General features: G+C 39.5%; 1 protein-coding gene, 1 long non-coding RNA gene and 1 other non-coding gene across 3 annotated transcripts in view; 2 read left to right on the top strand and 1 right to left on the bottom strand.

The window, feature by feature from the left end:
* Positions 1-8,221: 8,221 nt before the first annotated feature.
* LOC118521107 (U6 spliceosomal RNA) lies at positions 8,222-8,328 on the top strand. Its single transcript, XR_004909990.2, has one exon. It is a non-coding gene; the product is annotated as a U6 spliceosomal RNA (small nuclear RNA).
* A 28,555-nt stretch (positions 8,329-36,883) lies between these two features.
* LOC118521103 (uncharacterized) lies at positions 36,884-38,915 on the bottom strand. The gene is made up of 3 exons (XR_004909988.2): positions 38,820-38,915; positions 37,245-37,527; positions 36,884-37,109 (listed from the first exon to the last, which is right to left on the bottom strand). It is a non-coding gene; the product is annotated as an uncharacterized LOC118521103 (long non-coding RNA).
* A 27,776-nt stretch (positions 38,916-66,691) lies between these two features.
* IL21 (interleukin 21) overlaps positions 66,692-72,089 on the top strand; it is a 7,034-nt gene continuing 1,636 nt past the window's right edge. Inside the window, exons 1-3 of the mRNA XM_036069412.2 lie at positions 66,692-66,859; positions 66,968-67,003; positions 71,335-71,490. Coding sequence (XP_035925305.1) covers positions 66,692-66,859; positions 66,968-67,003; positions 71,335-71,490 — 360 coding nt within the window. The remainder of the gene's footprint in view (positions 66,860-66,967; positions 67,004-71,334; positions 71,491-72,089) is intronic.

The following is a 72,089-nucleotide window of genomic DNA, read 5'->3' as shown; positions in this document are numbered from 1 at the left end:
GCCCCTTGAATCCATGTTATGTTATTGGTGCAGAAAAATATATTTGGGATATAAATCTTCAACATTCAGTAGCAATAGTCCTATGTTCTTATATGATTCAAGTCATAAGTTACTGAGGGTATCAGGTATGGACTTTCTACTTCCTGCAGCACACTGTGTAGGTGTATTATTACCAGAAATCCTCCATAACGCTACCCAGTCATTTTGGTCTCTGTTTTTACTGAAATGACTAGGATGAAAGAAAAGAAAGATTGAAACAAAGAAATGTGATTGTTTTTATGTTTTACCATCAAGAATATTGTTTTAGTTAAAATGAGACCATTCAAATGAGAATAAACAAATTTAAATAAAAAAGGAGTTTTGATGATGATTTCTAAACTGAATGGGGTTTTACCTGATAAAATCTACAAAGCAGAATATTCTCAAAAAATATCAGCTGCATGTAATCATTAATGCATGCTTTCACACCTTCAAATATGGTAGAATTTTTATAAACTCAATAGATAGCTTTTTAAGATACCTGGGCTCGGGGTGCCTGGATGCCTTCAGCTCGGGTCATGATCCCAGGGTCCTGGGATCGAGCCCTGCATTGGGCTCCCTCCCTGCTCCATGGGGAGCCTGCTTCTCCCTCTTCCACTCCCCCTGCTTGTGTTCCCTCTCTGGCTGTGTTTCTCTCTGTCAAATACAAAACAAAAACAAAAACAAAAAAAACCTTTAAAAAAAAAAAAAAAGATACCTGGGCGCTCTGTTTCCAGAAAGGAAACTAGTTTGATTGTTCTTTCAACAAACATTTGTTAAATTACAAAGCTAAAGAGGCTCTCTGCCTCTTCTCCATTGCTTTAAAGTTTAAAGCTTAGTCTAACAGAGGAGAAATGAAGTGAATAAAAAAAAATCACACGTCAGTATCTTCCTAGTTCTCTACTGCCCTAACACTGGCCTCCACCAACACCATCCATTTTTGACACCCCTAACACTACCATGACCACCTCCGCCATTACAAAGCAATCTTAAAAAGGTTTGCTATATTTGCCCTACAGGAAAGTCTACAAGAATTGGAGAAATCTTGATTCATTCCTTCTCAATGATCTGCAAAATCTACACAATATTGTCCTGACTTGTCACATTAACCAAGTTACCAGTTTCTTCCATAGGTAGCATTTGGTAAAGACAACAAATATGCCTAGAATACCTATGCTCAGGTTCTGCTTTCACTTGCAAGTACACACACACATATGAACACACGGCCTAACAGTAACTGGGAGAAAGGCAGAATTTGTATTTAATTTTATTTTTAGACAGAGATTGCAAGAGGATATACTCATAGCTATGGCTGATTTGACTAATAAAAATGACTGCAATAATTCTGACAGAGCAACAAAAATATCTCATGAGTTTTGTGCACACACATAGATTATGGCCAAGAAAACAGAGTAATAGGATGTTGGAATTGAAGTGTCTCAGAAGTCACTAGTCCAGGGGCACCTGGGTGGCTCAGTTGGTTAAATGTCTGCCTTTGGTTCAGGTCATGAGCCCGGGGTCCTGGGATAGAACCCCGTGTTGGGCTCCATGCTCAACGGGGAGCCTGCTTCTTCCTCTCCCTCTGCCTGCCCCACTCCCCGCCCCACTCTCGCTCTCTTTTTCAGATAAATAAATAAAATATTTTTTTAAAAAGTCACTAGTCCAAATCTCTCATTTTACTGATGAGGAAGTTTAGGTCTCTGGCTGTGTCAGGAAAAATTCGGAAGACATTTAAATGGGAAAAAAAATTACTTGCACACCCTTCTAGGTTGTCCAGTTCTACAGGGATCTGAGACCAGTGTTTGAGCTATTTTATAACTCTGTAAGTCTTAGAAAACTTACAGTAACGCAAATTATTCTTGTCCATAGAAATGCAAATGGATATTTTCATGTAGAATGCAATTGATTGTGGCCCTGTGGATTATTGACCAGTTTTTTTTATCTATTTGCAAATTTATTTCAACATTCCTAATAACATGTGTGCACATGCACACACATGTGTGTGCTTTTGAACCAGTTTTTTTTTTTTTTTTTTAATCTTACTGGCTCTCTCATTCATTAATGTGTTAAATAAAATCACAACCACCAGCTTAGTTCCGCATTTAGCATATCAAGGAACAGACTTGGCCAAATATGGTTTTATTTTATGGAGTTTTACTTTAGGAGGTCCAGATATCAAAAGGGAGGGGAAAAGCTTGCTTCTTTTGTCCCCAGATGATTGTGGAAGAAGAAAGGAGATAGAGGCAGTGATGGGGAATAGCCAGATGCAGGCCCCAATGTGTTACAGAAGAGAAAAGAAATGAATATCTGGGTCTTGTTATAAATGTGATTACCTGAATTCAGCCCAGTTGTACTGAATCACTCTGTGATTTTGAGCCTCATGCGCACTCAGGTTTGAAAATCACCGTTCTAGAGTCACAAAAATACTTCAAGACTATTAAAAAGGGAGGGAAAACATGAGTTAAACAAGGCAAGAAAAGAAAGCTCTACAACACTGATCTAGTTAAAATTTTAATAGGGAATGGCCCATAGAAAACTATACCCTGTATCTTTGGGGGAATGGCTTCAAATGTGGGTATAGTTTTGGCAGGATTATTTTGTATTTCATTTAAAGAGACTACCAGAGAGTGTTTTCGTATGGTTCTCCAAGCACAGTAAAGACTTTGCCTTCGATGCTATTTTGAATGATAGCTGCCGAATCCCTCCCAAGCAGCTCCTGCTTCAGAGGGAAGGATTAAAGTCAGAATCCTTCTCTAATGGGGATCTGTTCATTTTTACAATCAGCAACAACAACAATATGTTATTTTGTTTGTTTGATGTTTCAGAACTTAAAATGCCAATTCTAAGAGAGAAGATGCCCAAGCTTCACCGATTTTGCAGAAGCCAAACAAACTCTTTCATGACAGAACATAGCACTATCCTTACAGAAAAATGCAAGGTGGCAAACTGTGTGTGGGGCACAGGGCCTCCCCACGGCTTTTGGGGCCAGATAGACTTGAGCTCTGGAGCACGGTGATGTGGTCTTAAAGGTTCTAAAAATATCAGTGTAACTCAATTAATTAGATTAGAGAGGACTTGGACCTCGGCATAATTTAACACTTTCTTGCCTCTCACGTCTGAGTATGTGCATCAAGACTAGTTCAAATATTGGGAAACTAAAATAGATTCTATTAAGTTGTTTAAAAAACCCCCAACAAACCCTTAACTGTTTCATGAGAAGCAAAGAAAAAGAGGCACTCTTAAAGCAAAGTATTGAAATACAGCTTCTGCAAAACTGTCTTTGGGCTTGGTAAGGTTAACCCTGGTGATTGCATTCTATCCCACCTAGCAATAACCTCAGTTCCTACATGTGCCCTGTGCTTGTCACCAAAGGTGCTGTAAAGACAAATAAGCCATGGCCCTCCAGGAATCCTTGTATTAGTTTAATAGGAATATTGATAAGTTATGGAACTATTAAAGACACTCTTCTCAGTAACAGCAGATATTAAAGTTGCAGGAATAAAATATATTGCTGGTCAGGCTAAAGCTACATTTAAAGCTATATTTGTGGAAGAACTAAGGTCAAGTCTCAATATTGTAATTTAGGTATCTCTTAGATGACATGTCACAAAATTGATTTATAGCTGTAGCTCATGATCAAGTCATCCAGTGATTCCTCTTGAGTGAACCAAATCTGACTGAAGAATAGACCCTAGACAGTGAGACTGCTTGTAAAAGAAATGAATGAATACTTTCCATTATAAACTCTTGACATCAGTGTTAACAGAATTCAGTAAGTACATGACCTGAAATATCTATAGATGACTTAACCACTTAAGCAACAACTTAATTCAGACTCTGGAAGTATTGCCCACCACCCACCTTTGCTCACAGGATTCAGGTAATATAATATAGGTTTGAAAAATCACTCTGAACAAAGTATGGAGCTAAATATTCATTAGACTACATCTCAGGGATATGGAGATCCTAGTTGTTCAAATGGCAACAAAACTAGCAAAGTTGTATTGTTATAGAAAATCTACTGCATTTGTAGCAGGGCCCTCTATTATGTACTAATAACATGGAAATTAACTCTCCTTGTAGTGTGTTAAAAAAAGAAAACACTGGGAATAGAGGATTAAACAAAATTAAAAATATTATTTTGCTGCAGATCTTTTGGGAGTCTTTATATGCCAATATCTCTTAATAGAGCAGGAGATAAAATATGCAGAATTTCCCAGATACATTTGACTATTGTATTAAGATTAAGTTTAACTAGGAGTGACAGAAAAAATCTAAAATATAAGTGTCTTAGTGTCTTAAACTAGACAAAACTTTATTTTTTTCTTAAGTAAAATTCCACAGATACATAGTCTGGAGCAACTTTGGCTCTTTAGGGTATCATGGCTCAGTCTTCCATTGTTAAGACCACCTCATGGTTCCATGTGGCTGCTCCAGCTCCAACCAATACATCCACAATCCATCCAGCAGGAAGGAGGAAATGAAAAGAAGAGAATCCCCTAACCTATCAAGGATACTTCCTAGATGTTGTAAAGTGACTTTTGATTATATCCTATTGACAGGAACTTAGTTCTGTGACCTTACCTACTTGAAAAACAGGGTTAAAAATGTAGTATTTATTCTGTGTAGCCATGTGCCTGGTTAAAAATTCTATTTTTGTGGGAGAGGAGGAGAGGACCATGAACAATCTTTGCCACAACCATGAAACTATTTCATGAAGCATGTCACAAAATAAAGTTGTAAAAGTGTTGGTTTAAATTAATTACTTTTTAAAAAGATTTTATTTATTTATTTGAGAGAGAGAGTGCAAGAGAGAGAGCACGAGATGGGGAGGGGAGGGGGAGAGGGAGAAGCAGATTCCCTCTTGAGCAGGGAGCCTGAGACTAGACGTGGAGCTCCATCCCAGGATCCTGGGATCATGAGCTGAAGGCAGACGCTTAACTGACTGAGTGACCCAGGCGCCCCTATTACTTTTGACAGTATTTTCTCAAATGCTAAGGATCTATATCCAAGGGAATTCATTGGAAGAGTCTGAGAACTGGCAATGGCAAACTGATTTACTAAGTCATTCAATTCTTACAGGAACCAGAAGCATAAAAGGAAGAATTAATGCTATTTCATTTGAATCTAGCCACTGCAATAATTTATTTGAAAATTTAATGTTTCTTAACTGCCAAGAAGTCATCTCTTTGAGATGTAATTGTCAAAAAAGACAGAAACCTTATTTCCCAGTTTCTGTGGGAAAGTAGGAGTTTACTTGAGTGGGAACCTTGCTCCAAATTACAAAATGACTTCTTGTCATAAAGATATGACAAGTCTGTTTTCCTCTGGATAGAGCCAATTAACTAACATAGATGGTCACCCCAATTACCAGATCTAAATTTAGGGTGAACTCTGTGTGACAAATAGTACTGTCAAGTCTTCTTATTTAAGAACTGATTAGTGTTTATCCTGACAACTTTTATGGAATGAATTGTATCTGCCTGGCTATATAAAAAGATGTGATTTTTTCTGTTTTTGCAATCTTTAGTTGATTGCTTGAGATGCGCATCGCATTCTGGTTTAACGCTCATTCAACATAGAACTTTTTCCCCCCTTCTATTCTTGTGGAGAATTTCTCTTGGTTGGCAGGAGATTTTTTAAATTTATAGTTCCCCAACATTGTCCTCAAGCTCATTTACACCATATTACTTAGCATATTCTCTATTGCAAGTAACAGACTGCTGTAATTTGACATTGACGTAGAGCCTAACAAGCCCTTTCTTAGTTGGTGTGGCTAAGGCGAACATTCACTTAAAGGAAAAAGATTTTCTTCAAGAGATTTAGTCGACATTCCATGCTTCCAAATTCTTGAGGGTTGAGCTCTGTGTTCACCACAGACTCAGTGAGATTCTTATTATGTCTTTTTGTGACGACAAAACCAGCTGCATTGCTGGATACAGGCTGCGGACCACAAAGATAAGAAGCCCCCATTAGCCTTTAGAGTATTTGTTGCCTTGGGGGCCATAACACAATAAACTAGGTGGCTTAAAACAACAAAAGTTATTACCTCACAGTTGTGGAGTCTAGAAGTCTGAATTCAGTGTCAACAGGCCTGCATTCCCTTTGAAACCTGTAAGGGAATCCTCCTTTGCCTCTTCCTAGCTTCTGGTGGTTTGTAGGCGATCTTTTGTGTTGCAGCTACATAAGTCCAATCTCTGCCTTTGTTTCACGTGGCATTCTCTCTCAGTCTTCATGGCCATGTTCTCATAAGGACATTAGCCCCTATGCGAGTAGGGTTCCACTCAATTCAAGTATGACCTCATGCAATTAGTTAATAATTACATCTACAACTATCCTATTTCCAAATAAGGTCACATTCTGAGGTACTGAGGGTCAGGACTTTAACATATCTTATTTGGGGGGGGGGGCATAATGCACCCTGCAACACTTAGTAAGAGCCACCAAAACTTAAAGTTACCTTCCCCAACCCTGCCGAATGTCTCAATCTCCGTGTGTTAAGGATGCATGTGATAAAGTGCTCTCTGATATTTTACTCCTAGTTTATGTTTCATATAATAACGGGAAAAACTCTTCCTGTCCAAGTTCTGAAGTAATCAAAAAGTGATATAAAGGAGTTAGTTAGCATTTGGAGGTAAACTTTAAAATTTTTTTACCTGGTAAGTGCTGGGCTAGAGAACATGGCTTCTATTTATGTGCACGTGGGGGCTTCCTAACACTGGAGCCCAGGATTCAATGTACCCATCTGGAGCCAGGGCAGCCAGATCACAGAGACATCACTGATATATAGGGATGCACCTAAGTTTGACCTTAACCCTGGTTATTTTGCCAGAAGGTACAAATGACAGATGCCTACTTTCAAATTATGGGCAGTCAAGATTGAACTTGTGGTAAAACTCTTCTTAGCAAATTCTGAAAAGATGGCAGTGGTGGAAGAGGTGTAGCTTTTAGATCTTCCCAAATTCCAACATAAAAAAGACAGTGAAATGAAAAAAAAAGTAATGGACAGCATTTACAAGAAAACTAGGTGACAGGGTACTCCAGGAACCCCAAAATGCAAATCAGCAAGTGCCAAAAGACCAAGGCATTATCAGCATCTGTTTAGGAGAAAGCATAGAGAAGCCATGGGATGACTAACAACCTGACAGTAGGAGACCCAAAATGGCCCCTCATGGGGAGGCACAGTGGCCAGTGAGAGCAATAGCAGAAATGAGAGGGCTCTGTCCCTAGATTAGCAGGTGAGGCAAGCGGCCCTGCAGTAAGCCAGCTGACGGCTTAGCAGCATCACCTTCCCACCTTCCAAGGGGCTCATACTCAGGTAAAATAGGAGGGGCTAAATCAAAATTGATTGGGAAGGAACAACATAGATGAAGGAAAGTGGGGTTGACAAATAGAACAAAAAAATAAAACCAGACACAGCTCAGAAAAATCATCTTAAAAAATTAAAAAGAAAATTCAACACTGCACAGGAACACAGGAGTTGTTAAATAGCCTTCTGATAATCAGAAAAACGAAATTCACATAAAAATAAGTAACAGAAATGTGTCAAGGCCAAAACCCATACAAAGGTATTATGTGTTTTCAATAAAAAGTCCTATTTGAGAATTTTTCACATCTTGTGAGGATGAGTTAAATTACAGTTTTTGCCACCTTAAAATTTTATGAGAAAAGGAAAAAGTGCAAAATCTTGATAAATTACTTTTAATTTTGACATAACAAAGAATGTAAAGAGAAAGGAAAATGAAATATATTGTAAAAAATATTTACAACATTTTCATTTCACTAATCATCTTTCAATTTGTGACTGCTAAAATTATTATATTAATTTTTAAAATTATTTTCAGATATATTCTTGACGCCTACTTTTTTCTCTTACAGCAGTATTTGGGTTTGGCTTTGATTTCAGCCAAATACTGATTTTAACTCCTGGCTTATTAGCATTTGGAAAAAATATGTATCAGTGCATCTCAATCCTGTAAGGTTTTTGGCCTGGATGACAACAAGAGAACATGGATTCTCAGTGGGTTGCTTACTCCCAAAAGATGAATGAGAGAAAGAGTTGGGCTGTGCATCCTCAACCTCTCTTTCTAGACTCATCGATCAGATTAAGTCCTTATCAATTATTTATTGCTGTTTAAAATCCACCTGAAAACTTAGTGGTTTTAAAACAACAACAATTTTATATGTTCACAATACCATGGGCTGTGCCTGCTTCAGCAACACATAACTAAAATCGGAACAATACGGAGAAGATTAGCAGGGCTGCTGTGCAAGGACGACATACAAATTCATGAAACATTCTATATTGTTAAGCAGTCAATTCATCAAGAAGATATAATAATTGTAAATATATGCACTCAATGTCAGAGCACCTAAATATATTAAGCAAATAGTAACAATTCTGAAGGGAGAATTTGACAATACAATAATAGTAGGGGACTTCAATACCCTATTTCAGCAATGGATAGATCATCCAGAGAGAATATAAAAAAGAAAATGTTGAACTTGAAACATACATTGGACCAAATGGACCTAACAGACATATACAGAACATTCTGTCCATCAGCAGCAGAATACACATTCTTCTCAACTACACACAGAACATTCTCTAGGATAGATCATATGGTAGGCCACAAAGCACATCTTAGTAAATTAAGAAGATTGAAATCATAGAAAGTATCTTTTCCAACCACAAGAGTGTAACTAGAAATCAACAACAAGAGGAAAGTTGGAAATTTACCAAGCATGTGGAAACTAAAGAACACACTCCTGAACAATCCATGGGTCAAAGAAGAAATAAAAAGTAAATTTTAAAAATGTCAAAACAAATGAAAATGGAAACACATGGGATACTGCACAAGCAGTTCTGAGAGAAAGTTTATAGCAATAAATGCATATGCTAAGAAAATAGAAAGATCTCAAACAACCTAACTTTATGCCTCCAGGAACTAGAAAAAGAAGAACAAACTAAGCCCAAGTTGGAGAAGGAAGGTAATAACAAAGATTAGAGCAGAAACAAATAAAATACAGACCAGAAAAACACTAGAAAAGACCAATGAAACTAAGCCGGTTTTTTAAAAAGATAAACACAAAATTGGGAAACCTTTAGCTAGACCAACTAAGAATAAAAAAGAGAAACTCAAATAAAATCAGAAATGAAACAGGAGACATTACAACTGGTATTACAGAAATAAATAGCATCATAAGTGACTACTATGAGCAATTATAGACCAAAAAATTAGATAAACCAGAAGAAATGGATAAATTCCTAGAAACATACAACCTACCAAGACTGAATCAGGAAGAAATAGAAAATCTTAATAGACTAATAATAAGTAAGGAGATTGCATTGGTAATCAAAAACCTCCCAACACAGGAAAGCCCAGGAGCAGATAGCTTCACTGATAAGTTCTACCAAATATTAAAAGAATCATTAACAACAATCCTTTCAAACTCTTCCAAAAAAATTGAATGGGAAGGAACACTTTCATTCATCTTCATTTTATGAGGCCAGCATTACCCTAACACCAAAATCCAGATAAGTATACTACAAACAACAACAACAAAAACAACAGCAACAACAAAACCCTATAGAATGATATTCCTAATGAATATAAATGCAAAAACTCTCAAAAAAATATTAGTGAACCGAATTCAACAACACATTAAGTGTTTTATTCCTGGGATGCAAGAATGTTTCAACATACACAAATCAATAAATGTGACACAGTACATTAAATAGGATAAAAGATAAAAGCCATGTGATCATTTCGATAGATGCAGAAAAAGCATTTGACAACATACAACATCTTTTCATGATAAAAACCTTCAACAGATTGGATATAGATGAAACACATCTTAACATCATAAAAGCCATATGTGACAAACCCACAGCTAACATTATACTCAATGGTGGAAGATTGAAAGCTTTTTCTCTAAGATCAGGAACAAGACCAGAGTTCCCACTCTCACCACTCCCATTTAAAAATAGTACTGGAAGTCCTTCCTCAAGTAATCAGGCAAGATATAGAAATAAAAGGCATCCAAATAGGAAAGGAAGAAGTAAAATTTTTATTATTTGCAGATGATATAATCTTATGTGTAGGAAATACTAAAAACTCAACCAAAAACTACCAGAACTAATCAATGAATTCAATCAAGTTTCAGGATATAAAATCAACATACAGAAATCAATTGTGAATTGCATAGGACTGTTGCATCACAGACCTGTACCTCTGAAACAAATAATACATTATATGTTAAAAGAAAGAAGATGGTAGGAAGGGAAAAATGAAGGGGGGGAAATTGGAGGGGGAGACGAACCATGAGAGACTATGGACTCTGAGAAACAAACTGAGGGTTCTAGAGGGGAGGGGAGTGGGGGGATGGGTTAGCCTGGTGATGGGTATTAAAGAGGTCACATACTGAATGGAGCAGTGGGTGTTATACGCATACACAAACAATGAATCATGGAACACTACATCAAAAACTAATGATGTAATGTATGGTGATTAACATAACATAATAAAATAAAATTTTAAAAAGACAAAAAAAAGAAATCAATTTTGTTTTTATATGCTAATAACAAAATGTCTGAAAAAGAAATAAAGAAAACTATCCCATTCACAATAGCATCAAAAATAATAAAATACTTAGGAATAAATTTAACCAAGGAAGTGAAAGATTTGTACAATGAAAACTACAAAACTTTGATGAAAGAAATTGAAGATGACACACATGGAAAGATCTTGCGTTTATGGATAAGTAGAATTAACATTGTTAAAATGTCTATACTACCCAAAGCCATCTATAGATTCAATGCAATCCCTATCAAAATTCCAATGGCTTTTTTCACAGAAATAGGAAAAACAATCCTAAAATTTGTATGAAACCAGAATAGACTCAAAAAGCCAAAGAATCTTGAGAAAGAAGAATGAAGCTGGAGTCATCGCACTTCCTGAATTCAAACTATACTACAAAGCTGTAATAATTAAAACAGCATGATATTGGCATAAATATAGAAACATAGACCAATGGAACAAAATAGAGAGCCCAGAAATAAACTCCCACATCTACTGTTAACTAATAGTTGACTTGGAAGCCAGGAACACTCCATGGGGAAAGGATATTCCTCTCAACAAATGGTGCTAAGAAAAATTGGATAAAAACATGCAGAAAAATAAAATTAGATTCCTACTATCCACCACTCACAACAATTAACTTGAAAGAGATTAAAGACTTAAACATAAGACCTTATGCTTTAAAACTCCTAGAAGAAAACATTGGGAAGAAGCTCCTTGACATTGGTCTTGACAACAATTTTTTGGATATGGCACCAAAAGCAAAAATCAATGAGTAGGACTGCATCAAACTAAAAATCTTCTGCACAGCAAACAAACAAACAAAAAAACAATCAACAAGAGAAAAGTTAACCTTTGGAATAGGAGAAAATATTTGCAAATGATACATAGATAAGGGATTAATATCCAAAATATGTAAAGAACTCATACAACTTAACAACAACAAAACCAAACAAACCAATTAAAAATGGGCAGAGAAATGAATAGACATTTTTCCAAAAAAGATATCCAAATGGCCAACACATACATGAAAAGATGCTCAACATTACTAGTCATCAGGGAAATGCAAATACAAATCACAATAAGGTGTCACATCACATTTGTGAGAATGGCTATCATCTAGGAGGCAAGAGATAACAAGTGTTGATGAGGATGGAGAAAAGGAAGCCCTATGTACCATTTGTGGGAACATAAACTGGTGTAGCCACTATGTAAAACAGTTTGGAGTTTCCTAAAAAAATTAAAAATATAACTATCCTATAATCCATCAATCCCGGGCACCTGCGTGGCTCAGTCATTAAGCGTCTGCCTTTGGCTCAGGTCATGATCCCAGCGTCCTGGGATCGAGCCCTGCATCGAGCTCCCTGCTCAGCAGGAAGCCTGCCTCTCCCTCTCCCACTCCCCCTGCTTGTGTTCCCTCTCTTGCTTTGTCTCTCTCTGTCAAATAAATAAATAAAATCTTAAAAAAAAAATCCATCAATCCCACTTCTGGATATATACCCAAGAGAAATGAAAACAGCATATTGAAAAGATATCTGTACTCCCATGTTCAATGCAGCATTATTCACAACAGCCAAAATATGGAAGCAATCTAAGTGTCTGTCAATAGATGAATGGATAGAAAAGTTGTGGTATACATACACAATGGAATATTACTCAGCCATGGGAAAGAAGGAAATCCTGCCATTTGCAACAACATGGATGGACTTTGAGCTTAGTGAAATAAGCCAGACAGAGAAAGAAAAACATTGTATGATACCACCTATATGTGGAATCTAAAAAAGCCAAACTCATAGAAACAGAGTAGAATGGTGGTTACCAGGGGCTGGTGGGTAGGGGAATTGGGGAGATGTTGTTAAAGGACATAAACTTGCAGTTAGAAAATGAGTAAGCTCTGGAGATCTAATGCACAGCGTAATGACTAGAGTCAACAATCCCATGTCATATGCCTCAAAATTGCTAAGGGACTCTTAAAATTTCCCACCACAAAAACAAGTGATAATTTTGTGACATTATAGACATATTAACTTAAGCTGTGGTGGTACTCATATTGCAATATATAAATGTATCAAATCATCACAGTATATGCCTTAAATTTACACAATGCTATCTGTAAATTACATCTCAATAAAAAAGTACCGTGGGACATCACTTTGCGCCAGACCCAGTGGAAGGTCTTTCTGCTGGTCTTGTCTGGGTCACATGTGTAGCTGCAGTCATCGGCAGCTCGACTGGGGCTGGATGGTCTAAGGTGAGCTCTTGCACAGCAGATGGTTGGCTTTGGTTGTCGGGTGAGCTCTTGCACAGCTGATGGTTGGCTCTCTCTCATGTGTTCTCTCTTTGTTAATGGGCTTCTTTATGCAGTGGCAGCATACAAGGGGCGAGAGCAGAAGGTGCAAGGCCACTCAAGAGGTTCAGAAGCTGCAACCCATCCCTTGCACTGCTCTCTACTGGTGAAAGCAAATCCTAAGAGCAGCTAAGATTGAAGGGGTGGAGAAATTAATTCCACCACTGGGAGTGAGAAGTGGCTGTCACATTGTAAAGCGTCTGGGGAGAGAGGAAATATTGAGACCACTTTTGAAACAATCTTCCCCAAAGTCCAACTCCTCTCCTGGGATGGCTAAGGAAAGGGGCCGAAGGAGGCCAGCTGTGAGATGGGGATTGATGAAGTAGCAGGAGTGAGAGAGAAGTTTCTCTTCTTCCCACTCACCCCGCAAACTGGTGGTACTCTAACAGAAAAGATTCCTATCGACCTAGGAGTAGTGATTTCAGACATTTGCAGAAAGTCACATTTAGCTCTAATAACATTATTCTCTGCTTATAACTGAATCTTTTAATCTTTAAAAATATAATCAGTACACATACTGAGTGGTGAGTCTTGATTTTTAGATTATATATATTTTTTGTTAAGTCTTGGCATTATTAAAGAAAAGTTTAAACGCATTTTTCTCTTGATGTAAAAAGAAAGTCAATGCATATATGGGGCAGTGAGCTGATATTTCCATATTACAAAGTTTATTGTTAAATACTGGCAGAATTAAGGAAAGTTACAAACTCAGTCTTTCTTTTTAGGGCTTTACAAATTGGAGAGATTTTTCCATATTTAGATGGTTTAATTGATGACATCATACCAAGGGAGGGAGAAGATGGATATTTCTTTTCTTTTTTTAGAGAGAGAGAGAGCAAGAGTGTGAGGAGGGGGTGGGGCAGAAGGAGAAGGAGAGAGAGACTCTCAAGCAGGCTCCACATCAGCACGGAACCCATTGTGGGGCCCAATCCCACGACCCTGAGATCATGACCTGAGCAGAAATCAAGAGTCGGATGCCGCCTAGACGTCCCAGAGATGGATATTTCTAACCATGATTCATTTTGCTTCTGTGACCACAGGGCCAACCAGTTTCTTATTAATAAGAAAGCCTGTTAACCTTCACCACCCCATGGATTCGGGTGCCGATGAGTAAAAGGAAAACAACGCCTGCATCACGGGCAGTGGCTAATAATACAGGGGAGTCAGGACCAGTGAAGGCAGCGTCAGTGAGGGCAGGCTGTAAGTGCACAGCACAGAACCCAGTGCCTCTGTGGCTGCCAGGAAGTTTGCTCAACAACCGCTCCAAACTCTTTCCTTTGGGAAAGTTCAACATTCATGGGACAAAACTGGACCAGGAGTTGAAACAAGCCTGTCCTGAATGGCCAGGCCTTGGTTTCATGGACTCTTTGGTATCAAGGCTTGGTTGTTGTGTGGTCTAGTCACAGAGGGAAAGTGGCTGATGCCATCTCCCTCTGTGTGTTTTCACCTTCTCGTTCTGAATCAGGGCAAACCGTAAGATGGAAAAACAGAGCCCAAGAGGGGAAATGGAAAAGTTGGCTGCCTCACACCCTTTCTGCCCTCCCTCTGCCGGGGCTTTCCTGGAGCTGAGATCCAGCTCAGCTCAGCTAGTAGGGAACGAGAGGAAAAGAGACATGTCCAAAAGAAGCTGCTGGTATCTGGGGGACTGTTTATATGCAGGAATGTCCCAGAAAGATGATCTCTACTTACAGTCTCTCTTCCTTTTCACTTGTGGCAACAACGGGCAATGAATCACTTTCCCTCCCTCCCTTCCATCCTCCCTTCCTCTCTGCTTTCCTTCCCTCTCTTTTCTTCTTTCTTTTAAAATTTTTCATTACTGTTCATGTGAAACTTGATGCGAATGACCATGACTCAATGTGATAGTCATCCATACAGCTCAGGGATGTTTATAAAAGCTGATATAACCATGAAAGCTGTCAGAAGTGAGACTCAGAATATCTTCTTAAGAAAAAAAAGGACTATCATCTTAAGGATGTGAGGAATTCTGAATTTTGCGTGTCTTTTATTCTGGGTTCATACATGCATACATACACATATAATCTTTAAAAAAGTCTTCTGAGTCTCAGAGCATCATAGCAAGACTGGGTCCCCAGAAAAATTATATTTTGACATATTGCATTTTATATCTTTACTAAAGACATCTGATATTCAGTCTTCCTTGTAGAAAGCTGTAGCACAGTGGAAAAATTCTGCTTCTTATTTATAATATGATCTTCAGTCAACGGGAGATTATAATAACTGCTTTTGACTTAGCAAACATTTTCCTTGGGCTGAAGTTGATATAGCACATCTGTATCCAAATAGGTCTACAGACATAACTGGCCCCAGTATACGAAGTGAGGGAAGTCTTCATCTGTCATATACGAGACTCCCAATTGACTAGATCACCCTTATACATGAACAGATACTCAGAATTGCTGACAATTGGCCAGGCTGGTATGTAATTAAGCAGCAAGATAATCAAATAGTGGTTTTATGGATTTTGTGTTCACTTTGCAGAATTATTTTCTAATAATATCTTAGAAAGGTACAGTACAAATTTACCAAAATCCTTATCTTCCTACATCAGGCAAAGTATCCTATACTATTGAGTCTCTGAAATAAGTTTATTTCTAATTTCAGCCCAGATAGGTTCTATTCTTATCCTCCCTTTACAAGATGGGGACTGAGGCAAAGAGAGGCCAACTAACTTGTCCAAAGTCATGTACTGCTAAGTGGTAAAGCCAGGACTCAAACCCATGAGTCTTCTTCTGCACCCACGACATCATATTGCATTTGTACCTGGATGTCAAATTCAGTTGTAGAGGAAATTCTATTTAACCCATACTGCAAGCTGATAGATTTTTAATGCAAGTGTATTGAAATATTTCATGGTGAGAGGTAGGTGAAAATGTTTATTAAATAGAACGAATTCTACTGTAATTGTGTTGAATATGTCACTTCCTTATGTCAAAATCTCCAGTGGTTCCTTATTGACCCATAACTAAGTGATTAATTGAAGGAGTCACTTAAAGATTTTTTTTTTATTTGTTTGTCAGAGAGAGATAGAGAGAGACAGAACACAAGCAGGGGGAGTGACAGGCAGAGGGAGAAGGCGGCTTCCTGCCCAGCAAGGAGCCCAACGCGGGACTCGATCCCAGGACCCCAGGATCATGACCTGAGCCAAAGGCAGACGCTTAACCGACTGAGCCACCCAGGTGTCCCTGAAGAAGTCACTTAAAATGAGGAATCATACAAAATGCTACAAACACCCCTTAATATTTTATCCTTGCTTTGAAGCATGGGCAGCCACACACCATGTGGAGCCAGGGCCTAGTCCTGAGCAGGAGTCCTCTGGTGGATTTGCCTCCTTACCTCCGCCACATGCAGGCCATACCACTTTAGGATCTGAACTTTCATTTCTTTGAGGGGGAACAAGACCTGAAAGGTATCTGTGAAGCAACCTGAGGCCAGAGTGCTTCTGGAGTTTTATATATTTTCTCCAATTTTTAAAATAACTTTTTCATCCATAGCTAATTTAATATCAATTATTGTAGGTACTCACTTTTATCAATTCTTTCCAAAGGGAAATTATTCCCCTATCATTCCACCTCACATTCACGTTTCATCAGGTGACACAGTGTTTAATGAAATTATGCAATTCCAGTTACAAAGAAAGAAGGTACAACCAGGCTTAACCTATTCTTGGTAAGCCCTGAACTCAGACGGTGGGAGTGGAGTGCCTGGGGCTGTGGAGAGAGGCGACTGTGGCCCAAGCTCAGGAGCAGGAGGCATCAGAAAACAGTCTACAGAGGGAATGAGAAGCATCAAGTGTCTATGATGCTGACTGATGGAATATTTATTAAGAGAACTTCTGCTCTTCCTCAGTCTGGCACTCAGTCTTCAGTTACGACCCAGACTTGAGATACTCTGTCCAAATGCTCCCACCATGGTTGAAAGTATCCCTGCCCACAACTTCACTGTGTCGTCACAAACCTCAGGACACACCAAACAAAGTGTTTCTTGGGAAGAGAGACAGTTCTTGGATAAAAATCCCCGACAGTTTGCTCACATTGCTACCCTAGCTGTGCATATTGAATCTGCATATGGATGTACACAGTGATACCTGTCCTTTCGAGGAGAGCTGAGAGTGTAGAGCAGTCCCCCTGGGGACCCGGTACTCTCCCTCTCTCTCTCTTTTCTGCATGGTCAGCAACAACTTCTTAATTGAAATATTTTATTCTGTATTTCTATAACATCATCAAACTGCACTACTTCTTGTATTCTGGAATGAGCTTTCTTGCTTCTGCTTATTTGCCTCTGCTATTTTTCATCTGGAATGTCCTGCTCACCAACATGTGTTCCTGCTGAAAACCTACTCATCCTTCAGCTCTCTCCAGAGAGGAGAACCACCTCCCAACAAGGCAGTATATACGGCATAAATCCCACTTATACCACTGACTTTCCCAAAGGACACCCAAAGGAACTTGAAAAAATGCAAAATAAATATAAAACAAGACAACTGGAAGAAAAAGGTCACTAGGCAATAGATGTGCTCGAGTATTTGGGTTGATCTCTTGCCTCAGAAGATTTCTTAATTTCGTTCTTGGCTTTTCTTAATTTAAAAGGCAAAATAACTATATAATTTTTTTTATCTGATTAAACAAAGTAAGCTCGTTTACCTTCAAAGACTGATTCATTCCTGATACAAAATTCAGACCATGTGTAACTACATGTTACTGCCTTTAGTAAATGGGCACAGAAGAGAAGCTTTCAGGGACAGGGGCCTTGCTTGCTTTCATGGGCCCTTGTTAGAAATCCCTGGAAGACTTTCATGTTATACCCAGGCTCTTAGACATCATCTACCACCATTCTCTGAGAACTTTCTGACGGAGTCTATCATGCCTGCGCTGTTGGGCACGTCAGAGACTGTGGGGCATCATTGAAAGTGAATTCATATCAAGGGGAATTGATCCTGCTCCACCACTTGACAGCTGACTGATCTTGTCAAGTTACTCCACCTTTCTGATTTTTCACTTCCTCATCTATAAAATGAGTACAATAATTGGAAAAATAGAACTGAAAAGCACCTATCACAGTGCTTGACACATATTAGGTGACAATAAAAGGTATCATTATTATTATTACTAGTATTCTGAAAAAAATGAAAACAGCCAAAAAAACCCCAAACAGACGAAACGACGACAAAATCTATTCCTCCTCCCTGGCTTTCTTTCCTCTGATTTAAAAATGCACATGTCTGCTCAGTCCTGGAGAAACCTTGGTTCAATACAATGTGCTTTCAATCTACCATTTTATCTCCTCCCTGCCTTTTAACACCATTTTCTTACCATTTGCCATCTCGTTAACACTTCAAAATTTAGCTGTCCTGAAACTGTATCTTCACTCTCTTGAAACTTCAAGATCCTCAGTGACTCAGTGTCACTCTGTGCAGTATTGGGCAATTTTAAGAAAACCTTAGATTTCCCCTCCCTTGACACACATTACTTTCTTGTCCTTTTACTCCTCTGTTTCTTCCTCCTTCTCCACTCAATTTGTCCTACTTCAACTCTGTCCTAACAGTGGTTATTGCCCAAGGAGCCGTCCTCACAACTTCGCTTTACATAATCTCCATTCTCACTGAGTACTCTTATCAATAAATATCTTTATGTAGATGCCTCCTAAATCTTTCCTTCTAGAACAGACCATTCCCCACATTACAGCTGCAGAACTGCTTAACTTCCGTTTTGAATGTCTAATAGTCATCTCAGACTCAATGTACTACAGCCCATCATCTTTTCCAAATATAATTTCTCTGGGCAAGTTTTAAACCTTTAAATTATCTTTGATTTCTCCTTATCTCCCCACATCATATCAGACATGAAGTCCTGTCATTTCTTCCTTTCTCATGTAACTCAATGTGTCAATTCTTCCTTTTTTTTTTTTTTTTTAAAGTAGGCTCCATGCCCAGCGTGGAGCCCAATGTGGGGCTTGAACTCATGACCCTGAGATCGAGACCTGAGCCGAGATTAAGAGTCGGCCGGTTAACTGCCTGAGACACCCAGGCACCCCTCATTATGTCAATTCTTTGTCAACCCTTCACCACCACCACTACTATCAATTATCATTGCATTTTTGGATTCTTACAATTTTCTCAACTTCAGTTTTTTAATCTCATTCTATCCTGCATACTGCTACCAAATTATTATTCTTTAAAAAAAAAAAAACTGCTCTCATTAAACATATCAAATAACTTTCCACCTCAAAAACATACATGATTCCCTAAATTTTATAGAATAGATGACCTATCTTGGTATTCCAGGTTGGAATTTCTAAAATAGTATTTAATTTGCCCTTCTAGACTTATCTACAAACTGATTCTTAACATTAATGCTTATTAAAATAAAAACAGCCTATTTATAATTCCTAAAAGCCCATGATGTTTTTGGACTCCAACATTTACTTCCTGTCTTTCCCTGCCTCCCCCACTTAAAAAAAAAAGAAAAAAAGACAAACTAAGTCCATGATTTTTTTCTGGCATATCAACTCTTACCTCAATATCAATCCACTTGTTTGCCAAGGTTCTCTGTCCAACTCCAGGAGTACAACATATGACCCAAGGCTTGTTCAATGTGCCAGATCCTCCTTGGCCACAATAATTGTTTCAGGGAAGGGTGTATGACCTGCGTATGTACAATTAGAATAAATCTTAGGACCTATGGGGATGTTCCTGAGAAGAGGCAGGATAGGACTTACTAGGCTGCAGTAACAAATATCAAATCTCAGTGGCTCAACTCAGTAAGGTTTATTTCTTGCTCATGTCACTGTCTGATGATGGGAGGGAGGCATCCCTTTGGAGTTCCCCTCTAAGTGGCTAACTCAGTGATCTAGCACCTTGTACACTGCCATTTTAAGCAAATGATGGCAAATGAAAAAGGAGGAGAACATGGTCAGTCATGGATTTTGTATGGCTAGGTCTGCTTTATTCCCACTGGCCTAAACTCAGTCACATGGCTTCCAGTGAGCTACAAAAGAGGTGGAAAATATAGTCCTTCTATGTGTCTAGGAAGAAGAAAATGAAATAAGATTTGATAAACACACAGGACTCTTTCTGCCATGTGAGGGAGGGTATGGGAAAAAGTATAATAATAGAGTCACTTGAAGATGCATAAAATGTCAGGATTAATCTTTTTTTCCATAAAAAAGTTAATATAAGATTTTCCAAAATGTATAATGCACCTAGAAATTTGCCAAAATGTAAATACGCCTAGTCGCAGGTCTGCCTATGCCCACCCAGAGGTCCCAGTGCTTCAACTCCTACGAATGTAAAATGCTCTGAGAGGGAACTCTGGCCCAATTTCCTTATTTTTTCCTTTCATGCGCACTCAGCAAGCTGCCTCACTGTGGACTCCCTGTAGAAGGGAGACACCCAAGTCAGAAGTACCTCTGAAACAAATAATGCAATATATGTTAAGAAAGAAAAAAAGAAGAAGAAGAATGTAGCAGGAGGGGAAGAATGAAGGGGGGGAAATCGGAGGGGGAGAAGAACCATGAGAGACGATGGACTCTGAAAAACAAACTGAGGGTTCTAGAGGGGAGGGGGTTGGGAGGATGGGTTAGCCTGGTGATGGGTATTGAGGAGGGCACGTTCTGCATGGAGCACTGGGTGTTATGCACAAACAATGAATCATGGAACACTATATCTAAAACTAATGATGTGATGTATGGGGATTAACATAACAATAAAAAAAAAAGAAGTACAGAGGAGAAAGGGGAGAATGTAAGTGAGCAGGGAGAAGAGAGGAGTACATCTAGGGAGAAAGAGAGGAGAGAGGGAGGGAGAAAAAGGAGGCAGTAGTGGTGAGACACATGGCATTTGTGCTTTGAGTTTTTAGCAGATTATCTAAAAACTCAAACAGCATTTCCTTTATTCTGCATTTCTTGCAAATAGACTATGGTCTCATACATATAGAGAAGTGTGACTGGTGCTGCCTATGTGTAAAATAAGAGAAAAAATATATATTGGCCTCTGTCCCCAGTTCCAGGCACAGAACTCCTAAATCCCTTGCAATTTCCTCGATGATAGGAATGTCTTATGTTTTAATGAGGTGACTCTTGGTGGGATCTTGGATGGGGGCTGGTTACCAGAAAAACCAAACCATGATCAGAAGCTTAGAACTTTTAGCCCCAACCCCCATTCCAGAGATGGGAGAGGAGCTGGAAATGAAGTTAATGACAGATCAGGCCTCCAGGAGGAAAGTAGATTTGGGGAGCTTCCAGGTGGGTAAACACATTTGCATACAGGGTAGGTGGTACATCCTAACTTCACAGGCAGAAGCTCCTGCATTCAGGACCCTTCCAGACCACACCCTATGTACCTCTCATCTGGCTGTTAATCTGTATCCTTTACGATATTCCTTATTATATAATAATTATATCATTATTTATTATTACATAATAAACTGGAAAAAGTATTTCATTAAGTTCTGTGGGCTGTTCTGGGAATGAGTGAATTCAAGGAGAAAGGTCATAGGAACTTCTGATTTGTAGCCAAGTTGGACAGAAGTGTGGGTAATCTAGACCTACAATTTGTGGTTGGTGCCTGAAGTTGGGGAGCAGTCTTGTGGGACTGAACCCTCAACCTGTGGGTCCTGCGCTAATTCGAGTTAGCACAGAATTGAATTGAATTGTAGGACACCCAGCTGTTATCTCAGAAGCATTGCTTGGGGGAAAAATCCTCACACATTTGGTGACCACAAGTATCAGAAGTGAAGTGTTCTGTTAGTAGTAAAGGAGAGACATACAAGAGGAGTATAGTTTTCCCCTTTACATTATAGAAATAGACCTTCACCTTTGTGAAATGATTTGAATGACTCTAAGACACATCCCTGATAGAAATATAATCTCTCTCCATGGCTCCTTTTATGGCATCCAGTGCTCCTCAGTGTCTACAAATGCCTGCCATGGTGCCTTCTCTTTAGTCTCTTGAAAAAAGTAATGTGTATCTGAGATAATATTTTTTTTTTTTAAAGATTTTATTTATTTATTTGAGACAGAGAGAATGAGAGAGAGAGAGAGCACATGAGAGGGGGGAGGGTCAGAGGGAGAAGCAGGCTCCCCGCCGAGCAGAGAGCCCGATGCGGGACTCGATCCAGGGACTCCAGGATCATGACCTGAGCCGAAGGCAGTCACCTAACCAACTGAGCCACCCAGGCGCCCTGAGATAATATTTTTTGAGATATTTTTCCTTTTGCATGTCCTTGTACAAACCACTCCCCCTAGTCTTTTTCCAGAGATCTATTCGGCTAGCAGAGGTTTAGACCCGTTCCTGCAGGAATGCAAAGAGAACAGAAACACTAATATTCAGCTTATATACTATAGGATTTAGGTAGAAGACAATAGTTGCTGAAGCCAGGTTTTATGAAAAGAGATAGAGTTTTCTAAATTGATTTAGCTCTCAAAGGATAGAATTTCTTCTGTAGGCAGAAATACTTTCTACTGTGCTATCTAGGTCATGAACATGCTGCTCTAGGGACAGAGAAGGATATTTATTCATATGTTAAACAACTTAGTGTCCTTTATGTGGTGGGCATCATTCTGAGTATTAGGAATACAGCAAATGAACAAAAGAGGCCGTCTTTGTTTAGGAACATACATACAGTGATGTGCTAGTAAATGTTTAATTGGCTCTCTGGAGAAAAAGGCTTTGCTTTCTAGCACTTGCTAATTTCATGCTGTAAATTCTCCCACCATGGCTGATTTCAAGTTACCCACAAAATATCATTAAATACAGAGTTGGGGAAGGATGTGCAGTTGTTGACTCTGTCCAGCTGGTACAAGCTGGCCGTAGTACACTGATGGCTATGTGTGAGATAAAACTCTGTGTGTGTGTGTGTCTGTGTGTGTGTGTGTGTGTGTGTGAGAGAGAGAGAGAGAGAGAGAGAGAGAGAGAGAGAAAGAAAGGAAATCAGACCCTAAACACTTTAAAGAGATGGACAGTCCCCTAAAGGGATTGTTGAATTTATTACCTGGTGTAGTTTTGTGAGTATGCTACTGGAAGCATCCCTGGTTTGTTGAATACTCTACTGTACCCATCTTGAAATTCTGAATTTTTTAATAAGGAAGACTGCATTCCCACTTTGTGCTGAGCCCTGCAAATTATGGAGCTGTTTCTTCTCATTACAATGTACTAGGTTTACTTACAGACTGAACTAATATTTAGGGTTTTTTTCCTATTATCTAGAGGATGGAGTCATGAAGAAATTAAGATGCCTTATGGAGATATAAAGAAATATTTTCTCAGCCCAGTCGGAGGAGCGATTTTACACTGTCACAAGTGCACGAAAGTTACCGTCCACTAACAATTCATCCTACTCTTGGATCTCACAGCTTGTCACCCACTCTGGTACTTGACCTCCATCCCCATTGCAGAGCAGAAGCACATCTGCATATTCACTGCCTGGACCTCATCATGAGATCTCAGAATTTATACTGAATCTTAAGCTGCAACCATCTTACACATGAGCGTCTCCCAGCTCCCTGCATGGATGGAACTTGCTTTTCACCTGGGACCTCTAATCATCCAGCTTCTGTCATCAGCTCACTCTGACATGACCTGTCAACACCAGACTGGCCTCCATGGTAAGCTGCCCACACCCCACACTAGATTGACATGTCTCAGTGCTCACAGTCAAGTAGGAGGTCAAGCCTGGCTTGTGTTGCAAGTTCATTAAACTTTTTTTCTTATTGATGCTGAAAGACTGGGAGATTCCAGAAGAGAGAGGACGTATTTTATCCATTTTCATATTTCTAACATCTAACATTGTGGCCCGTTCAGAGCAGAAGCTCAAAAACAGTTTATGCAATTCAACAATGTTCTCTTAAGCTCTCAATCCTAACCTCTTGCCTTTACCATCATCAGATGACCTCCTTCTAATGCCAGGGAGGAAATGAGTCGTGAGACAAGATACACACATGTCCACTCACCCTCTAGGAGTGGGGCTTCCCCAAAGCTCCCTCTGTGGTCCTCTGTTCATTCCTCTTCATCCTGCTCCTCCCCCCCATCATGTCTGTTCCCTATTCATCACAATGCAATTGTGACAAGTCTTATCTCAGAAGGATTTCCAAGACCTCCAAAATGTGGCTTTATGCTCCTTATTCAACCTTATTTCTTGCTGCTGTCCAAGCTGGTCGGGCCACTTTCTCACAAACCATCGCCACTTGTGCACGATCCCAGGGCCTGGGATGCCTTTCCCCTCTAGACTCCCTCTTTTGCACCCAATTCTTCACAGCACCAGCGCCAGGCCAATCTTGCTGGAAAAAGATTTAGAGGAACTTTTTACAATACAGTGAGCATCTCTTTTCTAAATTTCGCTACACCTTCTCAGTCCCAATTTTTTAGGCACTTAGGGACAGTGAACTGAAAAAAACAAAAATTGCAATTCCCTCTTTATTTTCTGTCTTCTGCACCTTTCTTTGAATTCTGATCTTCACCCCTCAAAGATACAGAGAGAGAGAGAGAGAGAGAGAGAATATAATAATTTCCTCAGGCGCAAGCCCTGGGGAGGATAGAATTACTTAGGATTGTGGGGAGTCAGGACCCACAAGTTCCCCTGCTTTCCCCAGGTCTGACTTAATTGCCATTGGGCTTGTCTTATATCTACAAGAAATGGGGAACAGAGTAAGGAATGAGTCAATATTAGAGTTTAAAGAAAGGAATGGAGAACTGGAATTAATGACATTCTGGGAAAGTGATTCTAATAATTCCATAAATTTATACTGTTGTTCATAGAGACTAGTAGGGAAGAAATGGTTAAATCTTTGGAGCTTGCAGGAAAGAATTTTACCAGCTTTGCAAAAGCTATGAAAATTGCTATTGATTTGTCACAACCCAATTGGAGCTGAGGTAACACTTTCCTTTCTGAATTTCCATAAATGTAGGGAACCAGGTTTTACGTTGTAAAAACATAAACATTTCTGGCGAAGCCAGAGAAAGAACAGGAGTTGTATCTGATACCATTTATCAAGGGACCACTCTACTTATTCTGATAATTTTGAAAATGGGACATGGGGCAATGTTCTCTGGAGTATTGGAGTATCTTGCCATCCAGGGTGGTTAATTTTATGTGACAACTTGGCTAGGCCATGTTACCCAGAAATTTGGTCCAACATTATTCTGGATGTTTCTGTGAAAGTATTTTTTTAAAGATGACATTAACATTTAAATCAGCAGAGTAAGGCCAATTATCAGTACTCTGCAATGTGGGTGGACTCTTCCAAGCAGTTGAAAGCCTTAATGGAAAAAGACTGACCTCTCTTGAATAAGAGGGAATTCTGCCAACATATTGCCTTCAGACTTGAACTGCAGCATGGACTCTTCCCTTTGTCTCTAGCTTGTCAGCCTACCCTGCAGCTTTTGGACTTGTCAGCCTCCACAATTGTGTGAGTCAATTCCTTAAAATAAATGTTTCTCTTTCTATAAGTATGTGCACATTCTGTTGGTTTTGATTCTCTGGAGAATCCTAAGACCCTATCCTACATAAACTTGGAAACTTCACTGAAGAGTGAGTTTGTAATGTCTCAACACTGACTCTCCTCCATTCTACTGTTAGAGACAGACCATTCTAATACCTTTATTTGTCTTGGAGAAAAATAATAGGCATTATCTACAGACAAGGAGAAAGAATAAATGAAGCCAAACGTAAAGGTCATTTTGATAGGTGTTAATTGAGTAGTACAATATGTGATTTCTTTGTATGCACTAATTTTAATACCCCCAAAAATGAAAAAAGGAAAAGGAGGAGGTAGAAGATAAGAGAAGGAGGAGAGAAGGAGATCAAGAATGAGAAGGGGAAGAAAAAGAAATGAAATTATTAAAATGAACAGTAGGTCTTAAAAAAAAAATCTAAAACAAGAAACAGCATCCGTCCAGGATGAATCAATATGCTGGCCGAGCCCTTTTCTAGTAAAATGATATTTAGTTGTAAGAAAAGCAACCACAAAGGGTTTTTTTTTTTTTTCTTTTCTCTCTCTCTCTAAAAAAATTTTTTTATTTATGATTCGTACATTGTCTATTTCAAAGTCTCATTTAAACTTTCTATAGTGAATCATCCTCATTGCATATTTTCTGAGTAATGGTAGTGAATCACTCTTTTAAAATGTTTTAAGTACTTAATGTTCCTTAGCATTTAAACTTAACACATTTGCTAAATGCTACTATGTACGAATGCTGCTAAATAGCATTGTAAGATCATCATTTTCCATAGAATTAAGTATTGAAATGACACATGAAAGGCCAGTGTCTTGTTTCTGACATTCCAGAAAATATATTAATTGTTAACAAGAGCAGGACGCAGAATAGCATAGTATAAATATAAAAACGCCTGCATTTGAAGTCAAAAGATCTAGATCCTAGTCCCAGCTGTCACTACCAGGGTCATCTTAAGCAAAACTCTTTGATATCTCTACACTTCAGTCCCAGCCTTAGCTATAATATCTGCACAGTATTATGAGCATTATGAGAGAGATTATTTAATGTGAGAGTGCTCGGTACAGAGAGGGATTCATCCACACTGATGCAGTTTAGGGAGGTGTGGAATCACTGTTATGTACAGTAAAAGTGCATGGTGGAAGGAGGTGAGAGTCAAGAAGACATTCAAGGATCTTGCCCCAGAGCTCTGGGCTAACAACGAGGTGACACAAAGAGCTAGGGGACCCTCTGCACTAACAAGAAAGGCTATAATTGGGCCAGCACTGGGTTTTCCTCTCTCCCAGTCTCAGGGGAGGAGTGTGGGAAGTATGACCATACAAGGTAGCAGAAGAGAATTAGAAGTCACTACTGGATGAGGCCACATGGTCTGGGGATCCATGCTTTCTCTGATGGCAGGTGGCAGAAGTGATCCCTTCTGCTGAGGGGACCTCTGACCGGCAGAACCAGAATGTCCAGAAAGCTCACTTCTAAGAGTCCAAAATATTTCAGGAATGGTGCCTTGGAAAGGATAGTCCTTGATATCAAGAAACCCATGTGTGGATAACAAACCCATCTCTCTGAATTACTGAAAGGATTATATACACAAGGGGCTTAGCACAGTGCCTGGTACCTCGCAGGCCCTCACTAAATGATAGCTGTCACTGTGTTTCCTGTTACCATTATTGTCAACATTAAATGGGAGACGGAGGTGAGGGAAATTAAAGTCCATGGCAAAGGAGGGCCCTCTGTTGATGATCTCTAAATTATTCTAGAAAGGATTAAAAAACATTTGGTTTTCTCTGAATGAGCAGAACAGAAGCATAAAACTGATATAGCTCAGAAGATTCATCTGAATTATCTGCCTTACAAGTGGAGGTGGGGCAGGGAAACCTCTAGATGTGAGGCTTTTAGAGCTGCCTTGGGTAGGGACTAATGACTCCTCAAATCAGTCCATGTTCACCCAGGGTGAGAGCCCAAGGATGGCATGTGTGCTCATGTGAACAAGTAGGTGATTATGGTAGAACATTTGACCCCCAAGTACCTATTCATTAATGGAAGTAGGAATACCAGGTAGGGGACCTGATATGCTCCTCTAAAGTCCAAGGACTTTATCCATTTAACTTATTTAATACTCATAACCATCTCATAAAGCTTGTATCCTTCCTTCCGTGCGATATGTGAGAACACAGGGGTGCAGAGCGCTTGCGTGATTTTTCCCAGCGGGTACTGAAACTGGGATTGAAACCCAGGGCAATCAGTCCCCCAAACCCCTGCCTTTGTGGAGTCTCCTTCCTGTGACCTCTTCCCTTGATAGCATCATTCCCTCAGCTCTCCTCTGTGTAGAAGCAATGTTCATTTTACATGGCACTTGGTGGGAAAACTGTCCTCTTGTGAACACTGACCTGAGCTTTTTGAAGTGGTTTCCTCGTGAGTGTTTACCCTCACTGAGCACCTTGTTGTTCCTCAGAGCGCTGGTGCGTATAGGTGATGGCACCTAGTGAAGCAGTCTGCACTTTCTTCGGCCACAAACCACTTGTGCCACTAAACAGAAGAAGAAACAAAGGGAAATCAAGCATGAGATAATGGTGCGAGTGTTAAATGGCAAGAATCATAATTTCTCAGTTTACCCCCTTGGTGGATACTCTCCTAAAACATACACACTCCTTTTGCTGTGTTCTTTACAGAGAGCATACCTTCGACATCTACTAATGTTAAGCATATTTTCTCTGCTTTAAGTGGGATATTTCTTCTTCATTGAAAATAATGTATCTAAAATTAATGATGCTAAAATAGTTACCATAGCGCTGATCAATCATTTCTTCAATTCTGTGTGCTACAAAAATGCAATTAAGCAGGGAAAAAAAATAGGTTCTAGTTAAATTGACAAGATTTATATCCTTTTGAAAAATGACAAAAGTTAAATTTGGATCTTCATACTACTATTTTTCATTAATTTTTGTTTCAACATTACAGAATTAGTTGGGAAGAAAGTGTCCTTCCAGCATTCTGCCACTTCAAATATATTCACTTTTAATTAGAAATTTTTCTGGTTAACTAAAATTAGGTCATAACAAACCTTCTAAAATATGACACTTAAAGTTTGACTTTGCCATCTCAATAACATGTATGACAAAATGAAGAATAATTCTTATCATAGATTTCAATAGTTTTATTCAGAGAAAACTCCCACATTTACTGTAGTTCCCAGGGTTCTTCCACATGTTCATAAATGAATTACTCTTTGAGAGAGAAGTTCAAGAAATGTATGAGTCGTTTTCCAGGCAATCACCCACTCCATTCGCTGACGGTTAGGATTTAGCATTTCACAAGTAAAAACATCACTTATTGTTACAAAACCTGGATTTTAAACATAAAGAAGGCTCACAGCAGCAGAGTCTTGTTGGTAAAAGGTGAGATGCTAGAAACCATTCTGCCGCCTTTCATTTCAGTGACTTCCTACCAGTTTTGTTCACTGATGTTGTATATGCTATAGGTGTCCGCCTTCACAACTTTCCACTTGCGTGGAATTCCATCTGTTTAATCAAACCGAAACAAACTGTAGTGTTGAGGTCCTTGTACCTTAAAAGATTCCCTTCCTATTAGCTTGTTAACCCATTGCATCATTCAGAAGACTAAATACCCCAGCTCAGCACACAGGAAATGTAACCCCCCCCAAAAAAGGAAACAGAGAATATTAAGATATATACATATATGTGTCACACACACACATGCGCATATACGAAATATATGGTCTATGTAACAGAAAAGTCAATAATTTATGAAACAAATAAAATGATATTTGCCTAGTGCATTTAAAATGATGAACCCTGCTAATTAAAATTTGGATTTTTTCTCATTTTTTCAAAGAAAGTAATACATTATGATATAATCCTGAATTTGTGATAGAATTGTGTAGCAGGAAAAAGATGTGGCTAGATTCCAAGTTCACTCACAGCACACTTAGATGTGCAAAAGAAACGTAGCTTCTTCATTTCTCTATGGCTGACTTCATTCTCCTATAAGCCTCCATGCTGCTGGATGGAGCAGAAATTTAGATGCACCAACAAATGATTGATGATTTAAACAGTAACCTTTTGGTCTAAATTTCAATCTCTTCAAATCGGATGTGATACCGTCCATCAGAGCTGGTTTAAATGTTTTGTTTTGGGTGATTCCATCTTTCAGTAAATACTCAGACTTTCAGAATGCTCTGTTCCCTTCTGGGTAGCAGCAGGGCGGCTGAGGGGCTTTCCTGCGTTCTTTGTGGCATCCCTGGCCATGCACCGGCTGCTGTCCCCTGTAATCTGGCTGCCTTGCTTCTTCCCCTGGGCATCCTGCTGGTGGTTGCTCCTGAAATCTGAGGCTGCCGTGACTGGTATGTGCTCTCTCAGGTTGGCCTGAGACCAAGATTTCTCTCTGCTGACTTGGCCCCTGAGGCTTGGCTGTCACCTGGCTTCAAAGCCATTTTGCTTTCGCTTGGAGATTGCTGCCAAGTTGCACAGCCAACACCATCTGCTTTCTTCTGCAGCCCTCCTCCTGCCAGCAGAAACTTCAGAACTCACTGTGTTGTGTGAGGGCCTAGGGGAGCTCACACTCTCCCTACACGTGTAGTGGCCCAGCACGCACTGCAAACCAGTGCTTTCCCACCACGCATGCAGGAGAAGAGCCGCTCCGCTTGTTGAGCAGATCTGTCCCCGCCTGGGCTTCAGCCAAGAGGAGGAGGCCAGGACTCGGTGCTTCCTCCCTGGCCTCTTTCCCCACCTGTACCCGTCCACAGGTTCTTGCCACCTCCTCTTCCAGCCGTCCACCCCTCCCTCCTTACACCAAACTTCAAGATCAATCACCAGATCAGGTTCTTCCCACGTTAATAGGACAATAAAGTGTTTAGGAGAAGTGTTTTATTTTTCAATAAGATCAGAAAAAAAATCCTATTTTGGTTTTCAGAACGCAAACAGTGAATCTTTTTCTCTGCACTCCTGCCACAAAGGTTCAAATACACAACCTTGCCTCCGTCTCCAGCCCCTCCTTTGCCCCGGGCCTTTTCTGCAGGTTCCAGATAGGAAAGCCCAGTAATACATTTCCAAAGGATGTTACCCTTGTTCCATGTGCAAAAAGAGCTGCAATTTCAAGGGTCTCTTAGTTAATAAATCGATAAAGGATTCATATTTTATTCTGAATGTTAGCAAGCCTTAAAATTTGAGAGATCGTTATTTACGGCTAGACTCATGCTAGCATTTATGTGGCAGCAGCAGGAAAGGCTTTTGAAAATTTGATATCTGATGGAATCGTTGCTTTTCATCTTATTTTATAGAATTATTTCCTCTATCATCTCATGTTTGGGCATCCTAAAATAGCTTAATGACCCTCTCTCTATTAATAAAATATGAGTTAGAGTTCATTTAATCAAAACTTCAAAATAATTCAACATTCTACACTGTATTTGGGAGATGACCTCAGACTATCACTGAAAAAAGATTTTGAACTCATTTTATTAAATCGAATGTGAGGCTTTAGGTCAGTACCTAAGACTCTCTACCTAATTTTCTTGTTAAAAAAAACAAACTGTCAAAGCAAAACTGTCATTTGATTGTATATACAACCCTTGAACTTAGGAATTTTTAAAAGAGTTCCATGAGTTCCCTGTAGTTTTATGCAATATTTTGTATTTACATTTTCATGGGAGAAAAATCATAACTTTTATCAATTCATCAAACCAAGGATTCTGATTCCCAAACAGGGTTAAATTTTCTTCTGTGCTTTATGCCCAATAGTAGTGAGTGGCCAATCAATTATTTGAGAGAAATAGAATATAAATGACAAATTGGCCTTTGCAATGAAATAAGTAGGTTGAGAGGTTCTTATTATGAATAAAGTATCAGTTTGTTAAAGGTAAATAACTGGGTAGCTATATAAGTTTTCCTTCACTAAAGACGTAAAATCAAATGAACTGATTCTCATCTTCCTGAGCCCCTTCGAGCTGACTGGACAGAGTGCAAACTCCTTAGCACAATACAAAATGCCACTTACAACCAACCCAGCCCAGCCTTTCCAGATTTACCTGTCACTTTGCCCTCACTCTCTATTTCGGCCAAACCCAATTACTCACTTTCCTCTGAATCCCTCATGCATTTTCAAACCTCTGTGTTCAAATCCTCTCTGTCTGGCAAACTCCTACCTATCCTTCAATGTTTCTTCCCCCTCACTATGCATAGTCCCCATCAAAGCACTCTGCATACTTGCTGTTGTAACAGCATGACTGATTGCCCTTGTTATTTCCCTGTCCTTACCCACTATTAACGGGACTATCTTGATGGCTGGGACAATATTATATTCATCCCATGTCCCTAGGACTGAGCATAGTGCCTGGCTGAGAGGAGAAACTCAATATATGCTGGTTGAACTAGTAATTGGAGGATTCAAGAGAGTTAATTAAAGAGTCTGGCAGAGGACAGTGGGAGAAGGCTGAGCCTTTGGACAAAGAGACATGAATTCACCTTATTCTCATGACACTATCTGGAATGATATGTCATTGTCCCGATGAAGGTATTCAGGTATCAGCTGGGAATAGGGGCAAGCTATGGCAGCTCAGGTCCTATGCCAGAGTGGAGCACCCTTCTGCACGGAGGCCCGCCTTGCATCAGCCCTCCTGGAGGCCTCCCCTCCACCCTCTCCTATCTCAGCCTCTGCTACTGTCCCTTCTCATTTCTTTTCTTCTCGCTCCCCCTCCTTTCCCTGTCATTACATCACAGCCCATCCCTGTCTGCCACACACACACCAGGACCCAGATGATAGCAGTCGAGTTGGGCACACTTCCACCAGTCAGGGTTATGGACTCCCATGTAGAAGCTTACAGTTTGCAAAGCACTGTCACAATGTCACTTATATCAGCTCATATAACCTTACTCTGGACCTAGTTATCTTTGGTCAGCCGATATGGAGGAAAACATAGCAACTTAAGTCATCTAAGGCAAAGTACCTGGATGAGCCCAGCCTGGAACAAGGTCTTTTAACTCTATTTGCACTTTGGAGTTCATGTTGGAAAACAGGGCAAAGTTGGTGATGGTGTCCTTATTTTAACCAAATATTAATAAAAACACTTTTGTTGTTCTAAAAGTAATTAACATGCAGTAAAAAAATTACATAAAATACATAAAAGCGGGATGCCTGGGTGGCTCTGTCGGTTGAGCGGCTGCCTTTAGCTCAGGTCATGATCTCAGGGTCCTGGGATCGAGTCCCGTGTCGGGCTTCTTGCCCAGCGGGGAGCCTTCTTCTCTCTCTGCCTGCCGCTCCTCCTGCTTGTGCACGCTCTCTTTAAAAAATACATAAAAGCTACAAAATAAAATGCAACGTATCCCTCCATACTGCCCCCCCTAAGATCTTTATCCCTGCTCTCCTAAGGTTGCCACCATGAAAAATATCTTGTGTATCCTTCCAGAAATGTCCTCAGTGTCCTTCCAGAAGTGTGTGCATACATATACATACATATGTGTTATATAAAAATATTACATATATTTATAAGCGTACACAACTAGAAGTATATATAAATGACTAGAAGTATGTATGTATAAATATGCCCCTATGTACAAATATAAGACAACTAAAATATAAAAAATATATAAAATCATACACATATGTGTATTTGTATACATACATATATATAAAATAATTCTATACAAAGACCTATCTATCCTATTTACATGTGTTGTTTATATATATGTATGGATATATATACACACACACATACATATATACACAAATCTACATATATATAGTCAACCATGGACCTGAATGTGGAGGGGCATGCCTGGTGGTGGAGGCTGGTGACGTTACTCCTGCTGGTATGCCAAATTTAATGAAGGGAATCAGGGAGCAGTTTTTTTGTTGTTAGAGAAGATAGCTGTTTATGCAGTGCCAGATCTTCTGTTGGGCCCAGTCTGGTTCGGGCAGAGTCTTCTTTCCTAGGACCCTTGGTCTGTGGGTCCCCCTACTTGGTGACTCTCAGAAGTTGCTCTGCTTGACAGCAACTGCTGTGATCATTTGAGCTCCAAGACTGATCTGCTGGTTCCTTTGGAACACACCCCTCCGAGCTCCAGGGCATGGTCTAGAGTGGTAATTGACTGTTTATTGACTCCACCTAGCCTCCCTGCCAGTGACTGGAGGGTAAAGACAATGTTTCAATCATTTTGTTGCCCCAACACAGACCCCACCCCTCAGTGAGGGCTTGCCGGCCAGATCTGAAGCTGTAACTGACATTTACAACAGCTCACCTGCAAAGTCTCCACAGAACTCCACAGAGAGGTAGATGCCCTTTCTTACTGAAAAGTCATCAAGAGCATCCTCTCTTCTAGACACCATTGAGAAGTAGGTCATTTCTCTTTAGTGCTTCTAGCTTCCTCTTCTATCCTCATACTGCTTTGAAACTAGCAAACTAAAGCAAGCCATTTTGTGTGATTTCTGCGCTTGGCAGCTGAGGTTATTTTGGGGGACGGCCATTGTTCTATGTTCTGAAATATTCATTCAGACTTCGCATACTCTTTGTTCTCCTGGGGAATAAATAACCTTGAGTCTCTTAGGAAGCATGCAATGAAAAAAGAAAATTAAAAAAATGGAGCAACAACAACAAAAGGGAAAGAAAGGTAAAAGAAAGACCAAGAGCTTCAACTCTACAAACTCATATGCATACATCTTTAATGACATAGTTGCTAAACTTGGAAGCTGTAAGGTTGGATTGGAACACATCAGCTGGAAGCCTGGCTTCAGTCCCAGCTTTGCCGTGGAGTGGTGAGGCAGGACTGCTCCAAGCTTCAGCTGCCTCACCTGTGACAGGGCCGAGCTGGCAAAGAGCAGTCTAAGTAGATTCAAGAGAGGCACTGATGCTCTGATAAAGTTCCAGGTGGAAGAGCCATTCACTTATCCTGTGTTTAGAGAGACAGCAGGAGTTAAAGGGATATGGACTTTGACCCAGTTTAGGGAAGAACTTTCTAATATAGAGTTGTCAAAAAATGAAATGGACCACTTTGTAAGGTGATAAATTCTCTGGTACGGGAAAGATTTGATAGAATCTGGATAGAAGAATGCTTTCTGTGGTTTCCAAATTTCCTGACATCCCTTGAGAATATGATTCTGGGACCAGTTGATCTCCAAGGCAGCCTAGCCAAATGAACTTTTTCTGCAGTGATGAAAATGTGATATATCTGTGCTGTCCAAAATGGTAGTCACTAGCCACATGTTCCCGTTGAGCCCTTGAAATGTGGCTAGTATGGCAGAGGAACTGAATTTTTAATGTAATTCAGTTCTAGCTAATTTTAATTTAAAAGGCCACATATGGCTAATGGCTACCATATTAGTCCAGCTCTGAAATCTTTGATGTTTTTTTCGTTTCATCATCATGGCCTATCACATCATCATCACATACTCTGTCCTGGACACTGCAAATAAACTTGGCTCTATTTAGGATACGATCTTTCTTTAGAGGGAGTTACCTCCTGAGAAAGAAGAAGAACCCATTTAAAACAATGGAAATAGAATAAAGAATAATAATAGATAGCAAATAAACTGTTGCCAAACTGGAAAGTGCAGCCAGAGAACCTATTGTACAGCCACAATAAAAACACTGGTGTTTCTAAGAAGCATAAAGATGTGAACTCCCCCTGGTCCCGGATGGGTGGGTGGGTGGGGGGGTGGGAGGGAAGTAGCTCTGCGCTCAGTGCTCCCAACCAACATGCTGTTGCACTGAATAGAGGATTCTTCCCGCAGTACATGCTCAATGGGCTGTTTTAGGTTTTTTTTCCTATACATTTTAAGAGTGATAGAGATTTAGAACAATGTGATAAAGTAACCTCAGGCTTCATGTTACTTCACCAGAAAGAGGAAGTTGTTTGAATTAGAACTTATCATTTCAGATCAGGAAGAGGCCTCAGAGATTATATGATCTAGTCTCTATATTTTACAGAGAAGAAAACCAAAGCCTGAAGCCCAGAAAAGGCTTGTGACTTGCCACAGTCACGTGGTTATTAATAGAATATTTCATTTGTGTAAAAAAGTTAATATGCAGTAAATCACAAAGAGTTACCCATCGAAAATAACCTTTTTCTAAAAAATAAAAACAGAAACAGTGCTTCCCAAGAGTTTATTAGAGCTGAAGGAGAGTCAAAGATGTCATTAGTAGCTTTCCTGGGGAATGTTTCAAACCTCTCATGCTTCCTGAGAGCATGACAGAGGCCTTTATTGGAAATCTGCCTGGAGGACTGCACTGAGCTTCTGCTTGTGCTTACCTTGGCTAAGACCATGTCTCCTCAGATTTGGTCCAGAGAGGAAATGCAATGTGCTCAGGATCTGCTCCAGGGCCATATTCTCTCCAAACAAGGCTCTCTGGGGGCAGTTCCCAAGAAGAAATTCTTCCCCCTCAGAGTTCATTGAACATTCTTGTAGGTCCCCTAGAGAATGGCAAAATCTAAACAAACAAGTTCTATTTTCAATTTGTGTTTCTGAAAACCGAACTTCACCCACATGAAACTAGCCAGCAGGCTTCAAATGCTGAAGGCTTCTAGGTACTTTCTGAGTTTGCTCTGACTCATGTCTTACCTACATTTTTAGCCTCGATTTTAAAAAAATAAAGCAAAATAAAGCAAAGAAATGAGGGCTCTCTTTCAATGTAAACTATTTGATTCTTCCCACAACCTCATCTTTTCTCCATTACCACGTAAAACTCTTCTTCCTTGAAATGGGTATAGGATTCAGATAACTAACATATTTGGAAGAATATTTATGGAGCATTTAGACTTCTGACATTCAACAATTTAACAGAAGGTACTGTCACATCAAATGCTATGATCTAATCACATTTCTTTTCAGAATGACTAACAGATTTTCATGATGTCAGTTGCCCATACAAAAACCATATTTGGCTTTCTTCTGGGATCTTTTTGGATTAAATAAGAGTTCCTAAGTCTGGCAGCTTAATATTAATGTTTTCTTTCTTTCTTCCTATCAAAATACTTTTTAAATTCACCCCCAGCCTCACGCTAACACATTTTTTTTCAGCCAGGCTAGTCTCCTTACCATGCTCCCTCCCCTAAATTCTTGTTTATGATCTTCTTTATGCCTTCCTTGCATGGCATCCCATACTTCATTCCCTCTACGGGGGACCATCCCTTCTTCCAAGAATGGGCTTAAAGCTGCTTCTCTTCTAGAAATCTTCCCATCTAAGCCCATCCAAGACTTGTGTTCTATCACTTGTCTACTCTGAGAGTCACTACACATTTTGTTTTGTTTTGTATTACTTTTGTGCAAAAAGCTGTAAACTTGGGGCGCCTGGGTGGCTCAGACGTTAAGCGTCTGCCTTCGGCTCGGGTCATGATCCCAGAGTCCTGGGATCGAGTCCCACATCGGGCTTCCTGCTCGGCGGGAAGCCTGCTTCTCCCTCTCCCACTCTCCCTGCTTGTGTTCCCTCTCTCGCTGTGTCTCTCTCTGTCAAATAAAATCTTTAAAAAAAAAAAAGCTGTAAACTTTTAGAGCGAGAGATATGGCGGTGGAGACAGACGACACAGATACATAGTTGGCTTTACCCCTGTCAGTCTCCAGATATGGACTGGAGTTCAGATTGACTGAGTGATATGTCCAAGATCACAGGGAATTAGAAGCCACATCTCCAAGACCACTGCTCATTTCATCACACCACATTGCCTTTTATTTTCATATCTGCATCTACTGATAACTGAGAAAAATATAAATAGTATTACACAATACATAAAGAAAAATTCACAACTGCATTAGAGTGATGCTTATGCTTTTATTACTTAAAATTATGGCTGTGACAGAGAGACCACTGGACCATGTTTCTCAGTCTTACCAGCAGTGAGATGCCGTCAGGAGACTGCGTTCTGGCGAATGGAAGAAGTATAAAAGTAATGTGTGTAGCTCCAGATCTGGCTGATAAAAACCTCCTTGCACACCTCCATGCCCTCTCCTCTCGCTCTGATGGTTGATGGTGGGTTCCAGGGTGACCTCGGAGGCCAGAGTTGAAGATGGTAGAGTCATAAGATGAAAAAGAAGCTTGGTCCCGAATCACCTTTTGGAGGAGAGCTGCCTGGTGATTCAGAGCACCCACTTTGAACTGTGTTACGAGCAAGACACTGTGATGTTAACAAGAAACAGTATTAAGCCACTGAGATTTTGGCTAGCATCTATCCAAACTAATATACATTCATTACATAATTCTTACAACATTCATATGAACTTGGCATTATCTGCATTGAACAAATGGGAAACCCAAAATGAAAGTGGTCACACTTCTCACATGAGGCACAGCCAAAATGTGAACCCAAGTCTGTCTGATTCCACATGCTTTTTTTTTTTTTTTCCCAAGAATACAGAGGTTCCTGTGGTGACAATTCAACTTAATAGACTTGGATAAGAACCATTTTATGCACCTATGTAGAAATGCATCAACTCTGCCCACCACCAACAGATGGCAGTAGTGGCTGCCTATAGACTGTCACTGAATTTATGAACAAATGGATTTAGGAATATCATAAAATGAAATATAACCTATATGTGCATACAGGAATTTCTGAATGCTCTGCTGCCTTTTCTCTGTGAGGAATAATTTACCTTCTTGAGAATTATCATTGCAAATTATTCAAACTTGTGGGTCTTTAATTCTCTCCTCTGAGAGTGAGGAAATCAGCCTAGAATCGATTGTATTCAGTAAATCCCTTCAGAGGCTGACATTCCATTGTGTGCCTGTGAACTGATCCTGTAAAGAAATTCACACTGGGCTGGCCCTCTCTCCCTTGGGGAGACAGGCTTGGTAGTAAATTACGTTTTGTGATTACTCTTGGCAATGGGTCAACAAGACTACAACTAATGCCAATTTAACCTTTCTTTCTTTCTTTCTTTCTTTCTTTCTTTCTTTCTTTCTTTCTTCTTTCTTTCTCTTTCTTTCTTTCTTTTTCTTTCCCTCTTTCTTTCTTTCCTTACTTAGCTTCTCTATATTTTAAAAATTTCCTCCCATGAACACATGTCATTGTACAATTAAAATAATATTATAGATGGACACTCAAACCAAGCAAGCAATGTGAAGGACAACATTATAAAGAATGAGGCAGTACAGCAGAACGGTTAACAACATAGGCTTTGGATCATCATAGTCCTGGGTTCAAAGCCCTGCTCTGCCACTCTCTTACAATATGGCCATAGGAAAGTTTCCCAACCTTCCAAAGCCTCAGTTTCCCCATCTACAAAAAGGAGGGAGAGTATTGTATCTACATTATAGGGTTCTGTGAGGATTAAACACAATATGAGGCAGAGGGCCTAGGGATGAGATGGTGAAGATGGTGAGAATGATATACATGTGATTACATTAAAATGGTTTTAATTGACAATAAAATTATAAATAGCAATTTTATGCTAATGACTCACTTACCATATTAACTCAAGTTATTTTCTGGTGTGTATGCAGCTTGAATGTCCTAGATCCTCATATCTTCCTCAAAACAGAAGTCACAGCTTCTTTTTATTCTCTGGCATACCTGGTTCATGGACACAGAAAGAGGATAAGTCAGTCAGTACTTCTTGAGTAAGGGAATTATAACATGATCCTTGCTCTATCTCTAAGCATTCAACTTCAGATTTTTGCAGAGCAGTTTTTATAGCACCATACCTGGCCATAAAGAAGAAGGAAAGCAGGTCTGTCTAGCAGGATGCTTAACATGGTGCTATAAACTATAGACTCTAGAAATATAGACTATAGAACTAGGTAGACTATAGACTAGAGAACTAGAGAATTGTAGATTATTGAACTGTCCTGAATACTGTGGTTGCCACTCACCACATGTGGCTATTTAGATTTAAATGCAACTAAAAACACACTTCCTCACAGTAGCCACATGTCAAGTGTTCAAAGGCCGCATGTGGTGAGCAGCTACCCCACTGAACAGTGCAGATATAGAATAGTCCCATCGCTGCAGAGAGTTCTACTGTATGCTGCTGCTCCAGAACTCCTCAGGAAGGCCCTGAAAGTTGGAGAGAGCAAATTGTCCGAGTCAGGGCCTTCTGGCCAAATACTTCTTTTTTCTATTTTAATTTTTTAAAAGACCATTAAATGCCAACTATGTGACATGTGTATGGCTACAATTTATTAAGCATTTAGTATGTGTAAGACATAATGCTCAGGCCTTTGCACACATCATTTACCTAATCCTCATGCTCTGAAATACAGACATTGATTGTAATAGTTATTACTAATAATTATTAATACTTAGAGCAATTATTATAAATATTATTATTAGTTATGACTAACTTGCTTTTTAGAAGTGAGAAAACAGAGGCTCACAGAGGTTGAATAACTTGCCTGAGATCACACAGCTTAGAAGTAGCAAAGCTGGGATTTAAATTCAGCATTTGTCTGGCTCAGCCTACCCACTAGGTTCTACTGTTTTTTCCTTTATCAAAGCTCTTGGAGGCACAGTTTAGGAGCTGTGGAGATATACAAATGCATGCAACAATGACTACCGTCAAAGCCTGTCAACCTAGTTGGGGAATAAATGGATAGAAATGAATATAATTAACTATAGTTACAGAATAAGCTCTGTTAAAGAAGAATGATACATATGATAAAAAGAAATATGGAATGGACTGGAGGTAAGAAAACCAATTAAGAGGCCATTGCATTAATCAGGGCATACTTAAGATAAGGTGTAGGAGTTGAATAGTGGAGATAGTGGAAATGGGAAAAGGCATAGAGGAAAAACAATCTGTATTCAGGGACCATTTGTATTTAGGGAGAAAGAAAAAGGAAGGTTGGTTGCCAGTCTCTAAGATGATGCCCCTCCCCACAGTGATCCTTGCTCCTGGTATTCATGCTTTGGTGAGTTCCTCTCATGGTAGAGCTGACCTGTGTGACCAGTAGGACATGGTAGAAATGATGGCATGGGACTTCCAAGGCTAGGTCATTAAAGCAGCTTTCACCGCCTCTCTTGGCTTGCCCACTCCATGGGAGGCCAGCCACCATGTTGTGAGGCCACTTAAAAGTCCTATAGAGAGGTCCACGTGGGGATGAAACTCTGAGACATAAAAAGTTATTATTGTTTTTAGCTACTAAATTTTGGAATGATTTACTATGTAGCAATAGATAGATAGCTGATAGAGGAGGCATCAGATTATTTCATGATTTCAAACTTGGGTGATAATGGAGCTAATTACCCATTTTCTTTCTTTTCAAAACACAGTCCATATAAGCAAGCCACTTTGTGATCCAATCCCGTGTGGACTTTCACTCAAAGAAACAATGGTCTGGCAACTGAAAAAGAGATAAACCCTCTTTAATCCTTTACAACAGTCTCTCCTGAATGTGCTAGAGAGGGATTACTTTCAAAATACTTAGCTAAATTTCGTTAAAATCTCATTTCCCTATCTTATTTTCCATATTGCCTCAATACCAAATTAGCTCCACAGTTTGTCTTCAAGATCTTCCCAAAACAGTGTACCATAACCTCAAGCCAAGTAGGCTTTTGTCACTCTCTTCATTGATCAGAGTTTTATTATGTGGGTCTATATTAACCTCTGTCTTTACAGCTTTCCTATCCTCTCAGTATTTGCATTCTGTACAACAACAAAGGAGAGCTCAGGAACTATCCCAGAAAGCAAAGAATCCTCTTTTAAAGGGAAAGAGTGGGGAAGAGAGAGTGAGATTTTCCATGTTGCAATTACAAATAAGAAAACAAAAATTCCCTGCAAATTTTTTTTCTTTATATGTATGTTCACCAAAGGAACCAGCTCAGAAGGTAGCCTGGTACAGGCAAGTTCATTTGTTATCTGTGTGACACTGAGGACGTTAGATAGCATTTCTGTATCTCAGTTTCCTCCTTTGCAAAATGATAGTATCTACTTGCTGGCTTGTGGAAGGATAAAATGAGTGAAAGCACAAAAAGTGCTTCACACAGTACGTACCAGGTTGGAAGCATGCAATAGCTATTAAAGTCTAAAATATCTCAATTTTTGGAAATTCTGTGTCCTGAAATGTTACACAAAAGGGTAAATTATTTCAGATGCTAGTACTTGAGTATCCCTTCTAAATCATGCTTTGTTTGCCTCTTCTCATATTTTGAGATAGCTTCTTCTATCATTGTTAGGACAACAGGAGGCTGTGATATTGGTGTGGCATTGAATAACATTCATCATGTCTGGACCCAAAAGCTGTAAGCACATTAACTCTGATTTACATCATGTCATATGTGACCAATACCTTCTACAACCAAGTTTTTTCATTTCTTTCTGCACATTTGTTTCTGATTCTGAATACAGATAGTAGAGCCCATTATACTATAATTGCTGAATCTCACTATGTAGTATAAGCATTTAATTTAACTCCACAACTGTTTTTTGGGGTCCTTACTATGTGCCACAGTTCTGGGTATTTTGTTTGCATCAGTGTACAGAAAGCCAAGGACCTGACCCATGGAGCTTACACTCTAGTGGGAGAATACAGAAAATAAATAATAAAAATAGCATATTAGTAAATTATATAAGATATTAGAAATTGATCATTACAACAAAAAAAAAGAAGTGAAGATCTAGGATAAAATACTTATGGCCATTACTTCCCTGAGGATAGTATCTGATATATCCGAAGACAGATTTATCTCTAGAATATGCAAAGCCAGAATAGTAACATGGATGAAGCTGTGACCTAGAGACGGAAGCCTTGATGAAAGTGAGTCCCGAACTGGGAATGAAAGCTTCCCTAGATATCCGGGTTCTCTAGATTAATTCAGTGCTTCTTCCATTCTTTTGAGAGCCATTAGGTGAGTCTTTTCAAGAACTTTAGATATATGTCTTTAGCTATCTTTTGGACATTCTTCACATACGTCCATCCAGTTCATCTTCCAAACCAGTGACTTGGAAACCTTTCATCATTTCCTTCCCTTATTCGCCATACTGATCAGGGTTCCATTTAAGAAGCAGAACCACGGTGGACATTAAGGACTAAGGAATTCATTGTAGAAATTAGACCTCATAAAATTATAGGAGAAGCTAGGGAAACAAAGGCCTGAAAGGATCAGAGAAAAATCATTAACCAGTTGCTGGAGTGCAACTATGAAGAGGGCTAATGTTGAAGTCTATGGAAGGTTGTTGGCTCTTTGTGGCAACCACCTCTGTGAATCCTAGCGAACTATCTGATTGTAAGCCGGGGGTCACTGTTGGTCAGGAGGGTTGGCAGTCAGGAAGGAAAGATGGACATATGTGGAGAAGAGTGAGGAAAAATGAGAATCAAGAATAAACTGGAACCTAAAAGAAAACACTGGAACTCATGTTTCTCTCACTGCATCTAATCCTGATGACCAGCAGGAAAAGCTGCTACCATAAGTCTGAGAGCTGTTCATATGCTCAGCCCAGGCCTTGGAGAGGCTGAAGGAAGAGATAAGCAACAGCTAGACAAGGTGTGGGCCAGGCACTGCCCAGGTGATTCAGCAGATCAGTGACAACATGATGGCTGCGGTTTCATTTCCACCTTCCAAATCATGGCCAAATGTCATATGTGGCCACTTTGACCCAGAACCATACAGAGAAGGAAATTCTGGGAAATGGGATTCAAACTAAACAAAGTTGATGGAGTACAAAATCAACATAATCCTTACATATCAATCAATTTTAATTCTTACAGTTTTCTTAAACATGCCCCTTTCTTTCCTCCTCTACTACCTTTGCTCTAGTTCAGATCCTTGGCGTCTCTCTTCTGGCCTATCAACATAGCAGAGATACAAAACATTTGATGAATTTTAGGGTCCTGCTCGTACGTACTATGACAAGAGCTTCTGCCCATCTAGCTCTCTGTGGCACCCCCAAATCTTGAGAATACCCTTGAGCTTGTTTGGCTTCACCATTATTGGCCAATATTGCTGGCATCACCCCTTCTCCCCTGCTGCTGTGTTTATCAGTACTGTGCACGTGTACTCATTAGTACTCCAGAATGCATATGGCCAGAAAGGGGAGGGGAAGTAGATACTAATAGCAGCTAGCATTTACTGTGTAAGGTATTTTATTAAACAAATTATTTCACACCATGTTTCAACTAATACCTCCATTTGATAAAGACGAAAACTTAAGTTTGTAGCAGCTAAGTGAATCACCCAAAGTTAAACTATTAGCAAGTAGTTGGGCTTGACTTAGACATGTTTGTTCCCAAAGCAGATGCTCTTTCTATTATACCAAAGAGCCAGGGGGCAGCTTTTCCTTCAGGGTTTTCAAGATCACCAGGGTAGTTTATCTTTTTAGGTTTGGGTTCCTACCCAGCTGGGTTGGATTGCATTTGTGGTAGCTGTAGAGAAGATGCCTAGCACAAACACCTCCATGAGCAAGACAAGTACCATAAGTGAGTGAAGAGGTAGGAATTTGGGATGGATGAGGGGTGGTGGGAACTGTGGGAAACTGGCAAATTTAAACCTACCTAAGGGGCACAGGAGTGAATCAACTCTAACCAATGATTACCTGGCTGGAATGCAGACTCAGTGTTACACAAAAGTTGTAGTATCTCCTAACTTTAAATGTTGACTCAATATTTTTGTTAAAGATAACATGGCCCCAAGAGTATTTTTAAGATCCTATGTAGGGCGCCTGGGTGGCTCAGTCAGTTAAGTGTCTGCCTTCAGCTCAGGTCATGATCCCACGGTCCTGGGATCAAGTCCCACATCAGGCTCCCTGCTCAGTGGGGAGCCTGCTTCTCTGCCCCTCCCCTGGCTCGTTCTCTCTCTCTCTCGTTCTCTCAAAAAAATAAATAAAATCTTAAAAAAAAAAAAAAAAGATCCTGTATAGGCTAAAGAGAACACTGACCAGAGTCACCTAAGGGCTGCTAATTTGCAGCCTCCACTCTGAAGATCTTGTGCTGAATTCTGTAGATTTATGTGTGTCAACAGGCTCCTCCAAAAGTTGATCCAAATACTATGGAGGAGTGGGGAGAGTGACAGGTTAACCCATGGTTTGTTTAGCCACTTTGGACTCCAAAGGCCTGCAGACCTGTAGGCTACTCCTGTTGAGAATCAGGCAAAAACTAAAAGCCAAGGCATCTGGACAGAAATGGACATGAAAGGAGCACACAGTGAGCCACAGTGTGGGTGGCTATGAGAGCATGAGTCAATGGATGACACGTGGGGGTGGAAGTCAAGCATGCGTGTGAGGTCGGTGTAGAGGACTACAAGCAGAAAGAAAAAAGGGAGAATGACAGCCAATGGTAGGAAGAAAGGGAGAGAAAAGAGAGACAAAGAAGCCCCTTGTACTTTTACCCAGTGCATTTGTGGACATGTTCTATCTGCCAATTGTTTCCCCCTGATATGTGCAGGGACAAGCAAGTGTTAATACTCACTAGGCTAGAGATGGGCAATTTCATGACCAAGGTAGATATATTCAGTAATTTATTCTGGCTACCACTTTCACCAGAATCTCGCTTTTCTAACAAGTTATAAATTGTTCCCTATTATCTTTGTGCCAACTGCTTAGAAATGTCATAGCTTGGTTTGGGCATCTCAGAATCCCAACTGGATAGATAAAGGATGGCTAAGTAAAAATGATGGTTACAATTAAAGTGCGTGATTCCAAGACATTCCAGTCTTCCCTATCAGACGATTAAGGTCTGTGAAGGAACCAGAACCACTGAGTTAATGTTGGCAAACATTTTAATATGTGAGTAAATTCACAAAACTGAGGGCACTGGCAGCTGGCCCTGCTGCAGCAGTGAAGGGACAAGAGTGTGGACACAGCAAGCGAAGTATAGTGGCAGCCATCACAGCCCGAGAGGGCCTCTGCCTCTAGAGCTCCCTGATTATGCAACCTCATTCTTGACCCATCTTGCTCTTTTAGGAGGCCAGCAGAAGTTGAATGCATATTCTGAAACCTTTTTTTTCCACTTTGTGAGAAAAAAATTATATAATTTGAGGTGATGCTCATATGATGGATATGCAGTTTTCACATCATAAAACGCAGGTGCTAAGTGAGCCTGGTGTGTGCAACACTCCTACGCAGAAACCATCTGTGAGAGACTCCAGAGTCAGCGACCCGTGTACATTTCACATTTTTAGAGGGCAGGAAGGGAGGCAGAGATGATCTTGGATGCACAGGGTGGGCTAGCCTCATGGATTCCACAGCATGGAGGTTTCAAATTCCTGCTGCTGTTTTGGAAAAGACTCCATCATTTTACCTAATTCTTTCCAGATTTTGCCCTTTTCCCAATTCTCATCTCCATCTCTGATGAAAAAGATTTTTAAAAAATCAATTAAGGTTAAAGTTTTCTCATGAGAAAAATAAGGGGCTTAGTGTTAATCTTCTTGAGTCAGGAATATTTCCGAGGATATGATGAAAACCATGGGCCATTCTCCATAACAATGCATATTCAAACTTTTCCCTGGGTTCTTAACTTTCCTGTCCACTAGGATCACCTGGAGAACTTTAAAGACTATAGATGCCTGGACCCCACCCTAGAACAATTAAATCAGTATAGCTCAAAGGGCCTGTGTACAGTATAACGTTCAAAACTCTCTTCAGGTGATTCTAATGTATGGTCAGGCCTAAGCATTGGATCCCCGGGGCACTAAGTGAATACAATAAGAAAAAAAGTTTAGGCGTAAAAAAGCCAAGAAACAATATGCCTCTAAATACCTAACTAGAAGGATATACTATAGGAGATAAAAGAGATGAAGAGGAAAGAAGATGCAAATGACTTACTCCTTATTGCTAATTCCAGATTATTCTTGCTTCCTCCACCCTAAAAACAAAACACCTGCATTGAATTGCATGCCATAAGGCCCATACCACCAGCTAGTTTCCTTGTTTCTGTCTTTACCCAATGCCCCCACCTCCTAATAACATATCCCAGGTCCCTTTCCCTCTTTCCTCGAAATTGTAACTCTTAGTTAATTATCGCTTACTTCCTTCAACATTGCTCCTGACAATTCTTGGTGATTTAAATATTCACATAAATAGGGACACCTGGGTGGCTCAGTCGTTAAGCGTCTGCCTTCGGCTCAGGTCATGATCCCGGAGTCCTGGGATCGAATCCCACATTGGGCTCCTTGCTCAGTGAGGAGCCTGCTTCTCCCTCTCCCTCTGCTGCTCCCCCTGCTTGTGCTCTCTCTCTCTGACAAATAAATAAAAATCTTAAAAAAAAAAATATTCACATAAATAATCCTTCTGATATTCTGGCCTGTCAGTTCAGTTCCTTGACTCACCTCTCTCAAAGATCTTGCCTATACCATTCCTCTGCCACTCACTTCCATGGTCATATCCCACTAGACCTTGTTATCAATCACTTTAATCCCTTTATAACCTCAATTCCAGGCATCCCACCTTCTGACCACCACCTCTTGTCTTTCCAGCTTATACTCTCTAATGCCCCAACTCCAACAATACTTCATGTCACCTCCTGCAACTTATTGATCCTACTAACTTGGGATTGTCCCCTACTCCATCTTCATGTCATCACTTGCCTCTTATCTATCATCATTATCATCCCCTTACTCCCTTGTCTTTATGTGGCAAAAGTACAACCATGGTTACATCCACCTCTACACCTATTCTGGGCTCACATGTACACAGCGGACCTTGGCTGCAGAAAAACATGCATCCATGTCTATTGGTCTGACTACAAATGCATGACCATCAACCTCAAATGGGCCACAGAGCCACCAAATAATCTCACAAAATTCCCTAGTTCATTCATTCTCTCCCATTCCCATATGATTATTTCACATCTTATCCTCTCTTCCAATACCTCCTTCCCCATCTGCATTCTCCCAGAATATAATCTCCATGAGTTCTGGCATTCTTGGTCTATTTGCCTGGCACAAAATACATACTCAAATATTGGTTGGTTGAATGAATGATCCTAAACTCTAGATTTGGAAAATCAGTGGGAGAAAACAGGAAATATCCCTACTTACATGCCAGATTACTAACAAAGAGATATTTAAGGGCATTTTATATTATCTCCCCATTTACCTCTGAGTGGTGGCAGCTGAAGTTAGCCTGTTGGAACTCAATGACTAGGTGGAAAACCTGAGTGGGGGGAAGCTTGTTCTGTTCAGCTGCTTCCCTTGGGAAGGCTGCTTGTGCTATGTGCTGGGGATGTGCCTTTAAAAGTTAGGCCAGAGTTCTCAGAGTGGATCCTGGGGGACTTGTCCCATGCAATGCTCCATAAGAAAGAGGCAAGTATGTAAAGCAGGACCCATAGGGATAACTCTCTTCTTTATGCACTCAGCCAATCCATTCCTGCTACTTTTGTGAGAAAATACTAAGATTTGAGTACTTAAGGAAAAAACAGAAAAGAAAAAAAAAGAACAAGGAAAAATAGACTAGGGAGTTATAGTAGTCCAACTGAATATAGTGAGCATTGGAGTACTGATCAAAAGAGAAACACCTATCAGGCTGCATGGTTAGAAGAATGACTTATAAATCTGGAGTTCAGGTTTTTTGTGGGTTTTTTTTTCTTGCCATTATTAGAGTTACAGATTTTGGTTACCATCTGGGGTCATCGTTGGTGGTAACCAACAATTGTGGTTACCAACAATGGTTGGGGCAGTGAGACAGGTGAGGGTAAATCACATCATTTGGGGCTGACTCTTAGTTTAGATGACCTTTTGTTACAGTGAATATTAAAGATAGACTTGGAAGGAGATAGGAATCTTAATTAGTCACATATATCCTGCAGAGTCTGTGGAAAAAGGGAAGGACTCTGCTATTAACTGCTGTGGTAAGGAAGGATGAGTTTATTGATGGAGTACATTTATATATGAAACCTTCCAGTGTTTTTCTATGCTTGTGCTGGAAGTCTCCTCTTGTTCCTGCACACTCTACCTCCTGAGTCATTTCCTAGCCACCTGTCATTATAATGTGTGTGTGGTGTGGTGGGGGGGGACACACAAGGTGTAGAACCTGAGAACTGTCCCAGTTTATCATATCCTGGGCAGCACAGTCACCATATTTAAGAGCAGATGTGGCAAAGAGCTGCAAGGTCTAGAGAAAAACAGGGAACAAAATGATGATATTGTTGGAAACTAGGTCCTATGAGAAAATATTAAACTGGTTTGATTAATAAGTTAGAGGAGACCAGACCACATGGTGTCTTCAAATATGTCGAGGTTTTCTTAAGGGTCTGAGCCCTTGTGTTGCTATGACATAATCTGGAGATCTAAACTAAATGAGGAGGTATATTTGACAATTTCAAGAATATTTTTGCAGATCCTAAAGCAAAGGTCCAAATGGGAATTCTAATGGAGGACTTGCAGGTTTTGCTAACTAGGATTCTGCAAGCCACTTTGACCCAGCTCTTTGATGGGTGCTATCTGCCCTCTCTGAGTTGGCTTCTATGCAGCCAGGACACCTAGTTGTTATGAAAAGGGGAAGCCCAGTCTTCTATACTGTCTTAGGTGGCATCCCCTAGCGTATGACTTAACTGCATAATTCAATGCTTCGGTTTTACCTTAGCAGGGATAAATTCACCCTCCCTTTTTATTTTTTATCTGCTTTAGAAGGATTTTGTTAACTGATTTCTAAGAGAACACATTAGAGGAAGTTCATGAAGAGAACTTGATCAAGATTTTGCTCAATCTTTAACACTCAAATATCTGTTAGCTTTCTTCCTGTTCCTTGTCTAGAGTGCACACGGGGTTTTTAGGGGGCCTCCATAAAACAATGTTTGGGGCACAGGAAAGTCTTTAAGCTGCACTGGTTGGTGGCAATTATATCTTTGAGATGACCAATGCTCTGAAGATCCTGACTAAGCTGTGCAGGGAAGTAGAAAACAAAACAGAATGCTTCTGACACGATTTTATCATTTAATTAGAAACCAGCAACTTATTTCTGGGTTTTGTAATGCTTTTCAAGACTTTCCTTGTGAATAAAGCAAGAAACAACATATATATACATATTATATACATGTATATACATGTGTATACAACATGTATATAATATGTATATTAGTGACTGAATATTAAAACAATGAAGCTGACTACTAGATAAATGATCATTGTTTTTAGCCACGATGTTTTGGGGTTGTTGGTTACACAGCAATGGCTAACTGATACATTATGGTTCTTAGGTGCTTCAGGGATTCATCTGCTTGAGGGATTATTTTTAAGAATCTCTAGAGGCTGCTTTTGGGAGCATGAAGAGGTGTCAGTCCAAACACCAGTTATTTGGTGCAGGCAAAACCGCTGCTACTTGACTTTCCTCTAGAAAGATAGCAAGCATCTAAAGGAGTATTACAATAGTATTAGGTGACAGAGGGCAGTAGCCTTGGCAAGGCCTACAAAATGCATGTCCTTATTTACTGTGGATAAGTGACCCAGAAGGTGTTATAATTGGCTGAGTGGAAAATGTGGATAAACTATTGAATATTAATGAGATTACTGATGCAAGAACTCTGTTAGGCAAAAGATGGGATTAGCTGCCCTTGGTTTTCCTGAGATATGGAATCACATGGCCATCATCATCATCATCATGGCTTATGATTATTGAATACTTACTCCAGATATTTTACTGAGTGCTTTGCATGCCATATCACATTTAATTCTCATAATAACTCTGTGAACTAGGTACTAGGTACTATCATCTCTGTTTTGCCAATAAACTGAGGGTCAGAGAGATTCTCCAAGATGAAATTGCTCTTAAATCATAGAGCCAGAATTCAAGCTCAAGTAGTCTGACTCCAAAGCCCATGCTTTTGACCTCCCTACTATATAACCAAAATACATATTTTTTTAGGGGAAGAAAAAGGAATCTAGTCCAACTCCCTCATTTGGTAGATGAACAACTGAGACCAGAGTCTTTGGTATACAGAATCTTTGTCTAACATAGATTGAAGGAACTCTCCCTAAACTTCGTCTAAATCACCCCAAACTGGACAAAACCCAAACTGTTTTTGTGAGGCTGCACCGAAGACTAGATTCCACATATAGGTATACCTTTTGTGTACTGCAAAATGGTGCCCAGCTAGGGGATGAAATCCAGAATGCACTCCTCTCAGCCAGGACATAGGGCTTCCTCCTCTCAGAGGAAGGGGCACTTTCAAAAATAATTCTTTTGCACAGAGGGAGCTGTTTTTTTTTTTTTATTTTCACAAAAATACTGCTAAAATATTTGCCAGTTGTGTGCAGTAAAACACAGTAAAAGACCATTCCATTTTTTCACACATGGAAAAAATAGAGAAAGTGTGACTAGTTGCTGTTCAATAAATAAATGTTGAATGAATGAATTTTAAATGAACAAAGATGTCTTCATTATGCACAGACACACAGGGAACAAAGCACATGGAACATGCAAATTTGTCACTGGAGACCTAAGCCATGGCACCAAACCATTCTTGAGAAATGATTGATATAATCTAATTTTCCAGTCTTAAAAATTAAAAAAAAATAGTATATGCTGCTTTCCTGAGCCATCACCTTACTTCCGTAATCGGGGCTTTCATGAAATTCAAACTCAAACAAAGTTTAGAGCCGTGTTTATTCCTCATCTGAATGTATTCCCCAGCAACCCTTCTTTTCTAGAACAAAGGAAACCAATTGCTCTTGCAAGCTAGGTGGCTTGCATTACAAATTTAAATGCTTCACCAGAAACTGAGGCATGCCAATTCCCTCCTGCATTCTCACATCCTCCCCCACTATGGCCCACACCTCTGCTGACTACAGCAATCTGAACTGAGTACTCGTGAAGGCCACTCTTCTCTCTTTGCCTCTAATAACCCAATCTAACAATTGTGGTGAGTAATTTCCTTACCACTTCTGTTGTTAACAAATGCTAATAATGCTGCACGATACAGATCGAGCACGGCTACTGAAAAAGAAACTACATAAATTATTTTTAAAAGTTATCATCAAAAGAAATGCTTTTCTGAAGGAAATTTTTTTTTTTTTTTAACGGCTCAAGGCATTTGCCTAGCTTTCTGTTCAAGTGACCGCTTCGACGTTAATTAGCAAGTGCTTCTGATTCACGAGCGGAAACTGTCTTATCTAGGGTACACCTGCAGGCTTTTTCGGGTGGCCACAACTGCAGGGAAGTCATTATCTTATTTTCTAGAACTTGAATTATCTGCTTTCGTGACGCTTAGGTTAATAGACTAAGGTTGTTCTCTCATTTTGGTGCCTGCTAAGTCTCATTCTATTTGTAAGAATCAGGGTTGAGCAGGTGATTGGTATCCAATTACTTCACTTGTACAGGCCAATAATCAGTTAGTGAATTAAGTCCTTCAATCATTCAGTCAGTCAATCATTAATGTATACAGGCAACAACTATTTATTAAGTGCCTCTCTGTGCCCTGCATTGTGCCAGACCCTGGAAAGAAAGCAGCGAGCAAGACAGTCATACAGACTTTTTACACTGTGGCAGGTGGCAGTTAACTGAGGTGCTGCCTAAAACCAGAAAAAAATGACCAAGGAATTTAACCCAATATCATCGAGATGAATTCTAATGCTGAGCCCAATGAAGGAATCTCACCAGCATGTTAAATGGCTGAAATTCTTATTCCATAATAATTCACCTAACTAATTTTATCAGATGAATCCAGATGTAACTAATATTGCCCTGGCTTCCATATCTTACCAATGTCTTAACGTGTGTTTTACTAGCCTGTCCCCAAATTCATGGAAGTCCAGATTATTTTTACTGAAGATTCATAGTATGATGCGAAGCACTTGCGCATGGTTTTAATTCCTGTGAAAATCTCAAAGACAAAAAACATTTTGTGAGCAAAGATGATACTTCTAACTCTTGCTAATCATCTTAAAATCATGACATGGGTCACCAGCAGTAAATGTGAACAGAAATTATGGAAAAAAAAAAAAACTCAGTGCGACTGAAACACAAACCTCGAGCGCACATTTGTCTGACCATATTTAGTGTCATTTTCACACATAAAGGCCAGCGTGCTTTCATTTTCTCAAGCACGCGTGTCATTAAGGTTTGCCGTGTGTCTTCACAAAGCAGTGACCTGATAGCATCTCAAGAAATACCAAATACACACAGGCTCCATAAGTGTTTGCTGATGATGTAATGCTTCCTATTTATTGTTTTAAGTAGCAACTTATTTTATCTTTCAGGTTTGTACATGTTTATGGTAAATGCTGAATAATGAATTCAAGACTCCTCAACTTAGAGATGAAAAACAAATTCCTTGAAAGCAGTTTTGTCACTTTGCCTCCTAATTTTCAGAATGCTATTTAATCTGCCAGTGACTAAGCTGTAGGAAAAATCTTTTTCTGTTGTTATGTAAAGGAAAATGTGGGTGGAGGGAATAAGGTCTGGTCTAAATCCACCTCAATTTGGACTGTCAGAGATAGAGGAAAAAGAAAAATCTCTGCTCTCCCCAGGTAGGGATGTGAGGTTGCTTAGAATTCCACTTTTGGGGAAGTCCACCATCAAGGTGATGTAAATTCTCAAGTAGCAAATTGACTCAGCATGTTCCTAAGCCACAGGCCTCCTAGGTGACGTATGCTAAATTCACGTCATTTGCCCATTTGCTCTCACTAGGTGATAGGGAAACCGTGTATTTTCCCCACCTCAAGCACACACAAAGTGGAAGTATACCAAGCTCCCCTGCGGGTCTTGTTCTTATTCATCTTTCTAACAATTAAGACATTCTGTACCTGATCAGAGCGATTCATTTTAATTATCTTCATCTTTACTCCACTGAGCTTATAGTGAACAATTATAGATGATCCTCCTTTGCCTAAAGGTCTTTTCTATTTCTTGAGTAGTCAGGAAAATTGTTTTACATCTTGTAAATCTGTTCAGAAATATTGTCAAAGCTCTAACCACAATATTCCCCAATGCCTATTTAGCAAATAAATTTAACATCAGATGTGGCAGCCACCACTATAACATTTTAAAAGTATGATCCAGGGGCACCTGGGTGGCTCAGTCGTTAAGCATCTGTCTTCAGCTCAGGTCATGATCTCAGGGTCCTGGGATCGAGCCCTGCGTTGGGCTCCCTGCTTGGTGGGAAGCCTGCTTCTCCCTCTCCCACTCCCCCTGCTTGTGTTCCCTCTCTCACTGTCTTTCTCTCTGTCAAATAAATAAATAAAATCTTTTAAAATAATAAAAAAAAAAATAAAAGTATGATCCATGAGAAAGTGTTTTTGTTTGTTTTTTTTGTTTTCATTTTTTTTTTGACCCCTGAAGAAATTCAGGGGTCAAAAAACTAACCTTTAACACTAACCTTTAACAAGTCACTGTTATGTGCCAGGATCAGTTTTAATGGACTTGACATATATCCTTTCAAGGCAAAAACTTCCTTGTCATCTTTCTCATTAAAAGACTGATGATTTTTACTGTGAAAAGAAAATTAGTGACAGAAGGCAGAGTTTATAGAAATACAGAGAATTGTGAGTCTTAGGCTTCCTTCTTCTGGCAGGTGACACATAATTTCACGTGGTGCCACTGGTTCCCATGTCGAATTGTCTGTTCCCAGCAACAACAGGAATCATCCTGGGCCTCTTGCCACCTTGCCAGAGTGTTTGAGCAGTAGACACACATTAGCACTTACAAGTGTGACTTTGGACAAGTTCCCCGAACTCTTTGTGCCTCAGTTCTCTCATCTCTAAAATTAATGATAATAATAATTACCTCACAAAGGTGAGGATTAGGTGGTTTATTGAACTTCATTGACTCTAAGTTGCCATTGATTGTAAGAGGTAGCCTGGTGTATGCTATATGAATATATGACTATATTGTCCAAGAATACTAAAAGGTAGAATATGTACAAAACTGAGAATAAAGTCTGGCACAGAATATGTACCCGATAAATGTTAACTGCAATGATCTACTAGCAACCCATGGGCCACAGTGCAAAAGTGGGCTTGCCAAACCCTCTGTCGGCTGTGGCGTGGCTTCCTCACCCAAGGCAGAACACCTGGGCATGGGCAGGAGGCTCCACTACCCTGGACTTGGTAAATAGGGAGCTCAATCAGTCACTTCAAAACTTTCTTTTTTCTAGAAGGTAAACCTTTTTTTCTAAACTAAATCTTACCCAGGACCCCATGTGTAAAACAGATAAAAGAGGATTTTCTCTGATGAAAGCAGGGGTGGAGGGGCACAAAATGCTGCCAATCCCCCCTCCCCTTCCCCCACACGGCAGCCTCTCCAAGGAGCCCTGTCAGGGCCACGATATATTGCTTTGTTAACATAATAAGATCATGAGTCTCCTAAAACTTCTACAGGTCTTTGTCAGTCAATTGCTCCAAACCTTGTCACATTTTACCCTCCTGAAATGTCACCTTATTTGTGGCACATATTAATACCTGATATGTGCACTAGATATGTATGCAGAACACAATTCCAATGTACTTTTCTCACCTTCCTCTAGTTTGGTCTCAAAACTCCCTTAATCTGTTGCATGTGTCTGAGACTGTCCTTCCATCTCAACCAAGTCACCTCATGATCCCCACCCCCCAGATATAGTCTAATGCTCTCAGAGGACACAACATGAAGGATGTTGAGCTTTTATTCCACATATAGCTTTCAGCTATCAAGGGCTTTTTAATCTAATGTCTTTTTCTTAAAACCCTCCTTGAGCTGTCTCAGGAAGCCTCCACCCAATAATAAATGGAATTTAATAAACTATTATTGTACACCAATTATGATATGCAATATTTTATGGGAAATATAAACCTACCAAACAACTTTCTCTTCCTGGATTATCTGCATAAAACTTAGTAGGTGAAGGAAATAAAATAGAAATACTCACATAAAAGTGTTTTCTCCCTGGTGGTGCCTTCTGATTGTGTGTGTGTGTGTGTCTCAGGTTTGGGGCGTGTTATGTGCAAAGTAGGAACTAACAGTGTGGAAGTTTCCACAGAGGTCCATGACTGTGGCAGCTCAGAGAGCTCTGAACACAGGGAAAAATTAACACAGGTAAGAAAGCTCTTTCTAAAATAAAATACCTCCTTAGAGATTCAGAAAGAAAACAGCATATTCCCAAAGTATCTTTTTCTCAGATACTAAGCAGATATTGCCTTTTTACAGCTTTCCCTGACTTATATGTTCATAGATCAGGAAAAGGCAAAGAGTAGTGTTGTTTTCCTGTAAAAGTATCATTGACTCATGAGAGAGAGGGAAAAAAACCCAACAAAGATCAAATACCGAAGGTCATAAAAAAGGCTCTTTGCTCCTAAAAGAGAATATAGCACTCAAGTCATTTTACTTTAAATGAATGCTTAGAAACTAGAAAGCTTTGTTTAATAAAATAATTATAATTAAAATATATGTTGGTTTCATGGTATGAGGATTGAACAAGAAACAAATTGAGATGAAAGCAAAAATGAACCTGGGGAAAGAGAAGAAAAGAGAAGAAATCTGGAGTGAGAAACAAGAGAGAAATGAAGAATAGAGAGATCCAGAGAGAAGGTGAGGCAGAATCAAAAGGAGAGGGAGGTGGACACTCAGAGCTTTCCTGAACTCTGTGGGTCATTTGGGTTGTGGTCATCTGGGGGGTCATCATTCTCAATGATCACTGTTGATCTTCCTCAACTGCCTTAACTCTTACATTTCTAAGGTCTCCATTCTAAATGATGATCTGAATACCAATTCCATTAAAAATTATTCTCTAAACACAGCAGCAATGATCAGAGCAGTGGTTCTGAAAGCTGTACAAAAATCAGGTCAAGGGCCAGAGAGTCCTACATCCCTGTCATGCCATTAAAGTCTCCAGCTGATGCACATACAGATGGCACAAGTAACAGGACTTTTGCTAAATGCTCTGACATGACCCGTGATGACTGTGATGACTTAATGGTGGATATCTACAAACAATGAACTATCCATCTCTTCTTATCATGAAGACTTAATTTTAGTTAACTCTCTTTATAATCTGTACTGATTTCCCCCTCGGTGTCTATTTTAAAGTTCTGGGGGCTAACTGGAGCAGGTGAGTGTTCTAATGTTCTCATTGCCATGAAAAGACTCAAATAACATGGAAAATGAATGATAATTGATGAAACAGATGTAAATAACTTAATTACATTTTTGGCCATTAAATTGTCAAGATAGCTGATTTTCTGATTGATTTTGTCTATGCTATTCAAGACCCAAATGGCTGTAGGAGTTTATTCATTTTTTTCTTTCTTCTTTTATGGATATAAAATATCAGAAAATCATTGGCAAGTCTTACACTGGACCAGGTTGTCACTGGTTAAATAAATAAAAGAGAGGCAATTGGAAATTCCAACCCAGATTGAAAGCTGATTATTTAATTAACCCAGACAAGATATACATTTACATTCTGGATACCACCAAGAATAATTTTGCAAAAGAACTCCTTACCCCACCTTACCCCAAATCCATGTGTCAGATGCATCATCATTGGGGTCCAATCCTTTCATGGAGTATCATGAACTGTACAGACTGTTCTGTTATAACCCAGTGATATTGGCAATGGAGGTAGTTTCCTGTTGTGGAGAGAAGTGGTCAGGCTTTACAGGCAGTTCACCCAATCATTCAATGTTTTACTTTTTTGTGCCTTGGTTTCCTTGTCTGTAAGGAGGGATAATCATTACTTCTCACATTGTTGCTTTAAATGAGATAATGTCTGTAAAGCACTTAGCTATATAAGTATTTGTTCTTTTTTTTTTTGGAAGATTTTATTTTTATTTATTTATTTGAGAGAGAGAGAGAGAGAGAGAGTGCGAGGGGAAGGGAGGTGCAGAAGGAGAAGGACAGGCAGATTCCGTGCTGGGTGCAGAGTCCAACTCGGCCAGATCTCATGACCCAGAGATCATGACCTGAGCTGAAATCAAGAGTCAGACCAACTGAATCAAGAGCTTAACCAACTGAGCCACCCAGGCACCCCTATATAAGTGTTTGTTCTAATAATTATTAATATTACTATTTTTTAAATTGGTCCAAGGTTTTTTCCTAGCAGGAGCTACCCCTGCCACCTTTATTAGCAGAAGAGTCTCTTAGGTGTGACTATTTCTCAATTTAAAGGCTGATTTCTTTGAGACTTTGAGCCCTGAGCCTTTGAGCAAATATCACAAGAGTCTGTTTGCCTGTCCTCCACTTGGCTAGTCAGTCACTCTCATTTATGCACACTGTACATGGACAATTAATATTTAAAGAATTGAAGTACTAAAACTGTCCTATAATTCATCACTAAAATGGAAATGAAAAAATACTCATTTTTGATGCTCAGATGTCATTTCAGGATTCTTCAGTACCTTGTCCCCTTAGTGTGGTTTAAGATTGGATTTATATGTACAAAATAATTACAAAAAAATAATGTACATAATTGTACATATATGTACAAAATTAATTACAAATAATTACAATAATAATTACATGTCCAATCTTTGTTCTTTTTTTATTTATTTAAACTCAATTAGCCAACTTATAGTACATCATTAGTTTCAGATGTAGTTTTCAATAATTTATCAGTTGCGTATAACACCAGTGTTCATCACATCATATGCCTTCCTTAACGCCCATCACCCAGTTACCCCATTCCGCCACCCACCTCTCCTCCACCAACCCTCAGTTTGTTTCCTATTGGTAAGAGTCTCTTGGGGTGCCTGGGTGGCTCAGTCATTAAGCATCTGCCTTCTGCTCAGGTCATGATCCCGGGGTCCTGGGATTAAGCCCTGCCTTGGGCTCCCTGCTCCATGGGAAACCTGCTTCTCCCTCTCCCACTCCCCCTGCTTGTGTTCCCTCTCTCGCTGTCTCTCTCTGTCATTTAAATAAATAAAATCCTTAAAAAAAAAAAGTCTCTCATGGCTTCTCTCCCTCTCTGATGACTTCCCATTCACTTTTCTCTCCTTTCCCCTATGGTCCTCTGCCCTGTTTCTTATATTCCACATGTGAGTGAAACCATATGATAATTATCTTTCTCTGACTGACTTATCTTGCTCAGCATAATACCCTCCAGTTCTATCCATGTTGATGTAAGTGGTAAGTATTCATCCTTTCTGATGGCTGAGTGATATTCCACTGTATATGTGTGTGTGTGTGTGTGTGTGTACCACATCTTTATAATCCTAAAATTTTTATGGAACAGAAAAGATTCTGAATAGCCAGAGGAATGTTGAAAAAGAAAAGCAAAACTGGTGGCATCACAATTCTGGACTTCAAGCTCTATTACAAAGCTGTAATCACCAAGACAGTATGGTATTGGCACAAAAACAGATATATAGATCAATGGAACAGAATAGACAACCCAGAAATGGACCCTCAACTCTATGGTCAACTAATCTTCGACAAAGCAGGAAAGAATATCCAATGGAAAAAGGAGAGTCTCTTCAATAAATGGTGCTGGGAAAATTGGACAGCCACATGCAGAAGAATGAAACTGGACCATTTTTTTACACCATACACAAAGATAAACTCAAAATGGATGAAATACCTAAATATGAGACAGGAATCCATCAAAATCCTAGAGGAGAACACAGGCAGCAACCTCTTCGACCTTGGCCGCAGCAACTTCTTGCTAGATGTGTCTCCAAAGGCAAGGGAAACAAAAGCAAAAATGAACTATTGAGACTTCATCAAGATAAAAAGCTTCTGCACAGCAAATGAAATAGTCAACAAAACTAAAAGGTAACCTACTGAATGGGAAAAGATATTTGCAAATGACATATCAGATAAAGGGCTGGTATCCAGTCTTTGTTCTAAAACAATGCTGTTCAGGGGGCCGATAAATCTATCAATGCATGGGGCATTGTCTATAGATTGGCTAAATCATCTTCAACCATATGTATTATTTTTCAAAAAAGCATATAGCTAGTCTTATGATGAATTAAATGCAAATTCATTTAAAAGCACTTCCAAATTCATGGTGACCCCCCGGCATTAGAATTACTCAAGCAAGAACATAATAATTAAAAAAAAAATTAAGCAAGATGAACACTAGTCATTACTACCATTTACTATTACAGAAAGTAAGACATTTTTTATATTAAACAGGAATTCATGACATAAAACATGAGATTCTCAGATATAGTAACATAAAAACTCAGATCTGGACCTCTGAAACAAATAATGCAATATATGTTAAGAAAGAAAAAAAGAAGAAGAAGAATGTAGCAGGAGGGGAAGAATGAAGGGGGGGAAATCGGAGGGGGAGAAGAACCATGAGAGACAATGGACTCTGAAAAACAAACTGAGGGTTCTAGAGGGAAGGGGGTTGGGAGGATGGGTTGGCCTGGTGATGGGTATTGAGGAGGGCACGTTCTGCATGGAGCACTGGGTGTTATGCACAAACAATGAATCATGGAACACTATATCTAAAACTAATGATGTAATGTATGGGGATTAACATAACAATAAAAAAATTTAAATGAAAAAAAAAACTCAGAATTTCTATATGGCAAAGATGCCATAAAGAAAATAATATCAATATGTTTAACATATCTTTATGTGAAATGGAAATATATATAATAGAAAAAGAGCCTTACAAGTAAGTAGGAAACAACCCAATAGATGGCAAAGAATATGAACAAGGCTGTTCACAGAGAAGAAATAAGCTGATAATAAAGATATGAAAATGAGCCAAACTTAACTACTGATCAAGGAAAGACAAACCAATGACAAGATACCATGTTTTTGCCTAAGCACATTGGCAAATATTTAAAATATTCATAACATAAAGTGTTCGAGAGTGGAGGAGCAAAGGAAATTCTGTTGTTGGTGAGAGTGTAAATATGCAGATATGACATGTTGGAGGGCAATTTGGCAGTTTCTATCAAATTGTTAAAAGGATATAATCTTTCTACTTGGGAAATGAAATCTGGTATATGTATCTTAAAGGGATATATTTCACATATGCTTAAAGATATAGATGTTTAAGAGTGTTCATTGCAGCATTGTTTGTAGGAGATACAAATTGGAAATAATATAAATATCTATCAATAGGGCTATGAATGAATAAATTATGGTATATAGCCATACAATGAAATATTAATCCAGCTATTTAAATGAGATATCCCTGTATATGAATACTGTATGGATTGCTGTCTCTGACATATTGTCAAGTAAAAAAAAAAAAAAAAAAAAAGTTGTAGAATATGCATAGTAAGATTAAATTTTTATTAAAAAACACATTTTTCTTTTTAAAGATTTTATTTATTTATTTGACAGAGAGCACAAGTAGGCAGAGCGGCAGGCAGAGGGAGAGGGAGAGGCAGGCTCCTCACTGAGCAGAGAGCCCGATGCGGGGCTCAATCCCAGGACCCTGGGATCATGACCTGAGCTTAACGACTGAGCCACCCAGGTGCCCTAAAAAACACATTTTTCTATGTCTGCATCTCTATCTCTCTATATTTCCATAGATCTCTTCTTCCATATATAATTCTATTTTATTCAGTCTCTGTATATCTATATCTATTCTTTGATATTCTATGTACATAGGAAAAGAGTCTAGAATGAGTGAAAATTAGAGAAGTGAAAATTAGCAGAAGAAAATTAGGAGTGAAAATTAGGGTAGGAAAGGGAGTAATTTTATATTTTGCTTTTTACTTCATACAATTATATGTATTTTGAATTCTTTGTTTTATGACACAGATGTATTACTTTTGTAAATGAAAGATGAAAAGTAGTGAGACGCCTGTGTAGCCCAGTCAGTTGAGCATCCGACTCTTGATTTTGGCTCAGGTCATGAGATCGAGCCTTGCGTTGGGCTCCAGCTCAGCAGGGAGTCTGCTTGAGATTCTATCTCCCCCTCTCCCTCTGTGCCCCTCCTGACCCCTGCTGGCGCTCTCTCTCACTCTGTCTCTCTCTCTCTCAAATCAATCTTAAAAAAAAGATGAAAACTAGTAATTTTCCAAAAATGATCCTTATTCCTAGAAACAGAAATAACTGTCCAAAATGAGGCCTACATTCAGACTGTAGACTCCTCTCTATGAGATCCTGCTGTTGCCCCTTGGGAGGAAGTTGGGGAGGTTCCTATTCAGGTGATTAACAAGGGCTCAGTAGACACCCAAAGAAGAGGACACAGCATAGACCAACATCACATTTTAAAAATTTTTATGACCATGTGTTAGGGGCTGCAGGGCCAAGATGAATGTTTATAGCTACTCATCACTCCAGGGAAGGAGAGAATAGTGTTTCTTTGATCATAGACAAGGATTCTAGGCAAAGCTGGTGGAGCTTGTCATACCTCCAGATGTGGGGTTGGGGTGGAACTTGGTTGATGGCATGAAGGACAGCTAATCTCTAGCCTCACAGATGGGAGTCATAGTTACCTAGAGACCAGCCTAGGGATGAGCCATCTGTCTGAATACCTTTAGTTTGTAGCAGTGCTACATATTATAATGACTTAATACTACTTGAAACAGTGGAGGGCTCTCTTCTCAGAGCTTGCCATCCAAAACATCTAATTCTTCTCATGAGGGGCCAGAGCAAGTGCAAACAGAAAGGAACTATTTGACAGATGATGATCATAAGGAAGAGCTGCAAGACAGGGCAAGGGACTTGAGCCAAATAGTTTCCAGCACAGCTTTCCCAATGCAAAACCATGAACTACCAGCATTCATTTTCAGACTTCAACTCCTCCTTCCTTTTATTCCTCTCACCCTCAGCCTGTTCTCCCTGGCTGAAAGCCTTCCTTTGGTTCCCAGGCTTCATTCTTACAGAGACCAGGTAGTCTCCAAGCACAGTCCCTTGGAGAAAATTCTTGAAATATGTCCATAAATCCCCTTTGGGGTGACAAGAGCTCCGTGCTTTCATGGTGACGACCTGTTAGATTCCTGGAAAGAATGCATCTAGCAGAACCCACCACCTCACTGCAAGGTACCAAATAAACCTGGAAGATAAGGAAAAGCAGTGCGCTTGCTACAGAAGTATGCCTTCCAGCCAGACTGCTGTCCCTCAGCTTCCCGCAGATACAAGGTCTGAAGCTGCCACACTTACACACAATGAATGGTGTATATATGCAGAAGAAGTATGGATCACTCTGCCCTTCAAAGAAGTCTCTGGAGCCTGGAAAATAAAAATAGCAGTTGCCTGACATTTCCTTTGAGAGGCAGATGAAATGTAAGGTTTTCCTCTTACCATAAACATGAACACAAAATTTTGCAAATGATTTCAGGAGGCTCCTGGACCTCTGAAACACATTGACAGTGGTCCCCAGGGGTCCACAGAGGCCAAGATAGACTCCCTTGTGCTGATGGGGAAGGGCCATGGGAGGAATGGCAGCAGGGTTTTAAAATACCCAAGCTCAGTTGGGCCAAGTGTAAAAATAAGAAATAGTTTGTTTTCCATTCTCTCTCCCTCCCTCCACCATCTCCTTTTTTTCCTCCCTCCTGAAGAATAAATCCTATATCTTAGTCTTGATCTTTACCTGGATATAACTAGTCACTGTTGAGGCTTAAATGTGACCACTTCCAGACAAAATACAGTCAGTTCCGCTATAACGTGACACATACTTTCCTAAAAATCATTGTACTATACAACATTGCACAACAACAACCACAGAGCTTATGGGGAAAAATGAGATTAGGGGCCCCGTACTCAAAACATGCTGTCAGAGACACTTAAAAAAGATGATAGGAACCTAATAAAAAATATAGCAGTTTTACACGTTAAATAGTTAAGAAATAACATAGATACTACTATAAATATGGCACTTTACCTAGAAAAAGACCTGAAGTTTGTTCGCAGAGGTGAGTGTTGCAGCTTGTGAGCTATTGAGAAATGGCAACAGAGGGCTTTCGAGGACAGAACCTTGTAACCCCAGATGTGGATGAGTATGGCTCATCATACACCTGGTGAACAAAGGCAGCCGGAGGATGTTTGAGGCATGTGTGCACTTTGTGCATTCCTATACGGCTCAGTTCAGCTGGAGGCAGTTTCCTGCATTCACTTAGCATTTCTGGTAGATGAGATCACATGTAGGCAAACACAAAATTCTTGTTATACTCAGATTGTTCCCTGGTATATTTAATCAATGGAATAAATTCTCATTTTCAACATGAGCATGATAGCAGGACTGACTAAATCTAGGTTATAAAAATGATTATAACTTAGAGCCCCCATTAAGACCTCAATGGAACGATGCCATAAAGGTAGCAATAAGGTTATCTCGAAGCAGATAAAATGTAACTCAATTAAATCTGAGCTTCCTTACTCCCACCCTAAATTCCATCTCAACTAGTGATAAATTCAAGTGAAATGCAAATTTGGCCCCATAACTTCGAAACATACTGCCCATCCTGAGCAAAACCTTCTTGGTGCTAGGAAGAACTTGTGACAGTAAGCACCAGACTTCCTGGAAAATCCTCATTATACATTAATATCCTTATCATCCCACACCATGTGGCAGCCAACACTAATCTTACTTCCCTCTTCTCCACCATTCCTTCTCCCCTTTATGTGCACCCTCCAAAAGCCCAACAAACAAAATTCCAGACTTTATGGGTTCTCTCATTACCCCCTCCTCTCTTTCCCACCTGTTTTCCAAGAGTAAAAACTCCATACATAGGTGTATTTCTTTTTTTTTTTTTTTGGTTTTATGTGCTTTCTTTTTTTTTATTTTATTATGTTATGTCAATCACCATACATTACATCATTAGTTTTTGATGTAGTGTTCCATGATTCATTGTTTGCATATAACACCCAGTGCTCCATGCAGAACGTGCCCTCTTGAATACCCATCACCAGGCTAACCCATCCCCCCACTGCCTTCCCCTCTAGAACCCTCAGTTTGTTTCTCAGAGTCCATAGTCTCTCATGGTTCGTCTCCCCCTCCGATTTCCCCCCCTTGTATTTCTTTTCTATTGCTGCTGTAACAAATTACCACAGAATCAGTGGCTTAAAACAATACAAATTTATTATTTCACAGTTCCGGAGGTCTGAAGTCTAAAATGGAGCTTTTGGGGGCTAAAGTCAAGGTGTTGGCAGGACTGCACTCCTGGAGGCTCCAGGGGAGAATTTGTTCCTTGCCTTTCCCAGCTTCTAGAGGCTGCCTGTATTCCCTGGCTTCTGGCCCCCTGTAACTCCGACCTCTGCTTCTGTTCTCACATCTCTGACTCGGACACTCTTGCCTTCCTCTTATAAGGAACCCCGTGATTATATTGGGCACACCTGGGTAATCTGGGCTACTCTCACATCTCAAGACCCTTAATTTATCACATCTGCATCTGCTATCCTTTTGTTACTTGTGAAGGTAGCATATTCACAGTTTCCAGGGATTAGCCTACCACACCAGCAGTGATATTCAAAATGCTTTACAACTGATACGCCACTTAAGGCAGGGTGTCTGATTCTCAGAAAGGTCTTGTCATAATGCTGAAGCAGGACCCTGGAGATCCTGACACACTGGTGGATGGACAGTAGTGAGGGCTGGGAGGTCTCAGAGAAGGACTGGGATGCATGGGACTTTGGCGAGGCACTCCGGGGCTGAGAGAAGTGGTTCTCTCTAAGCAGTATGAAAGACTTTTGATCTTTTTACCATCAGCACAGCCGTACCTGTGTGTTTTGGCTGACCACTGACCTGCCATGCTCTTCCTTATCCATAATCAATACACAAACTTTCTGGGATTTTATCATGTGCGGTATTCAGCCCTATTACTTGGAATGTCTACTTAAGCCTCACCGCAACCCTATGATTAGATCTGTACTTATATTCCTTTTGTGTTAACATATACCTGGGGTCAGATGTGCTATTAATTGCTAAGGCCTGGATTTGAATTTAAGCACTTTACTTTAGAAATTGAACTCTTAACCACTGTGGTTAGTGTCTACAAAGAGACTCACGTCTCTTTAGGCAGATAAGGAAAGCGTGTACAAAGACTATGCAGGCAGTGCCGAGGTGCCAAGTGGCAACCCCTAGTCCACCGTATTTCGTAGGTTTACCTAGAACCCTCCCCTATAGAATTTAATGATTATAGGGAGGACCTCTTGATCATACAGTAAAAATTCTTATCTACTCTGTAAGACCAAACCTGAATAGCCTTGGATAAGATAGTCTATGATAAAAAAATTATAGTCAAGCAAATCAAGTACATGCAAAGAAGACAATGATCATAAATGACTATGTGTAAAAGTTTAGAAAGTACAAACTCTAATTTATCTTGGGTACATAACAGTCTAGCATAAAGTATGGTTGTAAGCATGCAATGAAATAGGTGAAAAATAAATGAATAAGTAAAACCTATAATCAAGAGTCTAATTTATAAGATCTAATTGCCTGTGGTACAAAACTACATCTGGATGGAATACTATATTTAACTTTCTCAAATGGGTAGAGCGGCAGGGACAGAAGAACATCAGAGAGGAAGACGATAAAACCACTTCTGGACTTTGAGTCTTTTATAACCTCTACCTGGTTGTAATTAGAATAGTGTTGCTCATCCCCAGAGGAATCAATATCTTAAAGAAATAAGTAACACTACCTCAAAAGAAAAAGAATCATTTATGGATATTTTTGATTTTGCTGTTGAAAAAATTTTTGGTTTGGACAGGAATGAGTACCTTTCATTCATTTAATTGTTGCATTATATAGAAGAGATGGACATTAGAGGTGTTTTTTTTTTTTTTTAATGAAGGTAGGGTAAGACCCTGATTGGGAGGTGAGATGAAGTTCTTCAGCATCTCTTAGAATCATTTATGATATATTTAAAAACCACATTGTTAAGTAAAATGTTAGAAGCCAAGATTAATGTTCTTTAAAGATGTTCTTGGGAAGAACTGTAAGCAAATTCTACTTTAAACCCTTTAACCTCATTAAAACGTAAAATATTCTTGCTAGTTTGGAAAATACCCCCGATATTTAAACTTTCCTAAAATGTAGCTCCCCTCCTACCTTTATGATGGAATACTGGATGATTTCAGTCAAAAGGCATCGTTATTACACTAAGAATAAGTCCTGCAAGAAAGCACATGTTGCCACTTTACTCATTATTGAAGTGCCCTTATGACTGTCAGAGGGAACAGGTAAGATGCTAAAGGAGGCAGAGAAAGAGAGATCAAAGTGTTTTTGTTTACTTCTTTGAAGTTTTGTAGTACCTACTGTTTACCATGCACACTTCTTGATTCATGCTGAAAATTGGAATTCACCCATTTCTCTTTTTCCTGTCTAAGATGCAGATGGGGCACATTTCGTTGACTCCATCAATCCCTGCCCCCACGCATTAGCACATGCACACGTATACCTAGCCAGTGGAAAAGAAAAAAGAGTTACTCACATTCATCCATTTTACAAAGATTTCCAGGCTGCAATGGGAGGGCTTTACCTCTCCCTGAAGGATGAATAAATAGGTAGCTTTACTGACAACCTGTTCACAGTCAAACTGCAGTGAAAACTGAGACCAAGGTCTTGCTCTACTGGCACTTATGAGATCTAGTGCTGGCAACATGGAGAAGATAGTCATCTGCCTGATGGTCATCTTCTTGGGGACAGTGGCCCATAAATCAAGCTTCCAAGAGCAAGATCTCCTCTTGATTAGATTGCGTCAACTTATAGATATTGTTGATCAGCTGAAAAATTATGTGAATGACTTGGTAAGGCCATACTTGTCACAACAAAATTTAAATAATATTCTTCAATTAATAGAAAAGGAACTTTTTGACTTATAAAAATAATCCAGAACTAATTTTCTTTTGCTCTAGGACCCTGAATCTCTGCCAGCTCCAGAAGATGTAAAGGTAAGACCAGTTGAATTTATTTGTGAAAATATATGTGGTACAAGTTTTAAAATCCAACTAAGAAAGGCATTAGCATAATTATTTAGGAATCTACTTAATTTCAGTGAGTTTGGGAGTTTAATAGTTGGTAAAAGAGTTATTCCTATTTTGGTCAAACACTCATTGATTTACCAACAAGCCAACCAATAAACACTGCATTACCTTACAAAATATATTTTTATCTCCAAATATCTCTAAGAGTACTTCCAAGTAGTATTGTTGTGACAGAATAAAAAAACTATACTATGATCAGTTTCTGAACAATGACCAACTAATTACATTTTAAGAGCCCTTGGCAAACCTATCTAAGAAATACAGACCAGAAGAAGCAGAATTCACCTTTTAATGACAAGAAAGAAAGAAAAGAAAGGAAGGAAGAAAGAGAAGGAAAGAAAAAAGTAAGAATAGATTACAGGCACAGCATGGACGAAATCAGGGCTGTCCTTTAGAATATAATTCCCATATACCTTGGCCTCAGTGAGTCTTGTCTTTGGCCTTTGGAGAGATCTTTCAAAAGGACTATTTTCACAAACTCATCCCATTCTCTTAAGCCATTCAAATCCATTAGGTCCCAGGAAGAAAACATCTAGGATATAGTTCAAGAGTGCTGCGTGCTGATCTTTTCCTTGGTAACTTCGCTCTAGTCTTCACGTCTGGTACCCTGAAGAGATAAATGCAATTGGGGAAATATTTTCATTGTCACAGACCTTTAACTGCATAAATCAGAGTTACTATAAAAGTGCTACCAGTAATTAGGACACTACAAAGGGGGAGACATATAAAGATACATTGCAAAAAAAACAATTATCGTAAATGACTATGTGTAAAAGTTTAGAAAGTGAATGAGTCACAACTATTGCTTTTCTCTAAAATTCACTCTCTAGCTCTGAACCTAACCACTCTCATTTACTAGGTCCTTTTCTAATAAGCAGCATCTAAAATGAAAGTAGCACATTCAGCTTATTGGAAAGACTTTTCCAATAAGTGAGAATATTTCTTAATCATGACCTAATTATCAAAACATGCATTTTCAGTATCTCACGTATTTTGTTTAACTGTTGTGTTTAGAGTCCTTTTGCACCAGCTCTGTCTGTAACTTGCAAAATGAGAAATAAGGAAGATTTCCCATTTTCTAACTTGAGTTGATCCCGTGGGTACTTCCTTTGTTAGGTATCTATGCTTTGTTGGAGATAGAGATTTTTTTTTTTTTTATCTTACATCATAATGAGAAGATTTTGTCTCAGTGACACTCTATCTATCCGACAATCTTATCCAACAATGCTAGTTATGATACAAGTGAGAAATGGTGTAACTAAGATCTTTAAGCTATGCTGGCAGGCAAACTTAGGAAGAAAGAAAATAGTTCAAGGCCACGGTAGCTTTCTATCAAGTTTTCTAGGGCTAGCATCAAAGCAGGGTCTATAAGAGATTTGAAAAGATTAAAAAGTTTAAGGAAAATAAATTCACTTACATGTTGCATGTAAATCTTGATACATAGTGATTATCTCCGATCCCTAATTGGCCTTGCCAGGCATCATTCTCTTTCTTTCTAATTACATAACCAGTGGTCCTCAACTGGTAATGCTTTTGCCCCCTGAGAACATCTGACATTGTCTGGAGAAATTTTTGGTTGTCACAGTTGTGTGTAGGGAAGTGGTTTCTATTGGCATCTAGTAGAGTCCAGAGATGCTACTAAACATTTTAGAATGCACAGGACAGTCCTAACAACAAAGAATTATCTAGCCCAAAATGTCAATAGTGTGTTATTGAGAAACCCTGATATAAGCCTGGCTTGTGTGTGGGACGAAGGTAATCTCACCCAAGACTTCCTAGTGTGAGTGGCCAAGGCCTTTCTGTGAGGGGTGTTAAAAAAAAGCTATACGGAGGTAAATATATTCAAACACTCGATTGCAAAACAACAAAGCCAAATGTGCTCCCTTGCAAAAGCAGCACTTGTCTGTTCTCTTTGTTTGTTACTCTTGCTTTTGACTTCCGTACTTCTCCCTCTCTTCTGCAATACTAGTGTGGGACACAAAACTCTTCATGTTACCATGTGTTCAAGGATGAAGGAATCAAAGCCTTGCCCTCATAGTTTGCTGCCACCGAGGCACAGCAAAGGAAAATAATTGTTATACTCCCAGATGGTGGTGCTCTGCATGAATTTGGGTTCATCCAGTGACAGGGCACCTGAGGCTGCCTGAAGCAAGATTAATCTCTTCACGCCCCTTCTTGGTTCATCCTTAAGGCAGTTAGCAGGACAGCTCTTCCACTTCTTTTCCTCTTTGAGGCTGCCTTTGATGTGCATCTGAAGCCAAATCCAGCAGCTATTTGTCCTGGACCGCACATCACCAGGGACTGCTCTGCTGCTTGCAGAGAGCACAAAGCAACATACCACTGTTTGCTGACACAGGTGAACAAGGAAGGGCAGGAGAGACAGCACAGCTGTCGATATGGGCATCAGTGTCCAGATGCCATTCAGAGGCTTTCAGAAAAGCTTTCTCAGGTATAAACTCATCACGGATCTTGACCATTCCTGGCAGTATCAAGGGAGTTCATTTGGTAGGGCCCCTATACTTCTTTGGAACATAACTTTCTTTCAACATACACATGTAAATGTTAACTCAGCAAAATGGGCGTCTGTGAGAAATGCTGGTTTCTCAGATCATCACGGATGAAGCAGTTAGTGTTTTCAGTTTCAGCTGGAAAATTTACCTCTTTAAATATGAATATTATTTTTTTCCAGTAAGTTAAGCCGGTTGTGGTCAAAAAGAAGAGAAAAGAAAAAACTTCAACAAACATGAACATGTGGTTTTCAAGGAAAAAAAAGTGCTATAATTAACATTTATAAATAGTTTCTATTAAATAAGCATTTTGGCAAACATATGGAAAGGATACCTTGCCCTTATGCGAGAGGCAAGCTGCTCTGATATAAGGAAACCAGATAAGCTGGTTCTCGGCTTGTGGCTACGTATGCAAAGCAAACCTGATGAGGTTGTGTCTTAAAGATGCATGGTATTAATCAACATTCATACTGGGTAAGCATATGGGTTGGAAAATGCAAAGCAGGCCAGATGCTATTTTCAGCTGATTGTCCATGAGAAGCCTCAGGTAATTTTGTTATATATGGAACTGCCCTTGCAGGGACTGAGAGAAATTGAGGTTTCTGGTTATATGGCAGTGACTTCCATACGCATTAGGGAAATGAAGCCACAGCAACTAGGGTGGGGTGGGCTAGGGGTTGAAGAGCCTAATATACACGCATTTGCTGAAAGAAAAAAGAAACTTGGATACAAGTTCTTAGATCAGCATTAAAATGTTTTCAACAAGTCAGTTTAAAATTTTGTTCTTCCAATAAATTCCATTTTCTTTTTAGTTCGGTTTTTTAAGATTTTTGACTTATTCACTACTCAGTAGTTATTTGACTAAACCAAGAGACAAGGTTTTGATCCTTGTTCTGTCCACTTCTCCCTTCTTTGAGACACTACCCTTAGTTTCTAAGGAACGGTCTTCCCTCACATTGGTTGGGCAAGTCTCAAATTCTGTTCCTTGACTGCTTGATTCAGGCAGAATCCTACCCTAACTGACCTAAGAGTGTGAATAGGATTTTAGAAGAGTCATGTGTAGTCTATCGCAGGTGTATTGAATCTTAGAGGTGGAATATGCCATCAGAGGTAGGTAGCCACTTCCTTTTCCCAAAGTAGGGGTTTTCACTCATTTACTTCATTTGTCAACTCCATACCTATTTATTAAGCACTTGCCAGCAAGAAGACATGATGCCAGGTGTTGTACAAGATAAGATGCTGCTCAATGTCACTGTTAGATGCTCCCATGTACACTGTAGAGAGAAACAAAAAAACAAATAAAAGAGATTGTTAATTGGATTACAGCATATCTCACCCAAAGCTGCAACCAGTCACAGTGTCACTTTTAGAAAATTTGTTCTAAAACCAAGCCCACTCTCCCTCACAAAACACAAAGATCCTGCCTACCACCCAGACTTCAAATGGAATTAGGAATAAAGAGCTGTGGAAAAGTGAGGCTCCTCCCTCTTGCCTGTGAGGCAGGGATATGTTCTTTCTTCCCTAATATGGGGTGAAATTTTGCATTGCAGGCACCTTCTTCTCTTCAGCCCAAAGATTAAGTAGGATGTGAACTCATTCCTCACCATCTGCTAAAATAAATGTGATCTAATACACCATAATAGAAGTAGAAAAAGAGGATCGGGAAGGTCATTTTTACTTTCTGAATAACTTTTGTTTTGCTAACATCTATACAAATTCCTTCTCTTTCAGAGACATTGTGAGCGGTCAGCTTTTTCATGTTTTCAGAAGGCCCAACTAAAGGCAACAAATATGGGAGGCAATGAACAGATAATCAATGTATTAACTAAACAGCTGAAGAGGAAACTACCTCCCACAAATGCAGGCAGAAGACAGAAACACAGACCAGTAAGACTGTCATTTGTCATCTATCTTATTTGTACTTACTAACTATATCCCTTACATGATATAACACACAAACAAACACACTTGTAGCCAGAGATTCCGGTGCCTTCCTTCCAGTTACATGTTATCATATCTGGTGTATTTTGAGAAGTGGAGTCACCTCTTCCAAATCCACAGACTTGAAAGTGCCCAGAAAGTCTGTTTAGAATTTGCTAAAAGTCGCTGGCAGCTAGAATAAGTTAATATAACTTCCCAAGGTGAAGAATCCAATTGTGACTTAGGAGTTAAATATTTTTCTATCATTTATATGGCCACATGTAACTTGTATTCTTATTAACAGGACCTAGATCCCAGTTTTCCCACAAGAAAAGAGAGCCTACAAAAGACTAAGAAAAATCTCACACTTTGCCTTCTTCTCTTAAAAAATATTATTGTCCTGTACAATCATAGTCAGTACTACATTTAAATAGATAGACTTCATTATTTGACTGGAGAATTTTAATAGTCCCTGGTTTTAGGAGGTCCTACTAGATATACCCGCTTGTATATCTCTTCTTATGCCAACTCATAAGCAATGCTGATACTCTCATGACTAATTCAAG

This window comes from Halichoerus grypus, chromosome 3 (genome assembly GCF_964656455.1).
Source record: "Halichoerus grypus chromosome 3, mHalGry1.hap1.1, whole genome shotgun sequence".
Lineage (NCBI taxonomy): Eukaryota > Metazoa > Chordata > Mammalia > Carnivora > Phocidae > Halichoerus > Halichoerus grypus.
This window is presented reverse-complemented; position numbering and strand designations above follow the sequence as displayed.